At 46.4% G+C, this 60948-nt stretch overlaps 2 protein-coding genes and 1 non-coding gene across 4 annotated transcripts; 2 read left to right on the forward strand and 1 right to left on the reverse strand.

Annotated features, from left to right (window-relative positions):
* The first annotated feature begins 18130 nt into the window (after positions 1–18130).
* LOC127228995 (U6 spliceosomal RNA) lies at positions 18131–18234 on the forward strand. The gene has a single exon (XR_007835086.1). It is a non-coding gene; the product is annotated as a U6 spliceosomal RNA (small nuclear RNA).
* A 16166-nt stretch (positions 18235–34400) lies between these two features.
* On the forward strand, positions 34401–38328 carry Smpd1 (sphingomyelin phosphodiesterase 1). Its single transcript, XM_051192541.1, has 6 exons — positions 34401–34777; positions 35129–35901; positions 36423–36594; positions 36771–36847; positions 37190–37335; positions 37465–38328. Exons 1-6 carry the CDS (start codon positions 34472–34474, stop codon positions 37872–37874), a joined length of 1884 nt encoding a protein of 627 aa, XP_051048498.1. The 5' UTR covers positions 34401–34471; the 3' UTR covers positions 37875–38328.
* On the reverse strand, positions 38328–60290 carry Apbb1 (amyloid beta precursor protein binding family B member 1). Of its 2 annotated transcripts, none has more exons than XM_051192540.1 (14): positions 60132–60290; positions 52460–53194; positions 46296–46471; positions 46142–46198; positions 45973–46058; positions 45799–45862; positions 45266–45415; positions 44776–44903; positions 44300–44414; positions 44067–44151; positions 43743–43826; positions 39296–39411; positions 38975–39151; positions 38328–38893 (listed from the first exon to the last, which is right to left on the reverse strand). In XM_051192540.1, the coding sequence occupies exons 2-14, from the start codon at positions 53178–53180 to the stop codon at positions 38726–38728; spliced, it is 2127 nt and encodes a 708-aa protein (XP_051048497.1). In that variant the 5' UTR covers positions 53181–53194; positions 60132–60290; the 3' UTR covers positions 38328–38725. The 2 variants fall into 2 exon arrangements, with proteins under 2 accessions (XP_051048497.1, XP_051048496.1); XM_051192539.1 differs by lacking the exon at positions 60132–60290 and adding an exon at positions 59787–59947.
* Between the last annotated feature and the right edge of the window lie 658 nt (positions 60291–60948).

Raw genomic sequence — 60948 nt, forward strand, 5'->3', positions numbered from 1 at the left:
CAGGAAGATCAGAATCCAAAGTCATCCTTGGCTACATAGTGACCCTGTCTCAAAAGTAAAGAAATAAAATCAATTCTAACAATGTTACCTGTGTGGTCTGTCTCTCCGGTCTGTCTCTCCTTGTATCTACTTCACAGCACTTGGTTACCAAAGTAACAGAACAGAAACCTGAGTGTGTTAACCACCTAGCTGCAAAGCTTCATCTGCTAAAGACCATAACCAAAGCCTACAGGGCTGTGATGGTCTCAGTAACTTCCACATCTTACCTTCCTTCCTTCTTACCCCCCCCCCCCCGCCTCCAGTCTCCCTTACTTTGGGCCTTATGCCTGGAATATTTGGACTTTGAGGAAATCCACCCGCGCCCCAGACTCTTACATGCCACACACAAAGTCTTTGTCATGTCTCAGTGGTTCCTTCCACACAGCTCATTCAATTGTGTCTCATGAAAGGAACCCTGCTCATACTTGAGTGTTCAAATCCCCCTCAAACTGAATCTATCCCTGGGCTCCAAATCAGCATGTACCTCCTTATACTACAGCCTTAACATGTTTATTATAATTATTTTGCTTATATTAAAATTTTACTGCCTTGACTGCCAGCTCCTCAACAGTAGGGACTACTCTAGGACAATCTACCCCAGTCTCATCAGGGTCTGTCATGTATTCTATAATAAGTTGAATTTTCACTTGTGTTGTGGGGTATTTGTACAGTATGTGAAGGTATATCCATATGATTGGTTTAATAAAGTGCTAGACAAGAGGTATAGGCAGGACTTCTGGGCCTAGAGAGAGAAAGTAGGGGATGAACCTAGGCACATGGGAGATGCCAGGAGTCACAGAGAAAAAACCGGAGGTACAGATAGAAGTGAGGTAATGCCACATGATAGATTGCAGATTAATATAATGGGTTAATTTAAGTTGTAAGAGCTAATGGGACAAACCTAAGCTAAGGCCTGGCATTAAGTTTCAGCAAGCATAAGCTTTCATAATTAATAAGTCTCTGTATCATTATTTGGGAGCTGGCTGGTGGGACAAAGAAAGATTTGTTACATACTTGCTAAAAAATGAACATGTGAATGAACCAAACCTAAGAGCCACACTGCCTTTGCAACTAGTTGGCCTGGCGATGACAGGAGTTGGACTCTAGATGGCCTATGCTTGGGGATTTGCTTTGGGTCATTAAACCTGATTCCGCCCTGCCTCTGGTGAGTCTGATGTGAGGGACAGTTAATTTCTCTCTCTCCCCCATATCTCACCTATTTACACACCTGGGCCCCCACCTTGGGACCTAAGCCAGATGTCCTTTCAAGGGTGACACTGCAGTGCCATCTGCTGGTGATCGGAACACCTGCATGTCAAGCTGGAGAAGGACTAAGGATAGATTTAGGATCACTATTTTTTTTTTAATATTTATTATTTTTTCTCATTTTACATATCGATCCCAGTTCCCTCTCCTTCCCATGCCCCCTAACCCCCATCACAACCCATCCCCCCCACTCCACAGGGATGGTGATGCCTTCCAGGAGTAATCATCAAAATCTGTCAGTTCATTTGGAGTAGGGGTCTAGGCCCTCCCCCCTGCCTCTAGGCTAAGGGAGTATCCCTCCATGGGGAATGTGCTCCCAAAGTTTAGGATCACTATTTTCATCCTGCCCTTAAACCCCAGCTATTGGACCCTATGCCAGGAAGTTCCCACACACAAATGGGGTCTTAAAATTCATGGGCAGTTCTTAATTTAGATTTCCCATTAGTCAAACACCCTGAATTGTGTCTCAACAGCTTTCCATACTATTCAGGATGGAAGATAAATGGTGTTTTATGATGATGGAGATATGAAAGCTAAGGCAGGAAAAAGGAATTTAAGAAAATATTGACATTTGCTTAGCATTTAACATTTGTAATGCTGGCATGGCAGGGGCAATTCTTCAGCCTTCTCAAAGCCAAAGTTCCCATCGTTGGCCTCTCCTTTTGCCAGTGACCCTAATCACACACTCTGCCACTGACCACCCAAGGAATTTGGGACAACCCTGAAAGTGTGGACATTCCCTCCTATTCTGAGAAGCTCCTAGCTCTGTTTACAGTGATGGAGGATACCTGGGTATCGTAAGGGGCTTCCTCAGCCTTTGGTGGTAAACACCTCCTGCAGGCCTTCTCCTTCCCACTAGAACAAGGCCCTGTTTCAGACCCTCAGTGACCATAGACCTTTCCTCAAATCTTCAAAGACCAGAGCATCTTGTCCTGGCCTCTCATTAACACAGCACCCCCCCCCCTTCAGATGATCAGACTAGGAACCTTCACTGTGACCTCACTCAATCTCCTCAATGACTAGTGTCCTCCCAACACCTGCTGCAAGCCCCTGCTTGACCGGGTACTTCAAACAGTTCCCTCAATGACCAGTGCTCCACCCTCAGTACCCTTCACAGCCAGGAACCTCACTTGGGCCTCTCTGGTTTTCTCCTAGGTCTCGGTGACAGAGACCCTCCCTCAGATGCAACGTTAGGGATGAATTTCCTCACTGGATTCATAAAGGGAGCTTATGGAATCATCAAAGTAGAAACACCCAAATAGGGCAGAAAATAAACTGTAATAAATTTAGCATTTGTGGGAAAGCATTTGGTGAGATAAACAAAACTTTATTGCTTGATGGCTTTATTGACTAATTTTGTGTTAGATACTGTTTTGCTTAAGATAACATAAAACCAATTATCAACTTTAAGCTCTTAAAACTTTCAACAGTTTTGATCCATCCTCATCTCTGTAGGGACCTATCACTTGGGCTATTGTGGATAAAGAGGTTTCATTAAGGTCCAGCAAGCATGATGAGCTAAACAGTCCCTTCAGACCACCCAACTAACTGTTTTCCACTCCCCTCTGGTCCCCCAAGAAGTTGAAGTCTCCAGGTTTCTGCCTCCTACCCTGTCCCCAGGTCTGTGGCACAGTCAGAGGACACAGCTGTGTCCAGGCCTCTAGAGGTGTAGACTCTACTGATCTAATTGCTGTAAGCCCAGAGATTGCTTCCCAAAGGGCCAGCAACAGCTACCCCTGCCTGGCCTGCCTGTTAGCAGTGATGGCTCTCTGGAATGCATGTGTCACACACTAATCCTCCTGGATAATGTCACAGATAAACAGACCAGCATCCACTCTAACCCCAAATCCTCTGAGACTATAGCACAGGGTCAAAAATAAGTGTGATTTATGAGAGCAATTAGAGTCAGGAAAACAAACAAAAAAAAAAAAAAAACTTGTGACTGGACTCCCCACTCCAACCCCCAGCCTGAGCCATCTTTTCTTTCTATTTTGGTCCATGCTGGGCCTTCCTGCTTTTAACTAGACAGGACACTCCTGCTTTGAACCCTTTTAAACATTAACCATTGTTTTGGTCACCAACTGCCCCAAGGCCTTTTTTATTTATTTTATTTTTGCCTTTCATACATATTAATAATAAATAGTTCCTCCAAGTTGAAGGCTCATGTCAGAGAAACAAAAACACCCCTTACTAACCAAAGGCACAAGTGGGTTGGTCAGCCATTAAGTTCATTCAGTCAGTCAGTCCTCACCATTCATTCATTCATAGTGAATTTACTGAGCACTACTCTACACAGGCCCTATGTTAAGTTTAGAGAACAGACAGTGAATGAAAGTAAACTTAACTCTCATAGGAGGCCCAGATTTTAGACTACATGGAATTTTGTCATTTGTGTATATGTCCCACCCACACATCCCACTGCCCAGCCCTGGAGTTACTGGTGCATGCCACTGCTCCCAGCCTTAACTTGAGTGCTGAGGATCTAAACTCAGGTCCTTATGCTTGTACAGCAAGTACTTTACTCACTGAGTAAGTAGTTATTAATAGAAAGCATGAAAGGGTGCTGGAGAGATGGCTCAACACTCAAGAGCACTGGCTGTTCCTCCAAAGGACCAAGGTTTAATTCCCAGCACAAACATAGCAGTTCACAAGTTTGTAACTCCAGCTCCCAGGAATCCAAGGCCTTTTCTAGCTTCCAAGGGCACTATGTGGGACACATCATGAAGGTAGACAAAACACCCACACTCATGAAATAAAAAGTAAATAAATCTTAAAATTTTTAAAAAAGCATAAGAAACACTGGAAATGAGCTAGATTGCCTCTGTATCCAGGCCTGTGCTTCCTGCTCTGGTTGAAAAATGGGTGAAGGCACACATCTGTCTATGATGCACATCTGGCCCCTCCTGGGAGAAAAGCTTAAAGAAAATCCTGGCATTATCCTCTGGCCTACACTCACACATACACACAACACACATAAATAAGTGTAATAAAATATTTTTAAAAGAAAAAAGAAGAAAATCTTGGCTATAAATAAAATCCCTTTGGGTTCACTTGTTTGTGTTAGTTTGAGTTTTGATACCATCTCACTGTGTAGCTGAGGAAGGCTTCAAACTCGCCCTGTCCCTTTCTCGTCTGCCCAGTGCTGGTATTGTACATGTGCACATCACACCTGGATAAATAAACTTCTTGAGAACATGTCAAGCTGGGTGTGGTGGCCCACACATTTAAACTCAACACTCTGGAGGCAGAGACAGGCAGATCTCTGTGAATCAGAGGCCAACTTCATCTACAAAGCACACACACACACACACACACACACACACACACACACACACACACACACAAAGAGAACATTCCAAAACTCCCATGCAAAAAGACAAAACAAGCTAACTAAAGAGACCCAGCAAATGAGGCCAAAATGTGAGGACTGGCATGAGAGATCAACTACCCAGGCTTAACAAAACGCAGACTGGGTTTAGGAATCAGAGTTGCCAGTGGCTGGAGGCTGGGGATGCCAGTGACACAGAGAGACCTGTAGTATAGGCAGGCTGTTTAGGAGTCAGAACAAGGGACACACAGGTGTCCTGGGAAAATGGTTTGTTCATTTGTGTATTCATCTATCTGTTTATCAAAATCCACTGCTGGGCTGGACACTCAGAGACATAATACTTAATTTTTTAAGTTTAATGAAAAAAAATAGACAAATAAACAAAGACACAACATGTTAACTGCAGTTGAGAATATATGCCTGAGCTGGGTGTTGGAGCACAGGTCTTTAACTCCATGATTGAACAGGATGAGGCAGGAGTGTCCTCACAAGTTCTAGCCCAGCCTGGTCTACATAATGAGTTCCAGGCTAGCCTGGGATACAGAATAAAACCTTGTTTCAAGCAGAACATATAGGACTGTGTGATTGCTCAGTGAATAACCACCAAATGTGAGAATTTGAGTTCTACCTCCAGAACCCAAACAAACAGGACTAACTCCCAAAAGTTGCACATATCATGCATACATCCCCATACATGTACACATGCATGAAAGCACATATAAATAAATTTTTAAAAATACTTCAAAACACACAGAGATGAAGCTTAGTGGAGTCCCACTACTAAGTTTGTTGGGTAGCAATTGCACCCTCACTAATTTGGGGAGCAAAGGAATGCCACCAGAGCCTGCACTCGGAAAGGGCTTCTCTAGGACTGTGTTCCATGTGTAGCCAGCAGGAGTGGGCAGATTGTGAATGCAGTCATGGTCTAGCCAACTTCAGATTATTGTATCTAGCTGATATGTTATCGTTATTTTTACCATTGGCTTTGGTTCCTGCAAAATTTCTTTCTGGGTTTAGATAAAATTGGGTTTAGCCTTTGAGATGTGTGTACATATGGATGCCATCCATCGTGTGTGGGTGATGAAAGAAAAGATTAAGAATGGCCTCCGTGCATGGCTGCACACAGCTCAGAGTGAGTCACGAACCTCAGACCAGAAAGGAAGCTGAGTGGGAGGCTAGAGCAGGCAGAGTCTCAGGTGTGAATCGTGACAGCTCAGTCTGGATGCAGTCAGGTGGCAGGAAACCTCTCCATGCCTCCCACTGAGATGTCCACATCTAGCCAGTCTTGATACCTGACAGGGGGTCCCTGGAAGGCCAGAGGCAGGCCAGTGTCCCCTTATCACAACAGGATACAGTGTTCTGCACAAGTAGATGGTGAATTTTTTTCTATTTTCTCTTCTGAAATAAAAACAAACAAAACAAACAAACAAACAAAAAACTGGAAAATGCTGTCTATATTCTATATCCATCCTTTTGCCAACGAATATGCAGCTCTTGTTTCATTTTAAGGTGTTTATTAAAAGTGGTATTTTTAAGACCTGAAAATGAAAGTGCCAGTTTGAGCTATGTTCAGAGGAATGGAAAAAAGTTGTGCTCACATTCCTGGGTTATTTAAATGGTGTTAGGGGTGAAACAGTTATGACTATAGAGGCAAGAGTGGGCAGGCAGTTTTAAGTCAGAAGATTCTGGGGCGTAATGAAAGGAGACAGAGAGACTGGGAATGCCTCTAAGCGCTGAAGCAGCTAGGGAGGTGAAGATGAATGGGGACCTGGATAGGACGACTCTGCCTTCACCAGTTCCCTGACCAGCTTCATGGTGGCTAGCCACCCACATTTCATTACAGATGAATAAGGTTAGTCAGAGAATAACTAAGATGGACATCTGCTCTGGGCCTCAGAAGCCCCACTAAGTCTAAGAAGACCTGGGCGAGGTGGGTGCAGGGTAAGTGAGCAAGGAATGTCCCCAGATGGGCAGGCCCCTCCCTCATCCTTTAGGTCTGAGACTTTAAGAATAAGCCCACGTGCCATCTCCCCACAAAGCCTTTCTGGCTTTTTGGCCCTGGCTGATCTATTCCCTGTATTAATTATTAGCTTAGTTCCCTTTCCTGTCTTGAGTCTTGTGAGCTTCTAACCATCCATCCGTGCTTGGCCTGTTTATGAGTGCTTTGGTAGGGTCTTTTAAGTCAATTTTTGTATTGAGTTCTTTGGTTTTTTGTTTTGTTTTGTTTTGTTTTTATTGGTTGGCTGGTTCTGTCTTTACATTTTTTTTCTTTCTTTTTGAGATGGAGTCTGCCTTTGAAATTGCTGTCTAACCCAGGCTGACCTCAAACACAAAATCTTCCTGCCTCAACCTCCCAAGCACTAGGATTACAGGTGTGCCCTGCCACACCAGCTATAAAAGTTCTTGCTACAGCTAACTGAAATATTTCCTTCATTGGACCTTGTGTGGTGGCAACACCTTTAAACCCAGCACTTGTGAGGCAGAGCAGGTGGATCTCTGGGAGTTTGAGGCAAACTTGATCTATATAATGAGTTCTGGGACAGCTAAGGCTACAAAATGAGACCCTGTGTCAAAAACAAATTCCCTTCATTTGTTCTTTTATGTGTATTATCTGTTCTTAGGCTGAAAGATCAGTTAGAATTGGTTAAGCAGTTAATCTCTCCTTCGTGAACACGTCTGATGCTTTGAAGGTGGAAACACCATTACAGAGATTCAATATTTTATATTTCTGGGTTTGTCTTTTGAGGGGGGTGGTTAAGACAGAGTTCCTCTGTGGCTTTGGAAACTGTCCTGGAACAAGCTCTTGTAGACCAGGCTGCCCTCAAACTCACGGAGATCTGCCTGCCTCTGCCTCTGCCTTCTGAGTGCTGGGATTAAAGGTGTGCGCCGCCGCCGCCGCCGCCGCCGCCGCCGCCGCCGCCACCGCTGCTGCCACCACCCGGCTGTCTTGTGTATTTGTTTGAAGGTTTTTATTCTCTCTCTCTCTCTCTCTCTCTCTCTCTCTCTCTCTCTCTCTCTCTCTCTCTCTCTCTCTCTCTCTCTCTCTCTCTGTGGTGTGTGTGTGTGTGTGTGTGTGTGTGTGTGTGTGTGTGTGTGAGTGATCCATCTGAAAAATACTTGGTATATAGTACAAGGAGAGGTCCAAGGTTATTTTTTCGTTGATGACAAATGTGTACAGAATGAAGTCTTTTCTCAATGACTTCTGATTCTACCCTTATGGAAGGCTAAATCCTTTCTTTTTCTTTATTTGTCTCACTATTTTGGGTTATTTTGTTTGTTTGTTCGTTTTTCTTTTCCTTCTTTTTCAGCTGAGAATAGAAGCCAAAGTCTTGCACATAGTAGGTAAACACTCAACCACTAAGTAACAGACCAGATTTATGCCACATATTGAATCAATACTCATCAGGTCATCTTTACCCAAGGCAACATATTTGATTCTAAAAAAGACTACTTGACATTCAGTCATATGATCTGGATTCCTCTGTTAATTTCATTCTAAATTATGTTTTACACCGAACCACTCATGCAACAAATAGTCACTAAACATTGACAGTGGGCCAGCCAGCAGCTTAGTACTGGGAATCAGGAGAATAAGGGAGACACTGGCTTTTACAGTGATCTCAGTACTGACTAGATTATAATGACAGATACTCAATTGTGTTTCATAACAAACAGTCCATCTTAGAGGTGATGAGAAGAGGCCTGCAGAGGGCCCAGGGAGGTCTCTCCAACACTTGAAGTGTAAGCATACCCTGATGTAAGGTCAGGAGGCTGGTGTGACTCAACTGCAACTGTGTGGCTTTGGGTTGACCTGACTCAAGCAATGAGGGAGTCAAGGAAGAGCAGACACACGTACATAAAAGCCAAAGTCAGGAGTACCGTGTGCTTTGATAGAGACAAGCCGGCAGCAGCCCAGACACTCAGTGTGCATGTTTTATGTATCATAATCAGGGCGGCAGGTTTAGCTAAGCTTGGTAAGGGTGTCTGTAGTGATCAGTCTTGGGCGGTGAGCATCAGAATGAAGGAAGTTCCATCAACAACATTTTCTGCCCATGGTGTCAACACCTGCACATGGTTCCCCCAAAGGCCTTGCCATTCCCACATGTCTGAAGCCTCAGGGCCCTTGATATGGCAGTGCACATGTCAGCAACATACATTCACTCAGGGCTTCATCCATTCCCTGCACTAACAGAATCTGGACAAGGCTGAGACCTGGGCCAGGCTAGATCCTGCCAGAACCTTGAGTCCAACTTCATAAGACCAGTAGAGCCTAGAGGAAAAGTTGAAAAAACTGGTTTTGTAGTGGTACACACCTTTAATCTCAGCACCAGTTACTTGGAGGCAGGAAGATCAAGAGTTCAAGGCCAGCCTTAGCTATTTAGAGTATTGGAGGCTATCCTGGACTACATGAGACCCTATCTAGGGGAAAAAAGGGAAAAAATAAAAGACGACTGGTCGCTTCCCAGGCAGTCCTGAGCAGAAAAGCAGAGATTGCCTCTATGGCCAACACCGTGAAACATTTCTGCATAATTCCCATTTCTTTTACAGAATATTTCCTGGGTTTCTCAGTGTAACAGCCCTGGCTGTCTGGAAATTCACTCTGTAGACCAGACTGCCTCAAACTCACAGAGATCCACCTGAGTGCTGGCATTAAAGGTGTGAGCCACCGTCTTAACTGCTGAGCCATATCCCCAGTCACCACCACCTCCTTCCCCTCCTCCTCCTCCATCACCACCACTACTGCACAGATGGGAAGACTAGGGCTTGAAATGTCTACTTCCCCAATGTGCAGATCAGAAAAAGGAAAAGATGAAACCTGTGACACAAACACATCCCCTTGTCCTGCTCTTTTTCCTTCTGCGGGGGAGGGGAGCAGGATCTTTGCTCTCCTGAAACTTTGTGCTTCCTGGTTTCATTTCACCCCACCCTCGGCCTGAGTCTCTATAAAGTGACACTGACTCACCGGAGTTCTTAGACTACCATGGCCCTGGGTTAGACCCTGGAGTCTCTTGGGCCATATATGGTTTTGTCTTTTTAAGTTCTCCACCCATTGACCTTAACAGCTCAATGAGCTCATAAATAGTCATCAGGGCCTAGACACTATTGCAAACATTTGCTCCAAAGCCTCAGTATAACCTGTACCATCAGGATCACAGTCTTCCTGGGAGTCATGTGGGGCTTGAGTTGTCATCTCTGTAGGGCATGGCCAGGACCCAGCCATGTGGCCACCATCTTTCCCATTATCTGTACCTGTAGGCTCTAGCTGAATCCCCCTCACCCCAATGCCATGCCACCATAAGCAAACATGTCTTTATACCATCACTACTCCAGGTGTGACCTAGGCACCACTGCTAGTCCGCATGTGTTCCACACCAGTCATTATAAGTTTGATAGTTAGGTGTGGTGATTAGTCACAGCACTTGGGAAGCAGAGAAAGGTGAATCTCTGAGTTCAAGGCCAGCCTTGTACACACAGGACAGCCAGAGCTACATAATAAAGATATTTTGTCTCAAATAAATAAATAAGTTCATAGGTTGAAAGTAAGTACTAAGAAACTTGTATAAAGTCCGGTATAGTGGCGCATACCTTTAATCTCAGCACTCAGGACAAAGAGGCAGATAGATCCCTGTCAGTTTGAGGCCAGCCTGATCTACACAGTGAGTTCCTGAACAACCAGAACTACATAAAAAAAGAAAAAAAAAGACAAAAAGAAAGAAATCTGTATGTAAAATTTGATATGTGAAGCCAGATGTGGTGGCACATGCCTATAATTCCAGCACTTGGGAGGATGAGGCAGGAGGGTTGCTCTGAGTTCAAGATCACCAATACCAGATTGGAACTACATAGTAAAATTCTGTCTCCAAAAGAATAAAAAACAGGGTCTGGGGATACAGTTCATCCTGTGAGTGGCTTAACTAGTACTGTATTAAATCCTCAGTGTCTTGAAAATTGAATGTGATAGCACATATATGTACTCCCAGCTCTCAGGAGGTGGAGGAAGGTGGACCAGAAGTTCAGATCAGAGAGAGGGGATGTAGATCAGTTGGTAGAATGTATTCACAGCATGCACAAAGCCCAGGGTTTGATTCCCAGCAACACATAAAACTGAGCATGGTAGCAGATGTTTGTGATCCCAGTGCCCAGATATATACCCTGCTACATGTAGACCAGCCCAGGATAGGTGGGACTCTGAAAAAAAGTTCAAGATCTTCTTTGGCTTCATATTGAACTTGAGGGCAGGGCTGCACAAGCCTCTGTCTCGAAGGAAAAAAAGACTAACAACATGTCGCTTGAATCTTATAATCAAAATTCTTCTAAATGCACTCTAGGATTGCCAGTCAGATCCCAGTGGAGGAAGAGGACATGTTGGGAAATCTGCTGACCTCTGAAGCAGTTACACCAGGGCTAGTTTGTCATCTTTGACAGGTGCATCATAGTTACATACGATCTCATGTTAGAGGAGCTGAGGGAGAGGTACACAGCAACCTTCTACAAAGAAAATGTCGTGTAAATCTGTGTTCAAAATTTAATCTTTATTTTTTAAAAATATTTATCTATTTTTATTTCATATGTATGAGTTTTTTGCCTGTATGTCTGGGCACCATGTACATGCAGTACCCACAGAGGCCAAGAGAGGGAGCCAGATGCCCTGGAATTAGCGTTGTAGTGCATTGTGAGCTCCAGATACAGGCTCTGGGAACTGAAGCCTGGCCCTCAGAAAGAACAGCATATGCTCTTAACTACAGGGATATCTCGAGGCCCTTAAAAATGAATTAAAAAAATGAAAGTTGTCTGCTACCACAAAGACTCAGAAGCATGTTCATACACTTTCCCCAGTGGATTTCTCATGTATGTACCTTTTATGAGTGATCATCACATCATGAATTCTGGGTGACAAAGGTCAGACAACAGAGGCAGGTTAGAAGGTAGACATTGTAACATACTATTGCTAAAGCCACAGCTCACAGAGCTAGAAAGATGAGTTGGTGGTTTAAAGTACTTATTTCTTGTGCAGAGGACTTTGGTCCCCAGCACTAACATGATGGCTCATAGACATCCATAACTCCAATAACAAAGGGTCCAATACCTTCTTCTGGCCTCTGGGCACACCACATTCACACATGATACACATACAGGCAGGCAAAACATTCATACACATAAAATAAAATAAATCTGGAAAGAGAGAAAAAGGCCACAGCTCATGACAGTGTTACTTCTCAAATGTAGGCACATTAAAGATCTTCATCCCATGGCCACTACATCTCAGCTGCCACAGAATATACACTGTCACAACTCTGGGCCAAGTGTGAACAGCAACAAGACTCTGGGGCATGCCAGAATGTAAGGACAGGTGTTGGAACAGCCTGCATGTGAGGGCCCTACAATGTGCCTTTATTTAATGGATGAAAGAGCCAGCTGTATTATTACATCAGGAATAAGGCAAGGCCCCGGCATGTGATTTGGCCCCTTTCTCATAAGTTCTGAGCTATGACAAGTTCTCATGGTACTGGGACATGGCCTAATTCTGTTTCACAAGGTCTGGCACGGACATCCTTCGAGGATTCTAGCTTGTCTGGGGTGTGTGGCATGAGAGGAACAGCTAATTCAACCCTGAGAGGTAGCTAGGCTACACTTGCAGAGAAGTTTGTCCTGACCTCTGAGCTGCTGACCCTCCTGGGATATCTGTGGGCAGCTTAAGCCACACACAGAATCCTTCGCCTCCAGAGGTTCCGCCTGAAGCCATCTCCTCAGAGAGTCTTGTGAGAATTCATCTAATTTCCTCTCCCTGATCCCACTGCACCGACAGTTGGCACTGTCTGCAGCTGAGCCTGTCTTGACTGACCCTCCTCACCCTAGGGACAGTCCTCCTGCGGTCCGGTCGGGTTCAGGCTTCCTGTGAGGCCACAGTGCCATCTGCTGGCTATTGCGAGCTTTGCTGGCCATGCCACAAACAGGCTGGACTTGGCCAATGTGAAAAGCCTCCATTTTCAGTTCAGAATTAAAAGAAACAGCTTCTCCCTCAGGCCACGGGCTTCGGAGATCAGAGCCACACCGTGGCTTTTTCCGGTCGTCCTCCCTGGGATCAGTACTCATTCAGGCTCCAGCCCCACCCCGATGACCAGGAATGCAGTGACCGGGGCTCCGAGATCATGGCTCCTGTGGTTAAGACCTCTTACTGATCATTCACAAAAGCCAGAAGTCTTTGTTCCAGCTCCACAATGGTAAGGGAGCCTCACTCAAGCCTCCCTCGGTGACAGGACATTCAGTGACAGAGACCTGTGTTCAAAACCACTAAAGGCCAGGACCCTCAGTGAAACGCTGTGACCAGGCTGCTGAAGGCCTGAAGAGCCCTCAGTTAGGTACCTAGAGGCTATCACTTGGAGGCCACTGCACATTCGGACTGGCACATAGGACTGATAAGGTCCTATCTGGTTGCCTGTCTATCGCCCTCCCCCTTGACTTAGCAAACACCCCTTGGCTTATTTCTCCCCCTAGATTCAGCACAGGGCTCCCAGCTTCCCTTTCTGTGCTCTTGGCTTCATGGCTCGGGCCTGGTACCAGCTGTGCTCCATCCAGTCTCATGAAGAAGACAGCCTCCACTAGAATGGATCTATCTATCTAGTCTGGCCAGAGAAAACCAGACTGTCTTCCAGCCACCTGGAAGGGCTCCCCGCTGCCACCTAAGCCTGATATCTGCTGGCCCTTCAGCTCCTCCTGGTCCCTGACCTCTGTACTGTGTCAACTCGCTGCCCACAGAGTCCATCAAAACTCGGATGCCTTTACATAGAGCCAAGAGCTTGTCAATCCCAGCATCCCTCCAGTGCCATGTACCTGCTTCTGGCCCCTTGTCCTGGCTTTCTCCTCTTTTCCTACAAATCCTAGTACATCCCAGGCTCCCTCTCCCTCTCTCTTTCAGGCTCCATCCTGCTGAGTTCACTTCTTTATCCAAGCAAGCACAGTGTGTTAGGAATCCAACAATGCAAGGGCGGAATGCAAGGGACAGCAACATAGCAGGGACATTTGGTTTGAGATTTAAAGGATGAACAGAGTTTACTAAAAAATCAAGGTTAGGGAAATATTTGAAGAAGGAGCCACACATACAAATATGCACATAGGCCCAGGTATTCAGAAATGATATTCTCACATGGCCAGGACATAAAGTGAGAGTTAGGAAGGCGGGAAGAGGGATCTGATCAGTTCAATGACATTGTGAATGGTTGGAGAGGAAGGAACACAAGTAGAGTCATATATACCAGTCAGTTTGGCTGCTGAGCGCTGAAGTGAGTTAAATGATAATTCCACCTCCAGACTTCCTCCAAAAATTGTGCCCCAGAACCTGTGAATGTGACTTCTTTGGACAAGGGGGATTTTCAGAAAGCTAAATTAAGGCTCTCAAGATGAGACCATCATGGATTCAATGGCCCTAAACCCAATGACAAGTCCCCTCATAAGGGACACCCACCAAACTAGAATTGGTGGCATGCGCCTGTAATCTCAACCCTTAGGAGGCTCAGGCAGGGGGATTTCCATGAGTTCAAAGTCGTCTTGGGCTATATACCAGGCAATAACTGGGGCTACATATAGCAAGACCATACCTCAAAAACTGGATGGGATAGGATATAGCTAGCTCAGTTGGTGAAGTATTTGCACAGTGTCCACAAAACCTTGGGTTAAATCTCTAGGACCACTCAGACCCAATGTGGTAGTGCACACCTGCAATCCCATCACTGAGGAGGTAGAGGCAGAAGGCCCCAAAATCCAAAGTCATCTTGCTACACATCACATTTTAGGCCAGTCCAGCCTACATGAAACCCTATCTCCAAAACAAAACAACATCAAAAGCAGACTCACAACCACACAGAGGGTCAGGTAAAGACAGCGGAGAGATTGGTGTAACCCTACCACAAACTTCAGAATACCACAAACTTCAAGTGAAGTGTCTTTCCTTGAGTCCTTTAGAGAGAATGTGACTCTAGTAACATCTATATCTTAAAGTTAGGCCTCAGATCTGTGAGTGAGCAAGTTTCAACTGTCCTAAGCCACTGGGCTGTGATCATTACAGAGTGATAAAGTGCTGGCACAGAGCAGCCATGTGTTATGAGTGGCACAGAGCATACACTCCACCAGATGCATGCTCTGGATCTTACTGTTGAACACATTTTATCTGTTCAATAAATATTTACTTAAGTCTATTGTGTGCCAGCTTCTGTTGTAGAAACTGAGTTACATAGTTGAGCAAAATCTCCATTTCCCTGCAATTAATTCCAGGTTAACAACTCCTTTATTTGTTAATCTCTTGGTGGCCTCATTCTGGACTGGATGGAGACTCCGCCCTTTTTCTTTTGTAGTGCTAAAGATTGAACCCAGGACTTTCTAAATGCTAGTCAAGCTCTGCCACTAAACTATTACCCCAGCTTTCTTTTTAATTTTTTTTTTTTTTTTTTTTTTTTTTTTTTTTTTTTTTGCACTTCAAAGCAGTATCTCTGGGAGAGAGAGGGAACTGGGATTGATATGTAAAAAACAAGCTTGTTTCTAACTTAAATTTTAAAATGAGGCTGTACCTATCTAAATTGCCCCAGATTGGCCTTGAACTCAGACTTGAGATTGCCCTACCTCAACCCCCTGAGTATCTGGGTGCCTGGTCACCAGGCCCCACTCAAGGTTCACCCTTTCTTACCACCCAGTGTGGTCAATTCCTTATATTAAACTCTATCTTGGGGCTGGAGAGATGAATCAGCAGTTACAAAAGGATACTGTTCTTGCAGGAGACCTTTAGCTCCCAGCACCTAAGTCAGGTTGCTCAAAACTGCATATAACTCTAGCTCCAGAGGACTCAACACCCTCTTCTGACCTCTCAGGTACCCACACACAGTGCACCCACACATACACAGTGCCCCTACACACACACAGTGTTCTCATACACACACACACAGTGCACCCACACACGCACAGTGTTCTCACACACACACACACAGTGCTCCTACACGCACACACACACACAGTGCTCTCTCACACACACACCCACAGTGCACACACACACGCACAGTGTTCTCTCTCACACACACACACAGTGCTCCTACACGCACACACACACAGTGTTCTCTCTCTCACACACACACACCCACAGTGCACCCACACACGCACAGTGTTCTCTCTCACACACACACAGTGCTCCTACACGCACACACACAGTGTTCTCTCACACACACACCCACAGTGCACACACAGTGTTCTCTCACACACACACAGTGTGCTTACCTACACACAAGGCACACACTCACACACATAATTAAAAATAAAATGTTTATAAATAAACTATCTTATTAGAACACTCAATGTGGTTTGTTTTCTTACAAGACCCTATTCATATAGATACCCAAGTGATGCAAAGGGTTTCAAACCACAGGATAAAGATCTATAATAGCCAGGCACCATGGCACATATCTTTAATCCCAGCACTCAGAGGGTAGAGGCGGACAGATCACTGTGAGTTCAAGGGCAGCCTGATCTACACAAGTTCTAAGCTACAAAGTGAGACTCTGTCTTAAAAAATAAAAGAAAGGAGACAGAAAGAAAGACAAGAAGAAAGGAAGGAAAGAAAGAAGAATGAAGGAGAGAGAGAGAGAAAGAAAGGGAAAAAGAAAGGAAGGAAGGAAGAAATCAATCAATCGCAGGCGAGTATTGCATTTCAGGGAGAAAGGCAAAGGCTGTGGAGCCATGAACTACATCTGAGTGTGTCCAATGGCACAAACCTGTGATCCTAGCCACAAAGGAGAGTGAATCTCCAACCTGAGCTGCATACTGAAACTATTTCTCAAAATGAAAAATGAAAGGGATCTGCAATATGATTCTGTGGCAGAGCACTTGCCAAACATTTGGAAGGTGCTGAATTCAGTTTCCTGTAATCCTGGAATTTGGGAGACAGAAGCAGGAGGATCAGAAGTTCAAGACTAACCCTAACTCTATGACAAGTTCCAGGCCAGTCTGGGTCAAGAGACCCTGTTCAAAAAAAAAAAAAAAAAAAAAAATATATATATATATATATATATATATATATATATATATATATGGATGGAAATATAGTTAAGATTATGGATTTGGTATAGTAAGGGAAAAAAGGAGCTGAGTAGTCAAGGTTGTGGTTGGGGTAGGTGGGGGCTGCCTCTCCACTCAAAGTCATTAAGTCAGTGGTTCTCAACCTGTGGGTCATGACCCATTTAGGGGACAAATGGCCTTTTCACAGGGACTACACAGCAAATATCCTACATATCAGATTATTTACAATTCATAACAGTAGCAAAATTAGAGTTATAAAGCAGCAATGAAATTGGATGGTATGGTTGGGAGTCAGCACAACATGAGGAACTGTATTAAGCGGTCACAGCACTGGGCACTTTGAGAACTACTGCTCTCCATGGTTCCTAACTTTGGCCTCACAGTCTTGCCTCCATTCTCTCTTCGGCTCGGCTCACTCCTTTTCTTGCTCATTCTCAGCTACGTCCAGTTGTGATTTCCTCCTAAGATCTTCTCACTTGCTGTTCCTTCTGCCAGGAATACCCCCCCCCCAGTGAGTTCATTTTCATGTGCTTTGAGTCTTGGAGACTTCCCCTGACCCACCCACTTGAATGGAAAATACTCTAAGGTCTCCTTCCCCAGCCACACTTTGTTTTCCTTCATAGCACTTATCAGTCCACCACACTGCTTTTGTCAGCACTGTGGTGATAAGGATTTCTTAATATTTATTTAAATATCCTCAACACCTAGAATTTTATCTGTCACATTGTAGGGCTCTCTTCTAGTTTACCAACTTGGATAATTGATTCACTAGGGGTGTGACCTCATGTACAGTGTGTGTACATGTCTGTGTGTGTGTGTGTGTTTCTCTTTCTGTGTGTGTGTGTGTGTGTGTGTGTGTGTGAGAGAGAGAGAGAGAGAGAGAGAGAGAGAGAGAGAGAGAGAGAAGCTGACAATTAAACCCAGGATTTCATACTTGTCAGCCACACACTCTTATCACTGAACTACATCTTCAATCTGATATACAATTTCAAACAAGAAAAGCAGGCTGTGGAAAAAGACTATGGCCTTGGGGTTAAGAGCAGCAGAAGGGAAATGACTTAGAGAAACTTGAAACAACCTTAGCAAGACATGATAGTAGCTTAGGCTAAACCCACAGTTACAGAGGTGGTCAGCAGAGATAAGAGTTAAGATAGGGTTTGGGATGCAGTGGTGGCACACACCTTTAGTCCCAGCACTCAGAAGGCAGAAGCAGGAGAATCTCTATAGCTTGAGGCCAGCCTGGTCTACAGAGTGCGTTCCGGGACAGCAAGGCCTATGTAGAGAGACTGTCTCAAAACAAACAGATAAAAAGCTAGATTTTGCAGGCAGAAAAGATACAATTTGGTAATGAAGTAAACTTAGGAATTTAGTAGATGAGCATCAAAGTTGTCTCACAGGATGAGGGAAGACTATACTGGTATTGAAATCAGAAGATGAGGCTTACTTTGGCAGCACACATACTAAAAGTGGAACGATAACAGAGAATATTAGCATGGCCCATGCATGAGGATGAAGCTCAAATTCATGAAGTGTTCTGTATTTTTAAAAAGAAAAAAGAGCTGAAAGTAGGCTCACACATCTTTAGTTCCAGAACTGGGAAGGCAGTCCTCATAACCTGGAGGTCAGGGGCTCATTGTATAGGAATTTATGGCTAGTCTACATGACCAGAGACCAATTTACCCAAGATGGTTTTATCATTTAAAGTATTCTTAGGACTACTTGCACAAAATGGCATAAATATGGTTCAGTGGCCCACTACACTAAGTGACTTCAAGGTATATTATTAACTCAAGCTGTGAGGTGCAGTAGAAGTTCCAGCCTCTTAAGAAGTAAGAAGTATTTCCATAACCTTGCACTGATGCAAAACTAGAGAACTCACGAAAGGTCACACAGAGCAGCAGTTCTTAGAGATACAGGGTGGGGTGGGAGTCCTGTCTGCAGAACTCTGTGGCTCATAATAGAATGTGGAGATTCATTATTGACCAAGGGAAAAGAAATCAGAACGGAAAAGGTAGTCACTCATGAAGAGGTAAGGAGTCTGTGCTGCCAGTTGGAATCTTCTTCTGGTCACAATGACCCTGTAACTTGGCATCCTTAAGTGCTATCTGGGCCATGTGATTACAGTTGTGAAATGAAGTTCTCTGAAGAACTGTTGGCCTTTCTTCCTGATGTTGATTTATTTGCTTGTTTATTTATTTACCTGTTTTTGTGGTGTATCTGTGTATATGCATGTGTCCAAGCATGTATGTGCAGAGAGAGGCTAGCGAAGGGATTCAGGGGTAGTCTGTCACTTTCTGCTTTATTCTCATGAGATGGGTCCTTATGACCTGTCCATGACTAGTCCTAGAGAAGGCCATTTGTTCTTTTGTTTCTTGGTCATTGGTTTTTGTTGTTGTTTTAGCTTGGTGAGCAAGCTCCAATGATCTTCTTATCTCTAGGGTTACTGGTTCATGAAGCTCCGCCTGACCTTTTAACTAATTTTTAAAATGTGACTGGATGCTTTGTCTGCACCTGTATCTGTGCACCACGCCCATGCCTGGTGCTTTTGGAGGCCAGAGAACGGCATTGGATTCCTCAGCTCTCGGCTTCTGTAAACAATGCTTGCTTGCTGCATGTGTCTCTATATCTCACAATTTTGGTTTCTGCCTTTAAAATCTCAACAAATTGGGGGTCATGACTGCTTCACGATACTCTACCTGGGACAGCCCTGCCAGTCATGAACAAAGACTCCATATATTTTTTTACTTATTTAGGCCTCTTGGTGGGTTTTTTTCTTCACCTACTCCATAACATTAAGACTTAAGACTGCTGTCCTACTGTGTATTCAGCCTGTTGGTTTAACTTTTCTTTAAGAAAACAATGTAACAATCAACTTGCCTTGTACTTCCCATGTAACCAATCAACTTTTATAAGCTAAGCTATCACATAGCTGCAATCTTAAATTATGCACACTTCCATGTCCCTAAACCAGATAACGTAAGAGTGTTATTTGCTAAAAGTGGGAAGTACAGAGGTTGAAAGAAACTTGCTAAAGGTTGAAAGCAACCATTTAGAAATATTGCCTGATCAAAAAAATGATGTTTGTTTATCTGGGTCAGTTTGGATCAGTTGGAGCCAGGGACTTAATCCCTTATAAAACTTTGTTAAAGATTTCTGAAAAGTATCCCGTTCCTTCCCGGTATGATGTTTTCTGTGCTGTTCAAATAATACAGAGCAAAGCCCCTTGTGATGATAGACATGGGCAGACACAACAGACACACAGGGACACATAGAGACAGAACAGACAGACTGATAGAACACAGATACAAACACAGGCACACATTCAGACTTATACAACAGACAGGCAGAGGCAGAAGACACAGGGAACATGAAATAGAGACTTCAGATCTGAACTCACTCTTAGTTAAATGAATTCACGGAGAAGTGCTTTTACTTCTTTCCTTAACAAGACACTGATGCAGTATTGGTAACTTGGAGTTAATCACTAATGCCTATAGTCCTCAGAATCTCTGGCTCTTGGGACCAGCTGAGCCCAAAGATGCTGCTGTCTAGTGTGTCCCCTCAAGTCTAGGTGAGGGTCCGCACAGGCGACAGCTCCTGTTTCTTTTTTGTTGTTGTTGGAGCCATTCTCCTAAAGTCCAGGCTGAGAATTCTGTGAAGCTGATGCCCTTCAACTTCTGTTCTTGCTGCCTCCAGCTCCCAAGTGTTGGGTATTACAGGTATATGACAGACACCATTGGCATTCCCATTTCTTTTCTTCTGAAATAAATCAAAATTAGATAAGGGGAAAAGACAGAATCCATAAAAGAAAAGTTAAACTTTTAAAAGAATCTTCATTCCAATAGCTGCCAAAAGGGAGGGGAAAAAATCAAATGAGAAAAAAATAATTGAAACATTTGTTTCATGTCATTCTGAGACAAGTTCTCCAAAGGCTTAGGCTGACCTTAATTAACTTGCTGTGTGGCTGAGGATGACTTTGAACTCCCAACCTTCCTGCCTCTGCCTTCCATGTGCTGCCCAGATCAACATGGAAACTAACAGTATCAATGGTTAATCTCTCTAGGAAAAAAGAAATCCAGAAATTTTTAACACCAACAATCAGGCTGGAGAAATGCCTCAGGGGTTAAGAGCACTGGCTGCTTTTCCAAGGGACCCAGGTTCATTACCAGCACCCATGTGGAGGCTTACAATTGTCTCCAACTTCAGTTTCAGAGGATCTGAACCCCTCTTCTGGCCTCTGTGGGTACCAAGGAATGCATATGTTCACAGAAATACATGCAGGCAAAATACCTATAAACATAAACATAAAAAATAAATCTTAAAAAAAAAACACCAACATTTCAAGAAAAAAAAATGTAAAGGAAAGAAATCAAGTGAAAACTATACAGATGGCTAGAAATACAAAAGGGTGCCTGATTCCAGTCACAGAGCACCACCCACAACTCTCAAGTGTTATTTGTGAATTTTGTCACACAGGCAAGGGTCACACAAAGAGAATCTATAGAAAGCAGATACTAGCAATGTTTGTTTTAGGTGAAAGGAGCTTGGTGGACCGGACAAGGGCTTTCCACTCTACATCCCTCTAACCTTTTAAATTTAGATTCATGTAAATGTGTTACCTATTTTTAAATGTAATTCAAAATACTTAAAGGATCTAAATTGAAGTCGGTGTCACTGTCTGAACCCAAACCTGTTTTTAGACTTGTTTGGACCTCGCTGCCCTTCTGTCATGTCACCTCTTGCATCCTTCAGAACTCCGTTAGCCACTGCTTCCCTGAAGCCTTTCATGGTCACTTTAGTTCCAGCTGAGCCTTTCATCTTCTGAACACAGGAACTAGTTTTATACATCAGTCCTGAAAGGACACCAAAATAAAAATGAGTTGGAACTCCTGAGTCACTCCAAAACTCAGCACATTCTTTGAACTTCTACAGACCACACTCCATAGCCATGAGAATGCAAGGGGAATACCAAGGCAATTCAATTAGATGCAGTGAGGAGTGACCACGAGTATCTCTTATTCTCTTTGAGGAGATACAGGGGAGGGGAGGGTGGGGGTTGTGGAAATGATTCAGGGGGAAAGTGCTTGATGCACAAATAAGAGGACTGGAGTTTGGGTCCCAAGAGCCCAGATAAAGCCAGACTGTGGCATCTATAATCCCCGTAGTCCTACAGAGAGATGGGAGACAGAAGAAGCTGGAAGGCCAGCCAGCTTATATACACAGCAGCAAACAACAAGAGACCCTGTTGCAAAAACAGTGATAGATGATGACCAGACTGTCTGCCTCTCTCTCTCCATACACACATACACTCATATACTATATTTTACAGAGAGAGAGAGAGAGGGGAACAAAAGGAAAAAGAAAATGAAGGGAGTAAAAGGAGGGGAGAAGAGAAGAGGAGGAGAGAAGAGAAGGAAGGGGAGATGAGAATGGAGAGAGAAGGAAGGAGAGGGAAGAGAAAGGGACAAGGGAAGGGGGAGAGAGAAGGAAGAGCAGAGGAAAGGAGAAGGGAGGGAAGAGGAAGTAGAGGGGGAAAGGAGGAGAGAAAAGGAAGGAGAGAAGAGGAGGGGTGTGGAGAGAAGAAGGAGTTGGGGAGGAAAACTTCATCATTTAAGCCTCCATCGACTGCATAATTTTTCAAGATAGGGTTTCTTTGTGTAGTGTTAGCTGTCCTGGAACTAGTTCTGTAGACCAGGCTGGCCTTGAGCTCATGAAGATCCACCTGCCTCTGCCTCCCGAGGGCTAGGATTAAAGGGTTGTGCACCACCACCTGGCCATCTGTAAGATCTTTGATCTTCCAATCATTTCCCTACCTCTCTCTCCTATACAATGTTGGCTTTCAACATGCAGAAGAGCTTTATGAGGCATGAGGTGAAGAGAAGCTCTTCCTGCCTACATTCCTTTCACATAGATTCACTTGGACAATAAGAGGCTACATAAGGGCAAACTATGATTCATCACTCACATTAGGGATCATTCCTTAAAGCAGCTGGTTTTATTTCTCCTGGCTATGACACCAGCATGGAAGTAAAGTAATATGCCTACACATTCAAATATTTCCAAATATGCTTCCCTGTGTACTGCCCTTAGCATTGTTTCCTAACTTTGTTCAAATCACCAACTTCCCTGATATTTGCTTACTTCTTTTGTGCTAGAGTAGTGGAAATCTGTCAATCTAAAGATAGGAATCAAAGCCATACTCATAAGATAAGGAACTAGTCCACTTCTTTGTTTCAAAATAATTTTCAGATTTATTTATTTTATGTGTAGGAGTGTGTTGCCTACATGTATGTCTAAAGTGCCCACAGAAGACAGAGGAGGGAGTCTCAAATCCCCTGGACCTGAAGTTGCAGATGGTTGTTGAAAGGGTCATGGCAAGAGTCATGGTCAGTAGAGAAATATCTGATCGAGATAAGAAGGAAACTCAGTTCAGCCTGACTTAGCCGGGCTGGTTCAGATTCGTGGAGTCTGACACCAGGCCAGTTTGTTTTAGACATATTTGTATATGTTACAATTTGTTGGGGGGGAGTTTCCTAGTAACAATTATCTCAACCCCAAATGCACAGTAATGCTTAAGGCATGACTACATCAAAACTCTTAAAAAAAAAAAAAAAAGTACATGTGACCTATACCGTGAAGATGGGCTCTATAGTTTAAGGGACCAGGATCTGGTGTGGTCTCTTAGCAGAGATAGTGTAGAAGGCACCGGGCTATAGAGTACATGAGACATCTCCCCTAAGGATGGGTTTGATTGACTGAGAAACAAAGCTAAAGATAAATGTCTGGGAAGGGAGAATCTGAGATGAACGTTCTGGGGGATTCAGATGAGGACTGTACCTACAGATAGCAAAGGTCACCAGGATATTAACAACATCCACTCCCAGCCTGCTGGGTGAAAATGGGTGTATATTTCCTCCATTGAGGAGATGATCCTTAGTGACTAATGGTCCTGGTTTCCTCACTGCCTATCTGGGAGCTCTCATGATGCAAAGTGTGCTGGGAAACAAACCTGGGTCCTCTGCAGGGATAACAAGTGCAATGAACTGCTGAGCCATCTCTCCACTCCCCACAACAATCCCTCGATCACTTTTTAAACATCCTCAGTTTACTTCTTTTTTTGTTATTGTATTAGGGTTTTGTTTTATTATGTTTTAGAGAGGGTTTCACAATGTAGCCTTGGCTATCCTGGAACTCAATTTGTAGACCAGGCTGGTCTCTAACTCAGAGATCAGCCTGCCTCTGCCTCCTGAGTGCTGGGATTAAATGTATGTGCCACTACCACCCAGTTCCAGGTTACTTCTTATCCAGACAAAGAGTGGAAGAGACTTTCTTTACTCCTGACTTCAAATTACCCATCATAAAGGCAAGAAAAGCATCGTTAATCCCACCAGTCCGCTGAGAATAAGACCACTACCACAGTTTAAACTCAAATATGAAGCAAGCTTTAATTAAACACTGGTCAGGTTGATGGACTTTCTGGCCAGGCCTATCTCTGGTTTTCCATAAAATGACAGTGTGCAGAAGCTTCAAAATACAAAACCCACAACTTACTATATTTCCCTCCAGGTCCAATCAGAGGCAAGTGTCCATCCTGATGTACTTCCTGCCCCCTGCCCATAAACCTCCTGCCCACATGTGATCAAGCACAGCCAGTGTAGTTGGGTCAAAGAAACTTGTTTAGGGGAGTGAAAATGTGTGACTTGTTATCTTACATAAACTATAACCTCCAGCATTTCAGGAACTATTTATCCTTGGGCAAGGGGCTTACAGATCAGAGGCATTTTTGTTTCATGGATCTCTTAGGCACAGTAATTAAGACAAAACCTAACTTTGGCTCTCACAGTGGCTCATCAGCTAAGAGTATTTTCTGCTCAATCATGAGGACTAAAGTTCAAATCCTAGCACCCATGGAATAAGCTGGGCTTTCCACAAACACCAGCTCTGAGGGAACAAGCTTTTTGTTTCTGACATGCTCACTGTGTACCCATTACACAAATACAAATAACAAATAAATAGACCAATCTCTTTAAAATAATAATAAAATGAATGGTTTCTTGATTATCTTCAGTGTGGTATATTTCCTACTTTTACAGCCATGTCTAACCTCTGAGGCATGCTGTCTGGAAATGCCACATGGCATTTTGAGATCTGTGACTATTTCATAAGCTGAAATAAATCTTGGAGTTGTATAAACCTGTCTCTGACAAGAGTTTCACAATGAGGTGTGGAGAAAAAGGATGCAACAGAGTCACAGAGAGACACAGAGACAGAGGCAATAAGACATCAATACTGGGATCCACAAAGAAGCTTGGACAACCAGGAAGAACCCCAGGCTTTGGCTTCTCGACTGACTGACTGGCTTCAGGACTTAAATGGCTGTAAATCACAGTCCTTCTGAAGTGAAGTTCCTAAAATACGGGACCCAGTTTGGGGACTAGTGTCACATTAAATTTTCTCGTCCCTCCAGGTGTCTTACCCTTTGCTTTTTTGTTTGCTTTTTGGTTTGGTTTTGAGAACGTGCCCTTGATGAGTAGTTACTCAACATCCTTTTATGATGAGATTAGTGGATTACAGGTCTATGGGGATACACCCACTTCACCATTTCTTTTTTTAGAGTTTCTTTTCTAAATTATTACTGTGCATAGATATGTACCTGGCTGGGGGGGGGGGGAGAGTGGGGTAAGGGTACCAGTGTGTGTGGAGGTCAGAAGACAATGCTCTGTATTTGAATATCTCCAGCCACATTGTGGGATCCAGGGATCACTCTCAGATCACAAGGACCACTTGTAAACACCTTTAATTTTTGTTTTTCTGTATTTTTTTTTTAATGCAGGGACATAACCTGGAGCTTTAAGCACACTAAGCAAGCACTCTAGTATTGAGTCACACCCTCTGCCCTAAAAGCTGCTTTATTTTATTGGGTTTGGGGTTTGTTTGCTTTTTTCTTTCTTTCTTTCTTTCTTTCTTTTTTTTTTTTTTTTTTTTTTTTTTTCTTTTTTAGACCAGTCTCGATGAGCAGCCATGGCTGGCCTGGAACTCACAGAGTTCTTCCTGCCTCTTGAGTGCTGGTATTAAAGGTGTGCACCAACACTCCTGGCCCACAAGCTCTTTATTAGTGGTAAAAAGCAGGGAAGGAGCCAGGTGGTGGTGCATGCCTTTGATCCCAGCACTCAGCAGGTGGAGGTAGGTCGAGCTCTGTGAGTTCAAGAACAGTTTGGTCTACAGAGTGAGTTCCAGGACAGCCAGGACTACACAAAGAAACCCTGTCTGGAAAAAAAAAACAAAAACAAAAACAAAAAAGAAAGAAAGAAAAGAAATTGTGGTGAGCAAGATGTATGTGAGGGTGGGGAGGCATAAGTACTGACTTTATTCCCAGCTGCTGGCTGTCATTGTCAACTTCCTGTTACTCAACACGGAACCTAATGCTAAGAGGAGAGATGACCAATATAGTCCAGATACAGAGTAGCGCCAGCCCTTTGTAGAAGGAAGAGCATCTGCACTTCTGGGGACAGGGCCTTCCAACTTCCTGGCTGTGTGATCTGAGGCAAGTTACTCAAGTCTCTGAACCTGTTTCGTCATCTGCAAGAAAGATGCACACTGCACAGAGAGGGCTGTGGTGCTTGGTAAGGCTTCTAGGATGTAAGGCAAGAGACATGAGGAGAATGACTCTCACATGGGGCTTAATTTGTTAAAACAATGGAGTTTTAATCTGCATGGCTCCTAAATTATCTGTGTAAGAAGACAAAATGGCTGCAGGTGTTACAGCAGCAGAGTGGGTGTTGTGGCACCAGAGGAATCAGCAATAAGAAAATATCTGCCAAGTTGTGAAACAGGTATGGTGGACAGGATTGGTCGAAGCAACCAGAAACATGGAGAAGTCTCTAAGCAGAGCCTGGGTGAAGTCACAACTTTAGCACTTAGTCCTTTCCTTCAACTATAGAACCTTCTCTTTTCTGCTAGTCAAGTTCAGGGGTAGAAAGAGGGTGTTTGAGTCTCCCCCCATTAGGATTCTTTCAGGCTGGAGTTCATTGAGGTGAAAACCCCACAAAAGGAACTAGAATGTACTTTAGTTGGTAGAGTGCCTATCTAGCACACGAGACACCCTGGGTTTGATCCCCAGTGCTGTATAAATCAGGCATGGTAATTTCAGCATCTGGGATGGGGAGGGGAGAGAGGATTGAAGTTCAAGGTCATCTTAAGCTACATTAGGGCTCAAAACCAATCTGGCCTACAAGGGAGCCTATCAAGGAAGAGAAGGAGGGAGGGAAAAAAGCCCAGGAACTGAGAGTATCTGTGACAGAACTATTATGATGTTAGATTATAGAATATGACTGATATGGACAGGAAGCCATGATGGGATAGTGACACAGGAAGATAAAGAAAGGGAGAAGGCCTGGACCTTTGAGAGCTGTTTTTGGTACTGACATTAGACCTAGGGTCTTTCCCATGCTGTAGGTACATCCCTGTCCCTGCTTTTACTTTTTATTATAAGACAGGGTATAAGTTTTTCAGGCTGCCTTGAACTTGAATTTGTAATCCCCCTGCCTCAGCTTCCTATGTAGCTGGAATTACAGGCCTTTTCCAGCAGGTCTAGCTAGACTAGATGCATGGATGAGGTCAGAAAGCTATTGCAGTAGGGGTGGGAGCTGTCGTGTATGCTCATAGCTGTCAGAAAAGTACCTCTAGGGCCCAGCTTCTCCGGAGACTAGACTTGGTGAGAAATCTGGGTTTAGCAACTGGATTTTCCCTTGTTCAGCCCTCAGGGTTAAAACATCAAGCTCCTATTACATATCTCTGACTCACTAAAAGTGAGGTTTCATATGGAACTATGTGGCTGGAGACAGCAATGTCTCAAGACAAAGGGGAGGATCTCATGCTACACACCCTGTGAGGCAGCTCTGAATGGAGAGCCTCCTCCAGCAGTGACTAGACGATCATCGGCAAATACTGGTGATATCCTGTGTCCATGTGAGTCTTGACAGGACCAGCTGGGTTTGGCTTCTTTGCCTCTTCATGCTGACTGATGGAGGAGGCACAAGCTGCCCAGTCATCTTGATGCCAACTGAGACAAGACAGTCACTCTGGTCTGATGCTATCTCTCCAGATCCCCTGGCCACCACCAATCCCTCACTCCCAGATGGCTGTGGTCCCTCCCCCCAAGTGTAGACATCTGGATTACAAACGTGTTGGGCAACACCTGATTTACAAACATGTTGGGCAATACAGTTGTACGCTGTGTGAAGCACCACACTGAGCCTTATACCTTTGCTTCTCTACCTACATTCCCACCACTAGAACAATCCCAATTTTCTTCAAGATAATGTGACCACTTCCCAAATATAGAACAGAATTTAGCTAGATGTAGTGCCAGCTTTAGTGCCAGCACTCTGGAGACAAAGGCAGGAGCAGCTGAGTTTGAAGCCAGCCTGGTCTACAGGTTAAGTCCAAGTCAGCCAGGACTACACAGTGAGATCCTGTTTCAAAAAAAAAAATTAGAACAGAGTTCAGAAAATATTTTCTATAAAGACTAGAAGCACAAATACTTTGGGTGTTGAGACTCATACTACCCCTGTTCTGATTATTCATTTTTGACAGAGTATCAAAGCTGGTACAGTTAATACATAACTAGCAAGATTGCACTGTACAAAGAAAAACTTTATTTACTGACACTAAAATGCAATCTTCCCATAGTTTGTCTCTTCTCCCCGACCCCTGCCAGATAACTACATGTGATAATTAATATCAACTAAATTATGCCATGTTCATTGTGGTCACACACACCTATAATCCCAGAAACCAGAAGGCTGGGGTAATGACATGCTTTGTTCAGAGTCACACAAAGAGTCAGTGGCAGAACTAGGATTCAAACCCAGGTGACCTGAATTCAAAGCTCCCCTTAGGAGCTTCAGTACCACCTCTACCAGAGGGTCTACATATAGGGTGTTGCAATTCCCCCAAAGCTGGAAATCTTATTTTTAGTGAAGTCTACTTCATCTATTTTTTTTTTTTTTATTTTGTGCTTCTGAATGCATGCTTAGTTCCTTAGTACTCCCTAAAATTTCCACAGGAGGGAGACCTTTCCCCACCCAAACTTTAAAATGCTGGCTTTGGCCTTCTGGATTTAATGTGTAGTTTCATGAGCAGCTGAAGAGCTGATTGGCCACCTGCACAGAATTTACACTGGTCTCCTGACACAGAGAACCCAGGCACCATGAACAGGTGCCCAACCAAGTTATCCCAAGGTAAGTATTATCTCAGATAGTAGGCCGCTTGCCTATTATGCCCCCAAATCCAGGTTTGAATCCCAACACTGCATGAAAACCAGGCCCAGTGGCACACACCAGTAATCCCAGCACTGGGGAATGGCAAAGATGAAGATCATAAATTCAGGTTCATCCAAGATGTATAGCTAGTTTGAAGCCAGCCTGAGCAACATGAGACCCTATCTTTAGAAAATAATAGTAAACAAAGAGAAATTACTCATTTAACTAGTAACTTTTCAGCCCCATTTAGACAGTCCATACTGACTCCCAGATTGTGACACCCAATCCCTGTGGTAATGGGAACTGTATAAGCCTTGGATCTTTTCTTCTTTTTAAGATTTATGTATTCTTATTTTATGTGTATTGATGTTTTTCTTTTATGTATGATATTGCAAGCATGTCTTGTGTCTAGGAGGTTATAAAAGAATGTAGGACCCCATGGTAGAGTTGTGGATGGTTGTAGTAGCCATGTAGATTCTGGAAATAGAAGAACCTGGGTTCTTGGGAAAAACAATAAGTACTCTTAACCACTGAACCATCTCTCCAGACCACAAAGCCTTAAATCTTTACGCAACAAGCCTTGTCCAAGGGTTGTTCATTGGGCAGACAACCCCACAAGAGGTTCCAAGGTCCTAATATGTTCAAGAATAAGGTAGTTTTCACCACTCTCATTACCAGTCTTGTTCATGATGATATAGGTTTTATATTGAACTTTCTCCCAAGACAGACACTGAGAAGGAAGGTGTGGTGAGCACCATGTATGGCCCAGACTTCCCACTGCACATCAGAGGTGCTGCTACTCTAAGGGCCATGACTCTCAGCCTCTGAAGGATCCTCTACCTATAAGAGTCACCTTGTCTGTGGGTGGCCACATCCCTTTCAGAAGCAGCACACATCTTATGACTGACCAACATAGGGAAGAATGAAGATCCAGCACCCACCCTTCCCTTGAAACAGCTGCCCTTACAATCTGCTTGTACAAGCTGAAGCCTCGGTAGAGACTCTACTAATCCAATCCTCTTTCCTCCCTTCCCTCCTCAGGTGCTGATTCTGAATGCAACCCATAATAACCCTCCTTCGTGTTCGGCTTTAACTTGTGGTCCTGAGAAGCCTGATCTCCAGGTGTCAGTGTTAGGAGTGCTCTGAGAAAGCAGATGCTGGATTGACTCTGGGGTGAAGGGGATGGATCACTCACACCCAGCTGGTAGCACAGACAATGTGTGTCATCAGCTAAGAGGCACTCAGGAAAGGTCCTGACAAAATGGGATAACATGGTAGTAGAAAGAAATGTGTTCCCTGGCTTAGTGACTTGTACATTATGCAGTTCAGGCTGCCCTGGAGCTTACTGTGTGGTTCATGCTGACCTAAAACCCACAGCAATCCTCCTGCCTTAGTTGTTGTGTGCTGAGATTACAAGCATGAACCAAAGCACCTGGTGTGTGAATCAGACCTTTTGGAAAATGCAAGAGAAATGTCAATCATAAGGATAAAAGAATTAGCTAGATGTGGCCCAGTCCTGTCAATATTCTGAGGGAAAAAACACAATGAAAACAATTCTTTGATGGAAAAACTTTAAAGGGATGGTCTAAGGGAGGTAGAAAGGCTTTGATTAACAGAAATTATTTTAGGCCTTCACAAAGTGGGCTTTCAGAAGATGTGTAGAAAGCCAGGATCACCTCCAAGAGGACATGTAACTTACTAGAGCAATCAGGAATGCAAGGTGATGGGGGAACTAGAATGTCCCAGGAGATCTTAAGGGTTCTTCTGTACAGTACAAGACTAGCTTCAGGAAATGCCGCTACTTAGCTGGACTCAGAGACTACAAGAGATGACAGACGGATAGATAGATAGATAGATAGATGATAGATAGATAGATAGATAGATAGATAGATAGATAGATAGAGCCCTCCCAAACAGAAGTAGGTAGCATGTAACAATCTGAACAATCAGAAGTCTGCTAACACAGTGCAGCTACTTGAGACCCAATTACAAAAAAAGATAGATGATAGATAGACAGACAGACAGACAGACAGATAGATAGATAGATAGATAGATGATAGATAGATGTGTTATGAGTATGTTTTTCCACCCATCGGCCTGGGCTCATGGCCACGCCAGCCCCAAATAACACACAGAGACACTGTATTAGATATAAAGTTATTGGCCTGATACTAGTATTTCTTATTGGCTAGCTCTGTCTTAAATATTAACCCATTTCTAACAATCTAAGTATTTCCACGTGGTTTTATCTTACCTAAAAGAGGGCCTGGCATTCTGCTCTCTCAGTCCTACATTTTGACTCCTCCTTCCTACTTATTTCTCTCCTCCTAGTCTCCTAGTCCCGCCTATCTTGCTTTCCTATTGGCCAACAGTACTTTATTCATTAACCAATACGAGAAACATATTTACAGAAGGACATCTCCCATCATAGATGATTGGTAGATAGATGATAGATAGAGATGTCAGAGAGATAAATGATTGCTAAATGAGAGAAGGGATAAGCAAAAAGGAGAAGGAAGGGAATGGGGGAAAGGAAGACAGGGAAGGCATGAAGAGCTTCTAGGGATGAGGACAAACAGTTTTTGTTTTGTTTATTTGTTGTTGTTCTTAGGTACCACAGTTTTTAAGACAACAAATGTGTGTGGGGTGCAACATCCCGCTTATTTAATCCCAGCACCTGGGAGGCAGAGGCAGGTGGATTTCTGTGAGTTGAAGACCAGCCTGGCCTAGAAAGTGAGTCCCAGGACAATCAGAGGAACATAGTGAGACCCTGCCTGGTGTTTATGGGGTGGTGGTGAGGGGAACAAAAATGAGGTAAAGATGTGCTTATCTTCACATCTGTGGCAGTGGTTTTTATGGCCTCTTTAGAACCACAACACTTCTCTGAAGTATCTGTGTTTAGTTTACTGTCAGTCTCCCCTGTGAGTGGATGTACCACCTCCACCCTGCCCCCCCCCAGGAAGTGCACTTCTTGGTAGTCATCACTTCTTGGAAGTGTCTGCTTTTGTTCAGCCACCAGGAGCTTTGCAAAGATCTTTGGGCATCATTGAAGCACCTTCAGTTTAAAATAATCTTTATATTCATTCTGGGGGTCTGAATGTGTTTGTCCAGGTTCAGATCTGAAGCTTTGGGGCTGGAGACATGGCTCAGCAGTTTAGAGCATTTGTTGCTTTTGCAGAGGATGCCCTGGTTTGATTCCAGGTGCCCACATGGAAACTAACAACCACTGACAACTCCAGTTTCAGGAAATCTGTCATTTTCTTCTGACCTCCCCAAGTACTGTGAGGCATTTTCATGGTGCACATACATATATGAAGGCAAAATATGCAAATACACTAAATAAATAAATAAATTTAATTTTGTATAAGAAGATTCAAACAGCCACAGATCAGAAATAACATGGGGGTAGGGGGAATAATACCTGTACTAAAGTTGTACTGACTTTTTTTATTAGCAATACAATGTAACAACTATTATTATTTGGAATAAGCATTCTAGACAGGATTTAAAGTATATAGATGTGTGTAGCTTATATGCAAATGCAGTACTCCTTCATTCTATGGAAGGGAGGAACCTGCACATTCTTGAGCTTTGATATCCAAAAGGATCCAGGAAAATTGTGCCCAATGCCTAAATTTGTTGAAGGATTGAGTTAACTTGAAGCCCCCAGGAAAGCACGGTACACAATCTTGGAATGTATTTGGTAATTATCATGATTGTCTGAAATGAAGTCTACAGTTGGTTCTCCTTTGTAGTGAATTATTATTTATGATATATTAAAGCTTGCCTGAGGATTCAAAAAGCAAAATCAGTCACAAACTGTAGAAGCCAGGCACACACCTTTAATCCCAGCAGCCAGAAGCTAGGAATTGGTGGTACACTCCTTTAATTCTAGGACTCAGGATTAAGAGATAGACTGATCTCTGTGAGTCCAAGGCCACCCAGATCTACACAAGAGTGAACCAGTCTAAAAGAGAATCATAGTTCACACCTTTAATCCCAAAATTAGGGAAGTATATACTACAGAAGCAAGAGTCAGTAGAGACATTTGTTCTCCAGCCAGGCTGAGGAGAGGTTACAGTCTTAGGCCTGCTGAGAGCTTGTGGAGACAGGATCAGCCCATTAAGCCTGAGGTAGAGGTAAGAAGCTAGTGGCCAGCTGCTTTGCTTTTCTGAATATTCAGCTTGAAGTCTCTAGGTCTTTTAATTTTTGTGTTACACTCCCCTAGGCCCTATGACCTATCTAGCCACTGGTCCTTAGCCCTAATAATGGTGCTGCTTTTACTTTCTAAATCCTCAGGCAAACTTTAATAAACCATAAATATCACTACAGGTGAGAACCTACTACTATTATTCTGCTAAATAGGCACAGAATTTAAATGGCTGTACTGCCTCCTTTCTGTCCCCATAGACCAAAGCACTTCTCACCCCTCACCCCTCAACAGAGACGCTACAACTGACCAAAACAGAGAACAAGAGACTTGAAAGTGATCTGCCCTAAATAGGGCACCGATGTTGTACCTTTCCCCTCAAGGCTAAGAGATTGAAAGAGGGAGTGAACGATTGAAAGAGCTACGGGTAGTCGATGGCTACAAGGAAGCAGTTTTCTGGAAACAACAAGGAAGTCGCATGCAATGACCTCACAGCGATTGTGACAGCATGCACAGGATGTTCAAGCTAGACAAAATTCCAGGCCGGGTGTTGGAGCACCAAGGTCCCACTCCTAGCTAAGGAGTTGTTAGCACTGGAGATAGCCTCACACCAAACAGCACTGCTCTTCTAGACGACCTGGGTCGAATTCCCAGCACCCACATGGTGACTCAAGATATCTATAACTCCAGTCCTGAGGGATCCTACGCCCTCCAGCAGGCACCCGATGCACACACATACAAAATATCCATACACATAAAATTATTATTAATAATAATGCGAATTTTTAACAAAAATAAAGGAGCATTAACAAAAACTGTAATGCTGTAAGGATGGCACTGCATACAGAAACCGAAGGGAGGGACCTCCGTGGCAGCTCAATAGCCACCCCAGCCCTCTCCCTAGTCTCACTTCCAAATTAAATGACCAACGGAGCCTGGTATCTATTCTAGGAATCTGAAGGTAAAAAACCAGGACCGAGAAGGCTCTTGGGAATCTTCTAAGGGCTTCCACCAGCTCCAGCCAGAAAGCACCGGGCAGTCCTAGAGCAGCAGTGGCTCAAAGTGAAGGCTCCGATCACTACAGACTGCACCAGCAGAGATGGGGCGTGGCAGGGGCAGGATCAGGGCCGGCCGATGAGCCCCTTTTGCCCCGCCCCCAAAGTTTTGACCACACTCCTCGCGGCTGCACTGGAAATAAGAGGAACAGGAAGGGGAGGAGCTGTTTTGTGGCTGGCTGCTGAGCGATCAGTCAACCACAACGAAGGGTAACCGAGTGTCTCCAGCGCTACCTGGGGCCCGAGGGCCAGCCAGGGCCTCGGCCTGTGGGGGCCGGAGGGACGATCCAGTCTGGTTCACGAAGCCTTGGCAATGCCCCACCACGGAGTGTCATCCGGCCAGGGCCACCTCAGAGCCGGCTGGGAGCTGAGGCTGGAGAGGTCCTTACCGTCACCGAAATTGGGACTCCTTTGGATGGGGCTGGGACTGACGCTGATGCTGGCTCTGTTTGACTCCACGGTACTCTGGACTCCTGCCAGAGCGTATCCTCTTCCTGCCCAAGGACATCCCGTCAAATTCAGTGCCATAGTGCCCCCGTTCCAGAATGCCTTTGTGTGGCGGAACCTCTCTTGCCCTGCCTGCAAAGTCTTATTCACTGCTCTGAACTACGGGTTGAAGGTGAGCGCCAGAAAGAAGGGTTGTGGTGGAATGCTGGGGGCAGGGTGAGGGGCACTCATCTGTCCCTGGTTCCAATATTTTCCTGATAGATGGTGCTTCCTATGTATACGTGTTAACCACTACCTCACTGTGACCTTTGTAAAGTAAGCGTAAAGGCAGTATCTTGAGAAAGCCAGCTGGCTAATCCTGGGCTTGAAATGATACCAGACCCTGAACTAAAGAGTAAGTAGGCAAGGGCCTGGTGCACCATATTACTGAGGTCTCTTTGTCATGGTGACACTGAGTTTATCGGGTGACCAGGGTTTACTTATACTGTCTCTGACCTCTCATCATTGGTTCCTTCCACCACAGAAGGAGCCCAATGTGGCACGGGTAGGCTCTGTGGCCATCAAGATGTGCAAGATGCTAAACATAGCACCACTAAACGTGTGCCAGTCAGCTGTCCATCTCTTTGAGGATGATATGGTGGAGGTATGGACACGTTCAGTTCTGAGCCCGTCTGAGGCTTGTGGCTTGCTTCTTGGCCCCTCCTGTGGGCACTGGGACATCTTTTCAGCTTGGAACATCTCTTTGCCATCAGTGCCGAAGCCACCCCCCAAACCACCAAGTCCACCAGCCCCAGGTGCCCCTGTCAGCCGAGTCCTCTTCCTGACTGACCTACACTGGGATCATGACTACCTGGAGGGCACAGATCCTAACTGTGCAGATCCACTCTGCTGCCGCCGCAGCTCTGGGTGGCCGCCCAACTCCCAGGCAGGTGCTGGGTACTGGGGCGAGTACAGCAAGTGTGACCTGCCCCTGCGAACACTAGAGAGCCTGTTGAAAGGGCTGGGCCCTGCAGGCCCTTTTGAGATGGTGTACTGGACAGGAGACATCCCTGCCCATGATGTCTGGCAACAGTCTCGACAGGACCAGTTGAGGGCCCTGACCACCGTCACAGACCTCGTGAGGAAATACTTGGGGCCTGTGCCAGTGTACCCTGCTGTGGGCAACCATGAGAGCACTCCGGTCAATGGCTTCCCTCCCCCCTTCATAAAGGGGAACCAATCTTCACAATGGCTCTACGAAGCCATGGCTAAGGCCTGGGAACCCTGGTTACCAGCTGATGCCCTTCGTACCCTCAGGTACTTACTGTTCATGGAAACCCAGGAAAGGAGGGAGATGGTGGAGGGGAAATGGAGGAGGGAACTGGGTAGGCTCTGTGTTAAACAGTGTTCCCGGCACTCTACTGCCCTCCCTAACCTGACCCCACCTTCCCTTTCTTATCTCTAGCCACCCTCTTTCCAGAGGGTGCAACCTCACCACAACCCAGCTTGTGTCTGCTTAGGGTGGCTCTCTCTTTAAAGTGAATTCCTTTCCCCTTTTAATATCTCCCATGTTTCTCAACTTGAGCAGGCTCAGAGCATCTCCTCTTAGAAAGGCCTTTGCTCTCTGGCTTCCTTGAATCTCTATCCTGAATTACTGGAGCTCTGTGAGCCTCCTTTACTGTCAGAGGAGCCCTATAATTACTGCTGCTTTGGTCTTCAACTAGGATGGGAGCTCCTGTAGGTGGGAGATGACATCATGTGTGCCTCTGCCTGGCACAGGACCAGGAGTGCAGGACTAGCATGTGGGGTATCGACACGTCTTGCTTACTTTGTTTCAGAATTGGGGGTTTCTATGCCCTTACCCCACGCCCTGGCCTCCGCCTCATCTCTCTCAATATGAATTTTTGTTCCCGTGAGAACTTTTGGCTCTTGATCAACTCCACAGATCCTGCTGGACAACTCCAGTGGCTTGTGGGAGAACTTCAGGCTGCTGAGAATCGAGGAGACAAAGTAAGGGGGGATGTTGTAAACCTGGTGATGTAGGTGCTGTGGGGGTTGGGGAGAGGCAGGCTGCAGTGGAGCTAAGACTTCCTGGAGTCACTCTCTGATGTCCTTCATAGAATCAACCCGCCCAAGGCTGTCTGAATCCTTCAATACTTTGATAACTCCCTTATTTCTCCCTTCAGGTTCACATAATTGGCCACATCCCTCCAGGGCATTGCCTCAAGAGCTGGAGCTGGAATTATTACAAAATTGTAGCCAGGTAAAAAGATAGAGGACTTGGGTGTGGAGTTAGGGTTGAAATCCCCTCAAGAGCAGGGTGTGTTGGCACACACCTTGAGGCGGAGGCAGGTGGATCTCGGTGAGTTCAAGGCCAGCCTTTCTACAAGTGAGTTCCAGGACAGCTAGGACTATACAGAGAAACCTGGTCTGGGGGGCGGGGCAGAAAGAAAAAACGAAAAGCAATTTCCTCGAGCACCTCACAATCTTTGGGGCAGAGGAGCCACTTAGCAAGTTGGAGAACAGCCACCCTAACTCCTCAGATCCACCCACCCTCATTTCTGTGCTCCTACAATCTTCTAATGTTCACTGTATCTCTGGCCAGGTATGAAAACACCTTGGCTGGTCAGTTCTTTGGCCACACTCATGTGGATGAGTTTGAGATCTTCTATGATGAGGAGACTCTGAGCCGGCCGCTAGCTGTAGCCTTCCTGGGGCCCAGTGCTACAACCTACATCAACCTTAATCCTGGTGAGTGAGGCTGAAGAGAACATTCCTTATCCTAAGGCAGGTGTGACAGAAAGGGATGGAAGCCAAGGGAAGTCTTTCCTAGAATTGCCTTTGTTCCCTTTTTTACCACTCAACCTTCCTTTCTTGCAGGTTACCGAGTGTACCAAATAGATGGAAATTACTCAGGAAGCTCTCATGTGGTTCTGGACCATGAGACCTACATCCTGAACCTGACCCAGGCCAATGTACCAGAAGCCACACCACACTGGAAGCGCCTCTACAGGGCTCGAGAAACCTACGGACTTGGAGATGCACTGCCTGCTTCCTGGCACAACCTGGTCTACCGCATGCGGGACAATGAGCAACTCTTCCAGACCTTCTGGTTTCTCTACCATAAGGGACACCCGCCTTCAGAGCCCTGCGGCACACCCTGCCGCCTGGCCACTCTTTGTGCCCAGCTCTCAGCCCGTGCAGACAGCCCTGCTCTTTGCCGCCACTTGATGCCCAATGGGAGCCTCCCAGATGCCCACAGCTTTTGGTCACGGACTCTGTTGTGCTAGTGTCCCAGGGCCCAGAGTGGGGAACATTAGTCCCTTAGGAAAGGGACTCATTCCTAAGCACTGTTGAGTCAACCTGGCAAAAACTTCTGGGGAAGGAGCCCTGTCAGACCAGGGGGCAAACCTCGTGGAGAGCTTGTTTGGCTGGATTTGGGGGAAGGTTTGGCTGCCCTACCTATGCCCAGTATCTGGATTCCCCCTGAGGCTGATGTCTTCTCAGGGCCACAATGCTGAGGTCTCAGTGCTCTGAATAGCCAGACAGGAGCTGTCGCCCCAGGCCTGTGCCATCCAACTGAATCCTGCACTGCTATGTGATCCTGCAAGGCTATTAAAATAAAAGAGACTTGGACTTCAGATTCCACTGTCCCAATTTCTTCTTCCCAAACAGGCAGGGCAAAGGGAGCCTGGTAGCAAGAGCGTGGCTAAGGAGTTCACATGAGCACAGGGAGACACACAGCAGCGCAGACAGACTTTATTAGTGATATCAGGACAGTGGAGGTGCCCACAGGACAGGGGAGAGGGGATCCATGCCGAGACCAGTCACCTACTGCCCCTGCTGGGCCTTTGAGGGTGGGGCCTGGCTTGGACCAGTTCCTCCTGCTCCACCTCAAACAATGGGGATAGAGAGCCCAGGGCTGGCCTTGCTTCTGGCCCCTCATGCCATCAGTCCAGTGTAATGACTTCTGTGAAGTAATTCAATTTCTCCCAGCCCCTAGGTAGGGAACCCCAGCTACCGAGGAGGGGCTGCCTGGGGGATGTAAGGTCCAGGGACAGCATCCAGGGCCCCTACCTGCCCCAAACCCTTGTGTTCCCTGGGGCCCAGCACAAGCGGGTAGAGGAAGGGTGGGAGTTCTTCACGGAGTCTGGGATCCTAGACGTTTGGGCTTGAGGGAACCCCACAGCGACTGAACACCCCTGCGGACAGTCCACCCTACACGTCTGGCAACTGACTCTGCAGGAGGTGCTGGGAGGCAGGAGGTGGAGGTCTGGGAACGAGCATCCAGACACTTCTGGTAGCGGAGCTGCAGAGAAGCAAAGGGGCAGTCAGTCTCCATCTTAGCCCCTTAAGGTCATACTGCTATCCCACCACCCCATCTACTTACCATGCATGCAGCCTGCACAGCCTCAGAGAGGCTGGCAGCATTGGGCTCGCACCAAAACATGTGGCAGCAGAAGGAGGCTGGGCCGGCAGCCATGATGAATGCGAAGGTGTGCACATCTCTGCCCACAGCCAGGAAGGAGAGGAACCTCACTCGACACTCCCCCAGCACTGCCTCTGTCTGCAGAGGAGGCACCCAGTTAAAAAGGAACACCCCCTAGCCCTGTGCCCCAAGGCACACCCTTCTTATTGCCAGCTTTTCCCCTGACTCAATTCCCCTCTATGGCCAAGTTCAGTCACACTTTCTCCTACCCCAATCCTTTACCTGCTGGTGCAAGATGGTGAGAGTAGCAGGGGCCACACTGACATGACTTGGGGTCCACTGTTCACGGCTACTGGAGGACAGGACTGACTCCAGGGCCCCATTAATCACATCTACCCCTGGAAGATACAGACAGCATACAGTACTTAGGGTAGAAGGAGACAGCCGAGATCTGCCTGTCAAACTCAGGGACCAGCTGCATTCCCACCTCACCAGCCCATGGCCTGAGGATGCTACTAAGTATTCCTCCTTGACTTCAGTGACTCCTGACCCTTTCTTGCTTTCCCTATCCTGAATCTCCAGCATGGTTTTCTTCCCTGATTCTCTCTTCCTCCAGCCCCCTGAATGGATGGACCCCTCCGCATAGAATTCCGACTTCTCCATCTATTACCATGGACATTCAAACATTGCATGGCTCCTTTCATACAACAGTGGCTTCTAATCAGCCAGGCTATTCCTCCCTCTCCAAACCCAAACAAACCTTTTAAAATTATTTATTTATTTTTATTGTATGTGCATGGAGGTCAAAGGACAACATGCAGCAGTCAGTTCTCTCCTTCCATCATGTGGGTCCAGGAGATTGAACTTAGAAGTAAATGCCTTTACTAGCTGATCTACCTTCTGGCCCTGTTTTTTCATCTGTTTGGATTGGGTTGCGTGCTGTTTTGTTTGTGAGTCAGGGCTTCACTGTGAGTTCAAAATCTGGCCTAGATATGGAGTCCAGGCCAGCCAAAGTTACACAATGAAACCTTGACGTGAAAACAGGAGTACCCATTGGGAAAGGAAAGGGCTAGGCAACTGGGGCGGTTGCAATGGTGCATGACTTCCCAGCACTCTGGAGGCACGGGCAGGCAGATCTCGGTGAGTTTCAGTCCAGCTTGGGCAGCCAGGACTATGTGGAAAGACCCTATCTCAAAACCAAAACCAAACAAAAACAAAACATACACACACATACAAATCAATCAATCAGTAAGTTCAACAGGAGTGGGAAGAGAAGAGATGGTAATTGAGGGTGAATATGAACAAAATACATTATGTGTATGTATGGGGATGCCATAGTGAAACTCATTATTCTGTAAAACTCATATATGTTGATAAAAACATAAAAAAAAATTGTCTCTTTGGGAATGGTGGTACACATTTGTAATCTCAGCACTTCCTACAGAGACAGGATGAACTATACTTAGTGAGCTCCAGGCTATCCACGGCTACATTGCAGGACCTTGTCTCAAAAACCAAAATCAAACAACCCTATAATGGTCTCCTCAACTTTAAACTGTTTTTAAACACCTATAAAATACCAGACATGGAAGGCAGTCAGGAGGATCACCACAAGTTCAAGATCAGCCTACTCTAAACAACTTTCAGTAAGAGCTCCTTGTAGAGACAGGTGTGTGTGTGTTGAGGGAGGAGGGTGTTCAATTTGAGTGGGAAGGGTGCCCTGGAGGACAGTACAGTGTGTGACTAACAGCCAAGTCTCCAAGGGCCCTTTTCCAGTGCCCATCTTAGTATTCCTGATTACCATCCTGGGTCTCACCTAGAAGGCCTTCTCCTGGGCATGGAAAACACACTCTTTTTCGTTGATTTGGTTTGTTTTTTTTTTTTTTTTTGTTGTTGTTGTTGTTGTTGTTGTTTAATGTGTGTGTGTGTGTGTGTGTGTGTGTGTGTGTGTGTGTGTGTGTAGCTCTAGCTGTCTTGGAACTGTCTCACCTTCCCGAGTGCTGGGACTCATGAATACCACACCTGGCTTCAGAGAAGGTATCTTGTAACCGAGGAAACCCTCTTTCTTCAAGGACTATGGTCATCTCAAGTACAGAGACCAAATGTAACTGGATTCTGTTTCCCAGTCTTAACATAGTTTATTTGCTGAAGATACATAGGAGGGAGGGGTATCTGAAATGGTACACTAAAGGCAGCATGGGAAAATGCACGGAAATGGAAAGTCTAACAATGCGGCAATGCACAGGAGGATGACGACACAGGAAGGAGCAGATGGGCAGAGTCACGCTCACTGCAAGGGCCTCAAAAGCAAGGCAGAATGGTGTGATATCTAAGACATTTAAAGGGAAGCAATGGGAAATTTCAAAGTTCATGGGGGTGGGAGAATCATCAGAGTCAAACTAAAGAATATGCAGATGATCTTGGGATGGAGCCTGACTTCTGAGTCTGGCAGGGTTGAGGAAGGTGATCTAGAAAAAGGAAGCTGGCTAGGTGTGGTGGTGAGCACCTTTAATCCTAGTTCTTTTGAAGCAGAGGCAGGTGGATCCCTGAGTTCAAGGCCTGCCTGGTCTACAAAGAGAGTTCCAGGACAGCCAGGGCTGTTAAAACAGAGAAACCCTGTCTTGAAAAAAAAGAAAGAGGAAGAGAGGGGAGGGGAGAGCAGGCAACTGAACAGGGCAGTGGTGTGTATGCCTTTAATCCCAGCACTGGGGAGGTAGAGGTAGGTGGATCTCAGTGAATTTGAGGCCAGCCTGGTTTATAAAGCTAGTTCCAGGACAGCCAGAGCTGTTAAGAAACCCTGCCTCTACAAATAAAATAAAATAAAATAAAATAAAAGCAGCTGAATTTCATAGCTCAGGGTTAAAAACCTGCATTCCTATTCCCCTTATCCTTTTGTGCATTTTCCCCCATACCAGCTGTCACTTTCAAATCTACTATGCAATGTACTCTCTATTGTTTCTCTCCCCTTGCTAGAATATAATCCACTCCAAGGCCAGAATCATGGTCAGTGTTGTTCACTGATATATGTTAAGAATTAAAACAATGCTTGATACAAGTAAGGTATGCAAAAAATAATCTACTGGATTATCTGACAGGATAGCCAAGGATTGCTTTGGCACTGTGAGGTCCTGCATACAGTGTCAAATGAAGCAGGACAGTCATGGGTTGGGGCTTGTAACTGGAAGATCCAATTGGATTTAGAAATTGTGGGTAAGAAAGGAACTAAAGCCAAGCAAGTCCCCGGGTCAGCTATCCATTTCTCTTCTCTGCAAACCTGCTTTCACCTCCAGCTCCAATCCTGTTCTTTCATTCCTCCTTTCTTTTCTTTCCTTCCTCTCTTCCTCCTATTTTGGTTTCTTTTGGAAGCAAGGTAGCCCAAGCTAGCCTCAAGCTTATAATTCTCTTTCCTCTGCCTCTCTAGAGCTAGGATTGCAGGAATGCACCAGGATGTTGGGGCTCTGTCTTTTACCATGATATCCTTCATTCCTTGGAATCCTCCCTTTTCCTCCTCCCACCCCTTTCATGCTTTCATTGTCCTGGAGGTGTCAACTTCCTCACCCAGATATTAAACACTGGAGACTAGGAAGGTAGGCCTAACCTATTTTCCCTTTCTCACTTTGGGCTGCCCATATTCTGGTGCCAGCCTCCTCCAGACTTAGATTGGCTGTCACTAAAACCTAATGATGCCCAAACTTCTATCTCAAGTCCAGATCTCTGCTTTCAGCTATGGACAAGACCAATGAGCCTAGCTGCCAACCTGACTCCCACTTAGTTTGTCCAAAGGTGTGTTGAATTTGGCATGTTTAAAATTAAACTCACAATCCCCATACCCAAACTAACCTTTCTGCCAGTGCCTGCTATTTTTAGAGAAAGGCACCACTATCTCGTTAGCATTCAGCTATCCAGCCCGATGCCGAGTAACCCTTAATGACTCCTTCAAGTCATTTTTAATGCCTTTGCTTTTCACCCTACTGACAACTAGTCACCAACGCCTACTGGCTTACCCCTTTTCAACCCTGCCATTGTCTAAGACGCTCTCATTGCAAGCTTCCATGAAAGTCAAGATCTTCCTACATTCCCTACATCTTCTTCCATTTGTTCAACATCTTTCTTCACAGTACAACTAATACTGCAAACTTTACTATATTCAAACCTGTTCAAGAACTATCCTGAAACATACAGTCTGGAGCAGTGTCAAGTGTTTCCCCAAAGGCCCATGTGTTAAAGCCTTGATTCCCCAGCTCATAGTGTGACTGGCAGCTCTAGACCCTTGAAGAGATAGGACCAGCAAGAGATCTGTCCCTGATCTCTTCTTCTTTTTTTGTTTCCAGAGCATGAAGTGAATGGCTTTTCTGAGCCATGGGCTCCTGTGTGATGCATCACAGACAAAGCCAACCAATCATGAGCCCAGTGCTACACTAATGCCAGGTGTTGCCAGCCACTCAAAAACCTACCTCCCAAACCCATCAAAACTTTTCCATAGGATGGGGTAAGGGGGAGAAACTCAGCATTAGTCCTGTGGTAGATGTTCACTGAAACATGCTCTCTGGAGCTACAGGTAGGACACAGGGCAAGGCTAGGACAGAGCTATAGGGAGATAGGATAAATTCTGAATGGCAGGGATCTCCACATATGAGATGGGTCAGAAGAAGAAGCCCTAGAAAGCACAAGGTTGGGACAGAGCTCTAGGACTGAGGGGGTGGTCCCTGAGGGAAGAGGACACACATACCAACAGGTTTAGCAACAGGTACATTCCCCAGGTAATAGACTTGGAACTTCTGTACCAGCTCATTCTTAGGTGCTGGGAATTCCACTGTGGGAAGAAAAAGAGGGTCAACTGCTCTCATAGCTTACAATACCAGTGCATACATAAACTGTGCACTTGCCCAGCCAAGTCCTCACCCCTCTTCCCCGCCTCCCCCTACTTATGGAATGTAAAGTATCCCATCTCCATGTGCTGTGTCTATCTGTCCAGGAACCTGTGCCTCTTCTTGGGTGACCTCATCTTAACTAACAAAGCTAAGCTGGGGCCTTGAGAGGCTATAGCACTCACCTTGGAAAGGGACATCCACAAGTTTAGAGTGGTCCAAGGAGAGTCCATTTACCAAGCAGCGAGCATTGCGTCGTTCAGACATGATCTGAGGAATGAATGAGGATGGGGAGGTGGGACCTGTTAGAGCTACATTGCCCTGAAGATCCCACCGCACTACCCACCAACTCAGCAACGCTACCCACGCCCTTCTACAGCAAAAGTCACAGCTAGTCCAGGGAGTGGAGGGGCCGTGCCTTGGAGCAGATCTCATGCAGGCTGGTGGCGATGTTCTTGGCAGGTGCCTCACAGCGAAACACGTGGCACTTGAGCATCTGGGTCAGCTTATCACGAGCTACGTAGGCAAAGTCCCTGTTGGGGGAGGGTCAGCTCAATGTCTCCTAGAACCATCAAGTGCCAAGCCTGGCCATCATTCCACCCACATCCTTTCTGTCCATTGGCAGCTCCTAAAGGGTTTCTGCCCTGGTGTTCTATAGGTTTTTGCCTTAAGGAGCTGAGGAGGACAGATAGGCAAGCATGCTGGGGTGGGAAGGGACAGTAAGGGAGCCTAGGTCCAGGTGTGGGAGGGGGCACAGTCAAAGAAGATGGACATTAATACCTCTCTCTGGGTCCGGCAGCACAAGAGAGCCAAAGGACAGATTAGAAACGAGGATTCTGACTGCTGGATGGATGAGCCTCCCCCACCCCACAAACTCCTGTGCCCTGTGCCCACCTTCCACTGTCCCGCCCAACGCCCCACACACGAATGCTGACGATGGGCTGGGCATGAAGCAGTGCCTGGCTCTGTGGCTCCACCAGCTTTAGTGTCTCATCCTCCAGCTGGAGCAGCAGATCCTTTCCCTGCAAGCCCAAGAGGCAGGACTCAGTGGTACCCAGTGGGAAGGTGGCAGAGATCTGCCACCTCCAGCTCAGGGCACATGAGCCACCACTGGGGAGGAGCAGGGCTTGTTTAACTATCAGACCACCCACCTGTGGGCCTTACTCTAATAAAAGTCCTCCCACAAGCTTTATTATCCTCATCACCGTTAGGACACCAACCCTCACGGCGCCAGGCTGGGGTTACCATCCCACAGGGCTACTACTTAACCAATATCCACTCCTGTGTCCTCACAACCCTTTCCGAGAGAAGCCCGATCCTCCCTACCTCACAACTCCCTGCACACTCCCACAGTTCCCCCCACCTCATCAGCTCAGGCTCTCACCTCTCCCCAGCCCCCAGACATTGGGTCATGTAGATTGTTTTTGTGGTAAGAGAGCTGACGGATACAATTGTTGACTGCCACACTGCTGCGTCCAGGGGCCAGCTCCTCCTCGGTCATCTCCACCCAGCCCAGAGAGCGCACGGCGAAGCACTGCCAGACACAGAAGAGGGCCCAGGTAGTCTGAGATGGAATTGGAGGTGCCCTGGGCACAGGACAGAGGAATTCCTGACTTGAAACACAAATGGCAGGGTGCATTCTGAACTAAGATGGAAGCACCGCACACAGAACATGGGCAGAAGAGACACCTGCTGATCCAGGCCTCCAGAGTCCCCAGGAGATCCTTGGGTCAACTGAGTTAAATAGTGAAGGTGGCAGAAGAGTGTTCACTCAGGCACACTGCCCTCTGCTGAAACTGGGAAGAACTCCTCATTTTGTGGCTTTGCCTAGACCACAGACACCCTTATAACACAGCATGAGGGCCTGACCCCCATACAAGGGCCTGCTTACAGAATGGATGTTGGTCTTGAACAAACCTTGATCCCTGTGTTGGCATTCCGTTGGGGAAGCTTCTCCTCCTCTTGGGGCAATGGCTCTGGGCTGGAGGCAGATGGGAACACTTGACACAGAACCCCTATTTTAGGAATTACCCCAATACCCCTTCCACATAGACCCAGCCTAACCCTAGCCCACTGCATCTGGTGACTCACCTGAGGCTCTGAGCTGGGAAGGGCAATGTCCCCTCTTCAGGATCCTTCAGTCCCAAATCCATTGGGGCCTCCTCACTGGGTTCATCCTTTGAAAAGGGAATGAGGAATTAGGGTCAAAATGATGTCCCTTCTCCAGTTACCCTCACAGTGAAGCTGGTCCCTTCATTACCTTCCAAAACTCTCCTTCCTCAAAGCCTTCTTGGTGAGCAAAGCCCGTCCAGGTGAGCTGGGGGAGGAATAGGTGTAGTGGTGGCAATTTCATTCTGTCCTAGAAGCACAACCCCTTCCACCCCGGCATAGAACAAGAAGCCACCGGGCCTCACCTGAGATTCCTCTTGTGGGCTGTTCCCCTGTGAAGGGGAGGCCCGGCCTGGGGGCTCCCACTGGGTGGTCCCTGTTGGGATGTGCCAGTAGTAGGTCCCTGAGGTATCCTGGACCCTCATCCATCCAGCCGGCAGATCGGAATCCGTCTCGAAGGCGTTGGGGTTCCAGAAGGAATCTGCCAGGTAGGAGGCTAAGTGAGGGTCAGCCCATCCAACAAGCAGTCAGTAGATGCCCAGTCCCCTTCCCAAGACCCCATGGCTGAGAAGAAGGAGCCAGTGAAGGGACAGAATAATTCCTGTTGCTTCTAGAGCAAATCACCAGTGGGGAGCATGGCTCAGGTCTCCTCCTGGGCCCTGCTGCTGCCTAGTGTGGTCACATGGAGGGAAAAAAGAAAACAGGGAGGAAAGAAAGAAGGAGGTTGAGTGACCCCAGTTCACCTCTTCATATATCATGCATATCCATATGGCTGGCTATATGAAGGTGCACACACTGACAGCTCTTGCACAAACCCATGTGTACAGATCCACAATATAGGTAAGCCCTACCACACACCTCTATAGACAGTGCACAGCACTGTATAGATAGTGCACAACACACATAAAAATCTGGAAGGTATCACATACAGACGTACCTGTGAGTTCAGCAGCAAACAAACATAGCAATACCAGTTACATACGTGTAGAGCTATGTATGTATATAACTATATTACCAGCCCTGCCACACAGATGTGTGCATATCACACCACCAACGCCTCCCAACATATGTGTGGGTACCACACATACAGGTGAGGACACACTCAGACACAATATATCATCAATCCCTGGCACCTCTGTGCAGACACCACACGCGCGCGCGCGCGCACACACACGCACACACGCACACACACGGGGGGGGGGCAAATATATTATGCACATACACATAGACCATATATCTGTGATATACACCCTTCCTCTCCTGGATCTTATCACTCCAAACCTGCCAGGACTATGTGCCCTTCTCCTCTGTTCTCTTTGCCTGCCCCGCCCCACATCACACCCAGCCCCATGCTGCCCCTCACCTGGACTGTTGTCCTGCAGGATGATGGCCAGGAAGAAGTCCTGGGAGAACATGGCGCTTACTCCCTGCCCCTCCTGCCTCCACCCTCCCTCCTCACATCCCCTCCAGCCCAGCCAGCTGGGCTCACAGCCTGGTGCTGGGCTGCAGAGAAAAGCTCATCCCGCCCCCTTCTCACCAGGGCAGAGCTTCTGCCAGGCAAGATCCTCCTCCGCCTGGAGTTCTAGAGGGAGGGGCCAAGACCACCATACTAGAGAACCTCCTTGGGATAGAGATGGACTACGAAGAGGAGCTCAGGAGACCCCAGCTCTTCCTGCTCTTCTTTCCTTACCCTGGCTCCCCTCCCCAATCCTGAATCTCCATCCTACCCTCCAGTGGTGACATCAATGACACAGTTAAGCCAGTCTCACAAACACCAGGAGGCTCAGCCTCTTGGGAACAGCTCAGACACCTGGGGCCCTACAGAACCTATAGTGTTCAACATAAACAGGGTGTGGCTTCCAACCCTCAGGGATCCCTCCCCTATCTAGACCCTATCCAGCACTTTCAACTAAAGGGTGGTCTTCAAAAGCCTGAGCCCCAGCAAGCTGGAGGATTTGAGGCTTCCCAGCACCACCCCCCTCACCTGCCAGGGCCCAGCTAGGCTGCAGCGTCTCCTCGGCAACGGCAGCACCACCGGGATGGCTGGGAGCGCCCAGACTGCTGACGTGCTTCCCGTTACCAAGGAAACCAGGAATCCTGACTGGTCCAAGAGGCAGCACTGAGGGACAGGCAGTCTCAAGACCCAGGCTGCTAGGTACCAAGCCACAGAGGGGCTGGGAGTGGGTGTGGCTATGCCAAGGTGTTTCTGCACCTGATATAAGTCATTCAGACAAGGTGCTTTGCCATCCTCAGCCTGCAAATGAGGTAAGTGCACAGACACCCAATGAAAGAGGGTTCTTTGTGCCCATCCACCTTCTAGGCAGCCATCACAATGTCTCCACCCTCTACTATCCCACTCTATTGAGGCCTGGCAAATATGTGCTCCCCCAGATCCTCCTCCAACAACCTTCAGGATTTTGCTGCTAAAACCTTCCAGGAACACCAACCCTCAAGGGCCCTTGCCCTCCCCAGCCTGCTTTATGGTGGGTCAGGCATTTCTGGAATCTAGGGGCCAGTTTACTGTTTCCCCGGACTGAGTCATGCACACCAATCCATCTGCCACCCCTGTCAGCCTGTGCCTTCCTGCTTCACAGAGCTTCATCCTTCCGATCTGTCCTGGAGGGGGCAGCTCCTCCCGGCTTGACCATCTGGAAAGCCCTTCTGGAGCTTGGCACATCTCTCTCCAAGCACAACCCACCTGGGGCCTTTGCTTCCATACACATGCATTAACTCCACAACCGTACACTTTCCTGCAGGCACTCACATGAATCCAAATATCCCCATGGCCATCCCTCCCTCGCTCCCTTCATTCATCCATAAATGCCTTAGTGGCTTAGGCAAGCACACTAGTTTGCTCAGGAGACATGATTTGAGTACTGCTCTCCTCCCTTCTCCCCTGTGCCACATCACTACTACAGTCTGGGCAAGCAGCCTGTTTTAATGTGGTTGTGCAGAAGCCTCTCAACTGGTTACTTGTGTCTCCACTATGGGCCTGAATGGTTCTTAGGAGACGCCAAACTAATCAGGTTACTCTCCAGTTTAATACTCTTAGCTGCTCTCTCATTACCCTCAGGATAAAATCCAAACCCCCTCCACAGGTTTTATGAAGAGCCCCTAGTTTTCTGTCTCTCGGCCTTGCCTCTGACAACTTCCCAGCCCCCTTATCTCCCTGCCAGGGTTCTAGCTATTACTCACTCCACCTTCAGACAACAGTGTAAAGGGAATTCTCACTACTGACCCACTCTTCCCCACTCCCTCAGGCAGGCAAGGCGCCCTCCCCCTGCTGTCTACCCACCTGCTTGTCACCATTTATTATGACTGTCTATTTCTGTCTCCCCACTAGACACTCGGTACTCACTCAGTACTGAGAGGTTAAGAACATCTTTGTCCTCTCTGATATATCCTCAGCATTTAGGACAAGGCCTAGCTCAGAGTGTGACTCCAACACAGGTAGTAAATTCATTCATTCATAATCCATTCACATAATTCACTCAATTCACATAGTTCATTCAATCAACAACTCCTTTGTGGAGATCTTAAAATGGGAAGGAAAAAAAAAAAAAAAGACAACTTTTGTTCTCTTCTACCCCATTTCTACTTAGCAGAAACCCACCATCTGCAGCTCTAATAGAAGCAACACAGCTAAGAAAGAGCAAACAGTAACTGGATCCCTCCTACCCTTGAGGCTGGCCTAATAACACCCCTGCCTCCAACAACTTCTGGACTCCAGGACTGGATGGATGGATGGGTCTCCTCTCACTACTCCCATGGCCTGCTGAGATCACTGGCCATGCCCAGCACACCCTTAGTTCTTCTGTACTGCTACCCTCTGACCTCAGAGGGTCAGAAACATGGCCACCGTTGACAACTCCAGGAGCCACTAAACAAACAGGCCTCTACTTGGCCAGTGACTCCTGCCCAGGGTTACAAGCTAAACCAACTGTAATCTGCAGTGATTTGAGCCTCAAAGAGATATGTATGACCTGCACAGCATTTCTGAAAACCCAGAATTATTTCCTGACATTTAAAAATTAGGAAAGTTTAGCAGGGCGTTGGTGATGCATGCCTTTAATCCCAGCACTCGGGAGGCAGAAGCAGGTGAATCTCTATGAATTTGAGGCCAGCCTGATCTACAGAGCTAGTTCTAGGCCAGGATCCAAAGCTACACAGAGAAACTCTGTCTCAAAAAACAAACAAATAAATAAATAAAATTAGGAACATTTACATTGGAATCTAACTTTCAGTGTGTACATCTTTTCTCTAAACTTAATCCAATAAGTAAGTAGCTTGGATAAAACAAAAGATGCTCCCTTTACAGAGGAGGGAGACACTAGCTACCAAGCCACTAACATCACACAAGGAGAAACAATAAGACTTTCCCTTTGAAAAGGTACCACCTATGAGGTTTCCTCCTCAAAAAAACAAAACAAAACAAACAAACAAAAACAAAAATCAAAAAGCCACCAAATCTGAATCCAATCAAGGCTCTAGAACTATCTACTAGTTTGCAAGAAATCCAGGAGAAGAAGATGTTCAAAACCATTTGGAAAGAGAATCTAAATAAAGTTCAGATCACGGAAAACTCAGGACAGAAAACACAGTATGCGTGTAATCAACAGAAAAATAAAGGGAGATCTTATACACATTAAAAGAAACTTTAGAGCAGGCACTGTGGCTCATACCTATAATCCCAGCACTCAGAAGGAAGGGCAAGGGCATCATCACCAGGTGGAAGCCAACCCAGCCTACACAGCGAGTTATAAGTTCTAGGTTATCCAAGACTATAAGGTGAGTCCCTAACTAAAACAAATAAATAAATAAAATAAAAGAAAGAGGAAAGGAAAAAGGAGCCAATTCTTTAGGTAAAGGCATTTGCTGCCAAGCCCAATGACCTGAATTCAATCCCCTAAACCCGCAAGTTGGAAAGAGAGAACCGACTCCTAAAAGTTGTCCTCTGACCTCCATAAGCAGAAGCATGCATTTAAAACAAACCAAAAACCAAAAACATAACCATTGTGAAGCTATTTGGATATCATTCATATAGTTCTCATCTTTTCAAAAAGCTAAGTGGGATAGTTATTAGACAACTGGGAGCATGTTAACATTAAGCAAGCATTTGATAATATGAGTTTCTTTCTAGAAACATACAGACAAATATAGGCAAAACAAGTCTGGGTATATAGGTATGGTAGCTCATGACTACAATCCCAGCACACTAATGTAGAGATAAGGACCCAGCAAGTCTAGGGTCAGCCTAGGCTATAGAGTGAGACTCTCCAAAATAACAAAGCAAAGAGAAACAAAGCAAAACAAAAACCAACCTAGACTGAGGCTGAGAAGTAAATAAGGTATTGATATAGCAAGGTCAATTATGCATTGACACTTATTAAAAATGGGTGATGATTAAGTTAGGCTGTTATCTCTACTCCTGTGTACACTTGAAAACATTGTTAGGCTTTTCAAAAAGGTCTGGCTAAAATGCAGGTATCTAAAATGTAGTTCCCCTGCCAGGATCCATTTAGTAGGGGTATAGATACTGTTAGTACCTTGAGAACACAAAGTCAGTGTCTGTCTCTCCATCTGTCTTTCCAGGCACAGAACCCAGGTCAAGTATGCTAAGCAAATGACCTACTGTTGACTTGTATCACTCCCACCAAAGCTTTTCTTATATTTCCACCCTCAGATCTTCCAGGCTGTAGCTATAGCTATAGTAAGGAAATCTCTGCTCTGTAAAACATTAGCAAATGCAGAGTCTCTTTATTAAACAGATCACATTTAGTGATTAATCTTTGTTCTCTAATATTTATCTCCCCAGAAGGAAGCACACCTTTACTTTGTCCCCTAACTTTTAGCCAGCATCTCATTCCTGGCAAAATGGCATCCTTGCAAAGGCATGAGGTCCATAAGCAGAAACTAACCCTCCCACTTTCCAAAGGTCGTGCTCCCTCTAGACACAGACATGACAGTTAAGAGGGCACACTCTCCCAAGTCCACCTTAGTGCTGTGCTGTGAATAGAGCTCACTCAGGTCCAGACTCAGATCTGCTTTAGCTCTTGGCTCTGTTATGATACAGGGCTGTTTGTGACCCTCAGGAAGCTATTAAGCTTGTCTGGGCCTCTTTCTCATCATTTGTAATATGGACATAGAAAGAGTATCTATGTCATAGCATTATTCTAATTAGTAAGTACCATAATGCTGACCAGAGGATCAGTTTCTTAGTAAGTGCTCAATAAACCACCTAATCTTCACATCAACCATGACAGCACATATGATAAATAGATCCACCCTTCATGACATGCGTGATGGACAGACCTATCAAACTATCCAAGCACCCTCTGACCGAGAAAATGTTGAACTGAGAAATCAGGCTCTGCAACTCATGCTCAGGTTGGCCCTGGCTTTTGAACAAAGAAGCCAGACTTCTGACCCCATTCCCTCCCATATTGCCACATCTAGCTTCACAAGGTACCTGTATCCTCTGGGGAGCCATAGGAGGGGCTGCCCTGTGATAAGGTGGCCCAGCTTGAGTCCTCGTCACTGGCTGCACTGTTCCGCATGCCAAATAGGAGGCTAGCACTCTTGCTATGTTCCCGGGGACCATCTGTGAGGACCTGGGGCTCAGAGGGGACTTCCACACTCCCCAGGGGCTCAGGCATCCCTGGAGGAGAAGATAAGTCCTCTTCCTCATCTTCTTCCTCTTCATCTTCATCATCCTCCTCAGCTTCCCCTGCTGCCTTCTCCTCTCCTTCATCTGGTCCCTGTTCCTGGGTGTTGATGATCAAGCTGGGTCCACGAAGCCCTCGGTTGGTTGCATTGTGAGCAGAGAGCTCCAGCTCAGAGTACAGATGCATCAAGCCTTTGGGACCCAAGGGTGCTGTCTCAGCCTCCTGGCTGGCCTCTTCTGCCAAGGTCAAGGTCACATTTCGGTTCTGGTCTCGGTGGGCCGTGGCAGCCCTCCGAAGTTGGTTCTGGCCTTCTTTTAACCACTTGGCATTGGCAGGGCCTGGTTCAGGCACACCACCCTCCCCCATAGCATTGCGAAGGTCCTTGGGTACCACAGCTGTGGCTTGCAGCTTGGCGTTGAGCAGCTGGTTATGGGCAGCGTGCAGGGGCAGGGGGAGGCTGAGTGCAGGGCCTCCGTGGCTGTTAGCATTAATGGCCGATTGGCTCAGGGACGATGGAACGGACATGGCCTTGGTAGATCCTGTGAGGCAGGGAGGAGAGACTATGTTGAGTGTTCCTGTTTCTGATCTTAGGTCCTGTCCCTCATCTCCTTGTACTTGTAGGCCAGCACACACCAATCCATGACCCATGAGCTATATTTCCCTCAGACACCTGTCCCTACAGCCCCACCTCCATCACAAGCCAGGCCCAGCTCTGCAATCTAGCCCTTTCCCTGGCATTCTGGGGCACCACAGTACTGCCTGCTTTCTCTTCACTACCAAAAGCAGAGTGTCTGCACAATGGCTCTCTGTGCATCCTCATGCCCCACTTGACCAGCCGGGGCTCACTGTGCCAGGGACACAGCCAGCATAGGACAGGCTCGTGTGTTTTGGATACTAGACACTGACTATCTCCTTTCCCTCCTGCCATGGTGCTATCTAGGGGCCCATCACTGCCAGTCCCCTAGGCTCTTCATAATAAATCACTAATATCAGCAATCCCTAAGCCCATTCTACAATAAGGACTGGTTAGACAGGAATGATGGGTGTGTAGAGATGGCAGACATTGTCCAGGAGAACAGGTCACAGAGGAAGGGCCTTCAGCTCCTGTTCTTGGCTATAAAGAGCCTAAGTATAAACAGTGCCTGTCTGTGAAATATCTCACCTAGGGCACCAGTCTCCCCTGCCAGCCCTTAAAATGCCATGGTCCCCTCAGGAGCCTCTGATCGGGAACCTTCAACCTTTCAGGTCTTTGTCCAAGGATCACTACACATCTATTTTTAAATTGCAGGCTAGCTCTCCCTAGCTCAGTAACCCCATAGTCTTCCCAGGCACGGACCACCATCTACCAAGCTAATTTATCATTCGTATTTGTTTACTGGTCTCCTCATGGCTAAATTCCATGTTGGTCAGGATTTTGTTCTATTATTGCTATTGTTGTTATTATTTACAATACAGTAGCCCCAGCCTCCAGCAATGTCTTGGTACAGAACAAGAAGCAGGAGCCCAGAAATGAGCATTCAGTAAGTGAGGGCACAGCCTGCTCTCACATCTCCCTAGACCCCATTTTAGCCTCTCCTCAGAAAACTTCATTTCACGCTCTGGATCTGTCTGTGTCAGCAGTGGGTTGTGGTACCTCAATCACACTCTTCCGAGTCTGCATAAGGTTCAGTGTCAGCCACTTCTCAGGTGTCTTTCGCACGAGCCCCAACCAGGTTCTAAGTATGACCTATCTTCCCAGGGTCCCTGGACCTCCATCCAAGACCCAATCAACCCTTCTGGCTGTCACTGCCTGTTCTGGCTCTTCTATGAACCCTGCTTTCCTTGGAAACGCCCCACACCAGTTCTTCCTCCTTGACCAACCACTACCCAATCCCTACCACTCTCAATTCTCACTGCAATCCCTCCCCTAGCCAAGCCCACTGTCGCTCTCCCTCCCAATTACTTCACCCAAAGCTCTCTCTTCCTACTGGACCCTTGCTCAGCACACAAGACCCCCACCGTGCAGCTCTTCTCCTTAACATGCCCCCATATCCTCATTCTCTAGCTGAGGTATCTGACCCTGGCCCTCCTGTCTCAGTGTCTTCTCTGCTGCCCATACTGAGTGTGGGTATTACAGTGTACCTGAACAAGGCTCCCCCATCGCTCAGGTTTGGCCCAGGATCCTGAGATAAGAGCCACAGTCTGCATTTCTACCATTTCTAGCTCCTGAGAATCTAGCAGGATGCTGGAAACACTTGTACAAAATAAATGGAAAGAGATTTCTGTCCATGTGTCTGCCTCACCTTCCCCTTTAACTAACTGCTGGTCTGAGCAGGGTGGCTCCACCTGGACTGTGGGGAAATTCATGGTCGCTGGAATAAATGAAGAGGAAAAAATAGGCAGTTCTGTCTCCACCCAGAACCACAGTAATTTTCCAAAAATGGAAAGCAGATTGTGTCACACTCCCTGGTTGACAAAATTAAAGGGCTCACCGCTGATTTTAGGGTAAGATATGAGCTCAGTTTACAAGATACCTGAGAGGCCACTGCAGCCAACCCCTAGCACCTCTAGCCCATCCCCCTACACACCTAATACTCAGCCACATGAAGTATGGGAGGTTCTGGAACACATCAATCAAAACCCGAGTCTTTGTTTACACTCTTCCCTCAGCCTGGAATCCTCCCCTTCTTGTAAGAACCTCTTCTTGTATTTCAAGCCTTTGCTCAGCTGTCAGGGCTCCCAAGCAATCTTTCCTGATCTTTCCTCACTTAAAAAGGAACATCCCCTTTCTGTGCACCACAACACCCAGTATCACATGCAATCAGAATATATGAAACTCTGTCTTACTCGGTATTTCAATTCCATCATTAAGGATAATATGTTGTGTGTCTGCCAAAGTGGCCAATGTGTGGAAGGGGAGAGATATTGGGGAACTAGGGGCCTGCAAGCGTGGAACTGGCTGGGAACAGACACCTAGAAAGTTTGTATGGCCATCGTAGGCTAGGGTAGGTAAAGATGACCTTAGGGAAGGTACTGAGAATGCTGAAGGAGCCCCAACAGGGAGGACGAGACAGAAGTCCCAGTCAAGTAAGGCTCAGGTTTGTGAACAGGAAGCAAGAGAACACACTTAAACCAATGCCCTGCTTAAGGACTGTTCAGTAGCAGCATCTTACTGAGACCCCATGCTTCTGGACAGCTCACAGGACTACAGGGATGGTAAGTTCTTCTCTGAAGCAATGGTGGACAAAGCCATGTTTCTAGGTCAAGCTGGGGGTGACTTTCATAACACCTGGTGTACCTGGACAGAACACGTTTGCTGACACTGGGTCAGTAAAGAGCCAGGTTGACTTTCAGGCAGCCCTGACCATCAGGGAACCAGGGCAAAAAGCAGTTGAAGTAAGATGGGGAAAGTCTGTTGTATGTGCTAAGGCCAAGCTTTCTAGCCTGAGGCAACCTGGCCACTACCTTCTTACTTTATGAGAACAAAAAAATAACTAGTTACCTAGTTTCTTCAAGAAAAGAATAATCCAACTTCTTTCTCACTGGGATTATCCACACTTTTTTATCTCAAAGGATAAACATGGCTCATTAGGTAAGGGAGCTTGCCAAAATGCCAGAAGACCCGGAATTTGATCCCCAGGACCCACATGGTGGAAGGAGAGAATCAATTCCATAAACTGTCCTCTGATCTCCATACCTTCATATCTTCACTGTGGTACATGCACACCTATATCCCCCACCCCCAGACACACACACATATAATTGTATGGGTTCTGGCTCAGGGCATGAAGCTAAGCAGGGCCTCGAGGTAGAGACTAAGAGGAGGGGTCACAAAGCTGACATTATACCATCACTGAGTGGAGTCCTGTCCAAAGCCAGGGGTCTTCCAATCTGATATCCAGGCATTGTACTAGGCATGAGGGGGGGGTGTTTAAACAATAGAAAATGATTCCTGCCCTATGTCACACTCTAGGGAGTAACTGCACAACTCCTTACTGCACAGTAGGACACAAACCTCTAGAACAATTCCTGGCACCTATATATACTTTCTTCTTTTTTATTTTAATTATATTTATTTCTATTTTGTGCATGGGCACACCTTTACCACAGCAAATGTGTAGAGGTCTAAGGACAACTTTCAGGAGTCTGTTTTATCCCTCTGCCATGTGAGGCCTGAAGACCCAACTCAGGTCATCAGGTTTGGTGGCAAGCACCTTCATCTACAGAGGCCATCTCCCTGGCCCACGAATAAGCACTTTTTATTGGTGGGAACAAATAGCTGATAGAGTGATGGTACAGTAATGGAGAAAGAACAGGACATCACCAGAACCTGGTGCTTACTGCATCTCTAGAAATGAAGCCTGCTTGCACATCAGTAGGAACTCTCTTGGACTAGTCATCAAATTCACAGAAGAAAGGGAAGTCATCTGTTGGGGAACGTCCTCAAACACCCAACTGAATGAACATCTTTTTTTTTTTTTTTTGCCTAAAACCAAGTGCTGTGCCTACTGTTTAGATCCTCTCAACATAAGAACAAAATATTTCTTGACCTGCCCTACCCCTAAGCTCGGTGCTCTCTTTTCTCCCCATACTCACTGCTGCCATTTCCTCTCTTCCCTTTTGGTTTTCTAACTCTGCTTCCATTCTCAGTAAGAATCAGTAACACCACCTACTAAGGTCAACATAGCCCCACAGCATTTACTGCAGTGGATGCCTGGTGACCACGTGTGCTTTCAGCAGACTTCAACCCCACGGGCCCTCATCCAGTGTTCATTCATGGCTCCCATGCTCTATGTTCCTGGATTTCGTCCCACGCATCTGGCTACTGTTTTTTTGGCCTGTTAGACTTCCTTGCTGGCTCATCTTCCTCTCAGCCATTACAGGCTGAGTTTCTCACAGCTCTTTCTTATGCCCCTTTATCTTCCTTGTTCTGTACTCAATAGAAGTATCCATCCGTGCCCACAGATTCAGTTATCACCTATACAATGATGATTTCCAAATTTTAAGCTCCCTCACCTGAACTCCAAACCGTACATTCAACTCTCTACCCCCCAAACACCACCTACCTATCCTAAATGCCACTCAAACTAATAATTCATTCATGTTTCTCATTCCTGTCCCCCATCTCATTCTCTTTTAGGGGGCATGAGGTGTAATGACCACACATTCTGTTGTTCAGTGGTTTACAATCCTAGATGCATGTTTCACCCTTGCTGCTAACCATTCCCAGACAATGATCACACTCTGAGAAAAAACTCTGGACTTATCTATCACTATCATCTGCAACCTGTGCCAAAGTCAATGACCTTATGGCCAAAATCCTTAGCATTGTCCTGATAGCTTGGCTAAGCCTTCCTTCCCTCTGGCCCGAACTCTTATCATTGACCTCCCCAACCTAAGCAGCTTTCTTTGATTCCTGGAAGGTGCCAAGGTCTTTGCTCTACATGATTTCCCTTCAACCCATTTCCGGAACTTCATTATCCCAACATTCCCTTTACATTTTAGTTCAAACTAAACATTCCTCAGAGAAATATTCCCTTGGCCCCTCCTCTCTTATCCCTTCAGCCAGCCTAGCTTCTGTTCTTCAGGTCTTCCAAAACACCAAGCACCGTGACTTCCTTCATGATGTCTATTCACTCTACAATGTCATTTCTATTTGTCATCCTTCATAGACTATCATTTCTCTATGGACAAGAACCCAGTCTATTTTGTCCTTTGGTTACATCTTTAGTGCCTAATGCAGTGCCTTGTAGATTGAGGTGCTCAGATCTTATTTGTTGAATGAATAAATGATCAAATGCATTTTAAAATGACCATTATGAATGCTATGCTGACAATAGCTAAGAGGGGATAGGCAGTGGAGTGCTATTAGAGCAGTGGGGGAGAAGGTCTAGATTAAGTTTGGCAGCAATTGGAATCAAGTGAAATTAACAGACCTGAGAATTATTGAAGTAGTGGGCAAGACAAAACTTGGTGAAATTATCTGTCACGGGGGAAAGGGAGAATGTTGTTCAGAACCTGAACTGAATGGACAGTTGTCATCTTGGGGGTTGAGGGAGCAGTAGATACAGAAGTAATGTACAAGGAGAACAAGAGACGTTAATTAATTCACCTTGTAATCTATAGGTTTGGAATTCCCATTTGACGTTCAAAAAGATGCCAAAGGATAGTTGCGTGTATATATAAGTTTGAATTTCATTATCGTGGTCTGTGCCAGACAAATAAATTTGGGACTTGACAGCTAATGTATTAAATTTGAAGAATTAGAAATAGAGGAAATGGTAAGGGACAAAGGGTAGAGTGAAAGAATGCGGCTCAGGACAGAATCCAGGGCTAAATATGCAGAGAAAGAAGAGAGGGAGAGAACACCAGAGACTGAGAAGCAGGAGTCGACAGTGCCTAGGAAAGAAACCAGGAAAACGCTTCAAGGAGACTGAACTGACACAAACCAGCTGAGCACTATTCAACGGTAACAGGCTCACAGCAATGTGTCCATTGGAGTTACAGGGAGGGCTCCAGTGACCTTGCCTGGAAGCTCCGGTGGATGTCAGAGACAGAAAGGAGTGGATTTTAAAATGAATGGGAAGTTGGGGGTTCAGAATTGCAATAGACAAACAGGACTCAGACGAAGCAGGGAATAACCTCTGAAATGGAGAGAGAAAGTGCTCCTAAGAGCACTCTAGTCACTGTTAGGCCTCTCGGGCTGAGATGAGAACCTCACCGGCCCCAGGGCACACCCCTCGGTCGCTGAGGACAACAGAATGCAGCTTGACAGATCCCGGGACCCAAGACTCTAGGCTGGAATCGTGCGGCCTTGCTCCTTTCCTGCTCCAAGTCCCCTTCTCAGCACTAGACCTCCCCTCCCCCACTCTTCCACCGCCCCTCGCTTTGCCCCCCTCCCACCCCATTTCAAAGCATCCTATAGGATCAAGAAGCAAAGCTATGGGGAAGGGGTCGGTGTGACTATCAAAGTGACCCCCGCAGAAGGCGGTCTGCAGGCCCACAGTAGGAAGGTGGCGCTGGTATGGGGTAGGGGGATCAGGCCTGGCCCAGTGACCTAGACCTCTGCGAGGAAGGGGCTGCAAGGGCTGCAGGCTGCTGAGGCTGGGGATCCCGCTCCCACAGCTGGGCCGGGTCAGGGGCAGCTTCTACCTGTGCGGCGAGGCCCCAGGCCCAGGTAGCGAAGGTGGCTCAGGCTGCAGGTCTCCCGCTCCGCCGCAGCTTCTCCATCACAACATCCCCCGCCCAGGAGCGCGCAGACCGCGGGGCCGCGCCCCGAGCGGCGGAGTCGCGCACGGGAGGGGGAGGGGCGCCATCTTGGCCGGGGCGGGGCGCGCGAGCCTCTGCCAGCCGCACTAGCTGCAGCTGCCCCAGCCGCACCCTGCAGACCCTAGGCCCTTCGCGAGCCCTGCGGCCCATGCTTCCACCCTAACCCGCATGGCTGCATCCAGCTCCAGGATCTCTGCCCAACTCTTCCCTTCCATACCACCGACTCACCCTTCGCGTCCGCGAGGCCCTGGCCCTGCACAGACGCCGGGAGACGCGACTGGAGCTCTGAGCCTGATTCCCACTGGGGCGGTGCTGAGACCGCGGCCGCGCCTCGAGAGGCTGGCAGCCGGCTGCTCTCAGGCTCTAGTGGCAGCACCCCCTGACGTCCTGGGGATAATAATAGCGCGTATTTATTGACCGTTTACTCTGTGCCAGGCTCCATGTTCAACCGTTTGCATGCATTCATCCTCAGATCAGCAATGTGCAATCCTCACATTTGTTATTCTCGGATTTGAAAGGCAAGTGCTGACATTCTGAAGGGTAATAAGGACTTGCCCCCAGTCACAGAATAAGTGGTTCAACTAGACCAGAATTAAGATATTTCTTAACACTCTACCAGTGCCTCTGAATATAATACAGCCCTCAATCCCAGCTCCTGGTCAGAAATTCACTGGAGCAAAGTGGAGAATGAGAGTGAAAAATAGAAGGAGGACCTGCTGGGTGCTTGCTAGATTCCTGTTCCCTGCAAGCCCTGCATGGGTAGTGAGGTAGGTCTTAGCGGTCAGATCGCTGACCTAGATCCCATCCAGACCAAACGGGGGCAGAACCCCTAAGAGCATGGTCCCCTGAATTTTAATCTGTGTAGTCTGAATTTACTGAACAACTGATTGGAAATGCATCTAAGTCTAATGGTACCCAAATCTAAATTCATTATTTCATATTGTGTTCATCTTCTAAGGAATTTCCCAGAAGTGGAAAAGGAAAAGTATACACACACACACACACACACACACACACACACACACACAAGATCTGGATGAAGGAT

The sequence above is a fragment of the Phodopus roborovskii genome, unplaced genomic scaffold (assembly GCF_943737965.1).
Source record: "Phodopus roborovskii unplaced genomic scaffold, PHOROB, whole genome shotgun sequence".
NCBI classification, from domain to species: Eukaryota; Metazoa; Chordata; class Mammalia; order Rodentia; family Cricetidae; genus Phodopus; species Phodopus roborovskii.

What these genes read in the sequence shown, in the direction of transcription:
- Smpd1 (XM_051192541.1), top strand. Translation starts at nt 34,472, where the DNA reads ATGCCCCACCACGGAGTGTCATCCGGCCAGGGCCACCTCAGAGCCGGC. An exon ending in CTCTGAACTACGGGTTGAAG is followed by an intron (nt 34,778 to 35,128) that starts GTGAGCGCCAGA and finishes CTTCCACCACAG; the next exon opens with AAGGAGCCCAATGTGGCACG. An exon ending in CTACATCAACCTTAATCCTG is followed by an intron (nt 37,336 to 37,464) that starts GTGAGTGAGGCT and finishes CCTTTCTTGCAG; the next exon opens with GTTACCGAGTGTACCAAATA.
- Apbb1 (XM_051192540.1), bottom strand. Translation starts at nt 53,180, where the DNA reads ATGTCCGTTCCATCGTCCCTGAGCCAATCGGCCATTAATGCTAACAGC. An exon ending in TTCCCAGCTCAGAGCCTCAG is followed by an intron (nt 45,863 to 45,972) that starts GTGAGTCACCAG and finishes ATCTGCCTCCAG; the next exon opens with CCCAGAGCCATTGCCCCAAG. An exon ending in TGTCTGGGGGCTGGGGAGAG is followed by an intron (nt 44,904 to 45,265) that starts GTGAGAGCCTGA and finishes TTGGGCTTGCAG; the next exon opens with GGAAAGGATCTGCTGCTCCA.